Raw genomic sequence first — 72,089 nt, forward strand, 5'->3', positions numbered from 1 at the left:
GTACCATCAACCGACCACCTGGGACCCGTACACCTACAATAAACCCATTTCGGTCCTAAACCCGTACCAACACCCCTTCCTGACATTGTAACGATCAACCCGTACCACCAACCGACCACCTGGGACCCGTACACCTACTATAAACCCATTTCGGTCCTAAACCCGTACCAACACCCCTACCTGACATTGTAACTATCAACCCGTACCACCAACCGACCACATAGGACCCGTACACCTACTATAGACCCATTTCAGTCCTAAAACCGTACACACACCCCTACCGGACATTGTAATGATCAACCCGTACCACCAACCGACCACCTGGGACCCGTACACCTACTATAAACCCATTTCAGTCCTAAACCCATAGTAACACCCCTACCTGACAATGTAACGATTAACCCGTACCCCCAACCGACCACATGGGACCTGTACACCTAGTATAAACCCATTTCAGTCCTAAACTCGTACCAACACCCCTACCTGACATTGTAACGATTAACCCGTACCCCCAACCGACCACCTGGGACCCGTACACCTAGTATAAACCCATTTCGGTCCTAAACCCGTACAACACCCCTACCTGACATTGTAACGATCAACTCGTACCACCAACCGACTTCATAGGACCCGTACACCTAGTATAAACCCATTTCGGTCCTAAACCTGTACCAACACCCCTACCTGACATTGTAAGGATCAACCCGTACCACCAACCGACCACCTGGGACCGATACACCTACTATAAACCTATTCCGGTCCTAAACTTGTACCAATACCCCTACCTGACATTATAACGATCAACCCGTACCACCAACCGACCACTTGGGACCCGTATACCTACAATAAACCAATTTCGGTCCTAAACCCGTACAAACACCCCTACCTGACATTGTAACGATCAACCCGTACCTCCAACTGACCACCTGGGACCCGTACACCTACTACAAACCCATTTTGGTCCTAAAGTCATACCAACACCCCTACCTGACATTGTAACAATCAACCCGTACCACCAACCGAACACCTGGGACCCGTACACCTACTATATACCCATTTCGGTCCAAAACCCGTACCAACACCCCTACCTAACATTGTAACGATCAACCCGTACCACCATCCGACCACCTGGGACCCGTACACCTACTATAAACCTATTTCGGTCCTAAACCCGTACCAACACCCCTACCTGACATTGTAACGATCAACCCATACCACCAACCGACCACATGGGACCCGTACACCTACTATAAACCCATTTCGGTCCTAAACATATACCGACACCCCTACCTGACATTGTAACGATCAATACGTACCACCAACCGACCACATGGGCCCCGTACACCTACTATAAACCCATTTCGGTCTGAAACCCATACCAACACCCCTACCTGACATTGTAACGATCAACTCGTACCACTAACCGACCACCTGGGACCCGTACACCTATTATAAACCCATTTCGGTCCTAAACCCGTACCAACACCCCTACCTGACATTGTAACGATCAACCCGTACCATCAACCGACCACCTGGGACCCGTACACATACTATAAACCCATTTCGGTCCTAAAACCGTACCAACACCCCTACCCGACATTGTAACGATCAACCCGTACCACCAACCGACCACATGGGACCCGTACACCTACTATAAACCCATTTTGGTCCTAAACCTGCACCAACACCCCTACCTGACATTGTAACTATCAACCCGTACCACCAACCGACCACCTGGGACCCGTACACCTACTATAAACGCATTTCGGTCCTAAACCCGTACCAACACCCCTACCTGACATTGTAACGATCAACCTGTACCACCAACCGACCACCTGGGACCCGTACACCTACTATAAACCCATTTCAGTCCTAAACCCGTGCCAACACCCCTCCCTGACATTGTAACGATCAACCCGTACCACCAACCGACCACCTGGGACCCGTACACCTACTATAAACCCATTTCGGTCCTAAACCCGTACCAACACCCCTACCTGACATTGTAACGATCAACCCGTACCACCATCCGACCACCTGGGACCCGTACACCTACTATAAACCTATTTCGGTCCTAAACCCGTAACAACACCCATACCTGACATTGTAACGATCAACCCATACCACCAACCGACCACATGGGACCCGTACACCTACTATAAACCCATTTCGGTCCTAAACATATACCGACACGCCTACCTGACATTGTAACGATCAATCCGTACCACCAACCGACCAGATGGGACCCGTACACCTACTATAAACCCATTTCGGTCCTAAACCCATACCAACACCCCTACCTGACATTGTAACGATCAACTCGTACCACCAACCGACCAACTGGGACCCGTACACCTACTATAAACCCATTTCGGTCCTAAACCCGTACCAACACCCCTACCTGACATTGTAACGATCAACCTGATGGGTTTTATACATAAGAAACAATCCTATGTGCTCATACAAACCCTAATGCTTGGATCTAGGTTTCTCTATTGTACATGCTTTGAATCCAAGTCTTGCAAACCCTAAACTAGCATACATATTATCAAAATAACAAACAACATCAGATCTAGATGTTTACCTCTTCAAATAGCTTGAATCTCCTTTGCTTGAGCTTAGAATCACAATTGTAATTCCTCTAATGGATCACAAACACCAAGTAGCAAGAAGGCAATAAGAGAGAGGAGGGAGGATGCTAGAAATCGGCTCTAGGGTTTCTCTTCAAGAAGTGGGTAGTCGAAAATCACATGCAGGGGTCTCTATTTATACTTGCAGGCTACTAGGGTTTCAGCCTAAACCCTAATGGACATCTTAACCACCAAGCAACCCAAGGAACCTTCTGGAATAGGGCCTTGGACGAAATATGATGATCCTTTCATCATATTTTCGTTCCCCCTCTAGTCCATTAGGTTTCCTAGCCCAAAATCCAACTATCACACATTTGACAGTTTATACCCCTTTATTTAATTAATCTCTTTTAGTCACCAAATTAATTCCTAATTAATTTATGACTAATACTAATTAAATAAATATGATTTCTCCTTTAATATATTATTCTTATAATATACTAATAAACCATAATATCCTCTCTCTCATATCAAATTACCTTGTCAAGTTGCTTTGGTGAAGGCAACCCAGAAGGACCATGCACAACCAGGTCAAGTACATACCAAATATAGTTACAGGCTTAGACACTCATCCAACAGTCTCCCACTTGAATAAGTCTAGTAACTATATCTCACATACGTCTTCAGAATCCGATTAGCAATCGTAGCTATTATACGCTTCTGTCACTCTGATCAAAATCCTGTCCTTTAGATAAGGGATCGTATAATCCTCTATTCTAGATATCATGCAGACAATACTTATTGTCTAGCATTTTGTTTCTCGATCTCTGATTCGTTCGACATAGAATTCAGTTGAACACATCAACATCATCCTGACCGGGCCCGGCACATAAGTCAAACCAAATCATCAAGTGGCCAAGATATCGCTTTTATCCTCTTAGAATAAAAGGAACAGATAAACTTCGACTTATATGCTCTTATTATCTACTAGCTAAGTTACACACAATAATACATTTTATAACATCAAGTTACTGATGCGTTTTCGTATTATCAATATATAATCAAATAGCAAACAACAACCATATCTCTAGGTGTTAAGATTATATGATATTATCATCTTGCGATCACTTATGATAACATTCAAGAAGTGATACTAGCAAGTGCGGGTTTATTCCAATGCTCAAAACATATTTCATAAGCACTCATAAACTTTGCAGCAAACCTTTGCTATGTCTAAAACCTTTTAGACAATCTACAAACTAATTTATGACAATCTTCTTTCATATCTACTTCCAACATATGATCGATTGTGGACTGTTCGAATAATCTTATTATTCAGGAAGTCAAAACATGCAAAATTGAAACAATAGATAAATAATCAACATAGGATAGTAACTTTCTTATAAATAAAACACATTTATTTAATCATCAAATGTTGAATATAAAATTATCTATTACAAGTTTCCTACCTATCTAATCTAAACTAATATCGTCCTTTAGCCCTACGCTCCTAGCGTGCTGTAAATGTTTAACCCTACTCAGTCCCTTTGTAAGGGGATCTGCTGGGTTATCTTCCGACGATACCCTCTTCACAACGAGGGGTCCCTCTTCTACCCGATGTCTAATAAAATGGTATTTCCTGTCGATATGTCGAGATCTGCCATGATCGCTTGGTTCCTTGGTTAAGGCAACCGCTCCTTCATTATCACAGAAAATTTCCATGGGCTCCTTTATGGATGGCACAACTCCAAGGTCTCCAATGAAGTTCTTCAACCATATAGCCTCTTTTGACGCCTCGCTCGCCGCAATGTACTCTGATTCGCACTTTGAATCAGCTACAGTTTCTTGCTTGGAACTTTTCCAAGTCACTGCTCCTCCATTCAGGGTAAAGACCCAGCCCGACTGTGATCGGTAATTATCCCGATCTGTCTGGAAACTAGCGCCACTGTACCCTCGCACCCTTAAGTCATCACTCCCACCGAGGACTAGAAACCATTCCTTGGTCCTTCGTAGGTACTTAAGAATATTCTTGACAGCAATCCAATGTGCTCTACCAGGGTTCCCTTGATATCTGCTGACCATGCTCAAAGCGAAAGCCACATCAGGGCGAGTACAAGTCATAGCGTACATAATCGAGCCAACTGCGGAAGCGTAAGGTACTCGGCTCATATCAGCTATCTCTGCCTCTGTACTCGGGCTCTGAGTCTTACTCAGTTTGATATTGCATTGGATTGGTAACTCCCCTTTCTTGGAATTTTCCATACTAAAGCGTTTTAGTACCTTTTCCAAGTATGTATCCTGACTGAGTCCTATCAGTCTCTTGCTTCTGTCTCTCACTATCCTTATTCCCAGAATATATGCAGCCTCTCCGAGGTCCTTCATAGCGAAACACTTCCCAAGCCAGGACTTGACCTCCTGCAATGTTGGGATGTCGTTTCCTTTGAGTAGTATGTCATCGACATACAATACGAGGAAGCTCACTATACTCCCACTGGCCTTGACATATACACATGACTCATCTTCATTTCGCAGAAAACCAAACTCTTTGACCTTCTCGTCAAAACAAAGATTCCATCTGTGAGATGCTTGCTTTAATCCATAAATGGATTTCTCAAGCTTGCACACTCTATTTGGATGCTTCGCATTGACAAAACCCTCTGGCTGATTCATGTAAACATCCTCAACCAGCTTCCCATTTAGGAAAGCGGTTTTTACGTCCATCTGCCAGATTTCATAATCATGAAACGCAGCTATTGCAAGCATTACCCTAATAGACTTTATTTTCGCAACTGGTGAGAAGGTCTCATCATAGTCAACTCCAGAAGTTTGAGTAAAGCCCATCGCGACCAATCGCGCTTTATAAGTGTGCATTTTCCCATCCATGTCTGTCTTTTTCTTGAAGATCCACTTGCACCCGACTGTCTTACGACCTGGTACATTATCAACCAAATTCCAAACTTAGTTGTCATACCTGGACTGAATCTCGCTGTCCATTGCCTCTTTCCATTTAGCAGATTTTGGGCCTGCCATGGCTTCCTTGTAGCTGTTAGGTTCGTCCAGATTTACTAGTGTACTATCACTAATAAACGTATCCCCGTCAGTAGTAATATGGAAACCATAAAACTGGGGTGGAACAATAACTCTACTTGAACGTCTAAGAGGTAAGGACTGGTCAATTGGTTCAACATGAGTTTCCTCCTCATCTTGAACGCCAGTGTCAGAGGATCCTTCTTCTCCTGACTCTTGAAGCTCTTCAAGGTCAATCTGACTCCCACTGTCTCCTTGGCTTATGAGTTCTCTTTCTCTGAAAACTCCTCTCCTAGCAACAAAGACAACATTGTCATTTGGTCTATAGAAGAGATAACCAAAAGACTTATGCGGATAGCCAATGAAGTAACACTTCTCACTACGAGGTTCTAACTTGTCGTGAGTCTCTCGTCTTACGAAAGCTTCACAACCCCAAACCTTGATATGTGCTAACGAGGGAGCTTTCCCTGTCCACATCTCGTGAGGTGTTTTGGTAACCTTCTTGGTGGGAACTAAGTTAAGGATATGGGCGGCAGTCTCCAAGGCATACCCCCAGAATGAGATTGGTAACGAAGCACGACTCATCATAGAGCGAACCATGTCCAACAAGGTTCGATTACGTCTCTCAGCCACACCATTGAATTGTGGCATTCTAGGAGGCGTCAATTGTGAAACTATTCCACACTCTTTCAGATAGTCGTGAAACTCAAGACTTAGGTACTCTCCCCCTCGATCAGATCGAAGCATCTTGATTTTCCTGCCCAACTGATTCTCCACTTCATTCTTGAACTCTTTGAACTTTTCAAAGGTTTCTGACTTTTGCTTGATTAAGTAGATATATCCATATCTGCTATAATCATCCGTAAAAGTCACGTAGAAGCGACAAGCGTCCCTTGTGGTGGATCTAAAGGGTCCACATACATCTGTATGTATGAGATCCAATATACCCTCACCCCTTTCACATGTGCCAGTAAAGGGTGACTTGGTCATCTTCCCAAGTAAACAAGACTCACACATGTCATCGTCCCTAAGGTCGAATGACTCCAATACTCTATCCTTTTGGAGTTTGGCTATGCATTTCTTGTTAACATGGCCAAGGCGATAATGCCACAAGCATGCTTTGTCCAAACTTGTGGACGAATCAATATTCAAAACATCATTTCCTAAATTGTCAATAACTAACACAGATTCATAAATCCCATTACAAGGTAATGCATTGAAATAAAAGACACCATTCAAATAAGCATTAATAGAACCATTACTATTATCAAATGAATATCTGAAACCTTGTCTAAACAAACCATGAAAAGAAATGATGTTCCTTGCCATATCTGGCGAATAGCAACAATTATTTAAATCTAGTCCTAACCCATTACTCAACACTAAGGAATAAACTCCGATCTTGGTTACTGGTGAAGACTTCTTGTTTCCCATGATCAAGCTTATCCTTCCATGCTCCACTTCCCTACTTCCTTTTAGGCCCTGCATATCAGAACAAATGTGGTAACCACACCCTGTATCAAGAACCCATGAAGTGGCAAATGATGAGTTATTAGATTTAATTAAATACATACCTGCAAAGGTGGGCTTTATCTTCCCATCCTTAATATCTTGCAGATATTTAGGGCAACTTCGTTTCTAGTGGCCCTTCTGGTGGCAATAGAAGCACTCTGCTTCCTTGGGGTCAGAAGAGGGCTTAACAGAACCTGCTTTGGTCCCACTAGAAGAGGAACCATCTTGGGTCTTACCCTTATGGTGGCTCTTGGAAGGAGCCTTCCTCTTCTTTCCCGTTCCTTGGCCAATTGCCAACACAGGAGCAGTTACAGTAGAGGATGATGCAATAGATTTGTCCTTGAGGTTGCTCTCAGCTGTCCTCAGGAGTCCTTGAAGCTTACTTAGGGTGACCTCTTCCTTATTCATGTGGTAGGTCATTCTGAACTGGTTGTAGCAGGAAGGCAAGGAGTGGAGGATGATGTCGATAGCCAAATCCTCATCAAACTTAACATTAAGTTTGAGAAGACGATCAACATATCTTTGCATTCTTTGCAAATGAGCAGTTAGGGATTCTCCACTCCCCATCTTAGCGGTGATCATGTTGGTGATGATCTCATAGCGCTCTTGCCTCGCGCTCTGGTGGTACCTGTCCAGCAAATCTTGATGCATTTCATATGGATACATGTCCTCATAGGTCTTTTGGAGTTCGAGGTTCATGGTGGCCAACATGATGCAATGAACTTTCGTTGCATCACGCTCGTGGGCCTCAAAGGCGGCCAGCTCTTCAGGAGTAGCTTCTTCTAGGTTAATCTTCTCTAGCTTCTCGTCGAGGACATATTCTTTGTCCTCGTAGCGAGTTATCATGCGAATGTATCTCATCCACTCGTTGAAGTTCGAGCCATCAAATGTCACCTTTTGACACAGGTTCATCAACAAGAATGACCCAGAAGTGTTGTTGTTTGCGTTTGTGTTAGACATCTGAAATAGAAAGGAACAAAGTTTGATTAGAAATGAATCCCCAATTAAACACCCAAATGAGAAATTAGGGCTAGGATCCAACAACATTATTTACAACTTAGAAAAGGGATGTCGTAATCTAAAAGTAAATAATTTGAAGGTAAGTGAATGACGATTCACCAATTTTCACCATAAAAACGAAAGGAAATTAAGTTTAAGATGTGTTTGAAAATTCCTAGATTTCTTTTGAGATTCATCGAACAATTCAATGACATGTTTAAATCTCGATATGCACTTCAAATTTGCGACTGGGATGTCGAGGATCGCAAACAAGTTTGTGAATAACCATGCGAATCAACATGGTGCACTCAATGTCTTCACCACCTAATCAATGTGCTGGTTATCCACGCATGCTCCATTGATCTATGATAAAACATCGAGCCACCCTTTGTCACCAATGTCAATCCCAAATTAGTGTGCCGGTTAACCACGCACGCTCCACTAATGTTTGACAGTGGTACAAAGTGTAATTCCATGGAATAGCATCATTTTCACATTTTACCCTAAAGTAACTAAGATTGGGAATTTATAAAACAATGTAGTTACTTTAATATTTCCATTATACTTATAATGAGGAATTAAACGCCCTATCCTATCCGTTCGGCTAACGACCCTCCACCACTCAAGCAAGCGGTAGGTGTGAGTGTACACCCATTAAGCGCCATTTTATAGGCAGCAACCTTATACCCACCTTATAGACTGGCTTCGTGAATGAGGCCTACTAGCGATAAAACTAGCTTATTCTTATACATATATATTAATTAATCTTGTAATAATATAATAGCATAAGGTTGAATTTTAAACTTGTAAAATTCTAAGAGTTTGAAATTTAAATTATTCAAATTAAACTTTTAATCACAAAATTCAAATTTCAAAACTTGAGGGCAAGTTTTGAACTTTTCAAAGCATAAGGGATCAAATAACACATAATTTAAATTAAACAATTAATTTCATAATTATCTATATTTGATCTAACTTTATTTAGTCATTAGATAATTACCAAATAATTTTAAATAATCCATATTTATCATATAAACAACCAATATTCAAAAGATTTGAAATTATCTATTGTTTTGGTAAGGATAATCATTTAATTAAGATAAAATTCGGATTTTAACTTCAAAAACGATTTAGGCATTGTATCCAAGTCAAAACAGCAACTAAATCCCGAAATATCCTCTGTCTGACGCTCGAACTCGCCGAGCCAGCTCTGAACTCGCCGAGTAGGGGCCAACTCGCCGAGTCCAGATACTGACTCGCTAAGTTGAGTCGGGCAGAGGCAAAAAAAACTCGATTTTCAGCAAGCAAAACAGTTAAGCATCACATACAATTGAAACCAATCAATGCTCTGATACCACTGATGAGTTTTATACATAAGAAACAATCCTATGTGCTCATACAAACCCTAATGCTTGGATCTAGGTTTCTCTATTGCACATGCTTTGAATCCAAGTCTTGCAAACCCTAAACTAGCATACATATTATCAAAATAACAAACAACATCAGATCTAGATGTTTACCTCTTCAAATAGCTTGAATCTCCTTTGCTTGAGCTTAGAATCACAATTGTAATTCCTCTAATAGATCACAAACACCAAGTAGGAAGAAGGCAATAAGAGAGAGGAGGGAGGATGCTAGAAATTGGCTCTAGGGTTTCTCTTCAAGAAGTGGGTAGTCGAAAATCACATGCAGGGGTCTCTATTTATACTTGCAGGCTACTAGGGTTTCAGCCTAAACCGTAATGGACAGCTTAGCCACCAAGCAGCCCAAGGAACCTTCTGGAATAGGGCCTTGGACGAAATATGATGATCCTTTCATCATATTTTCGTTCCCCCTCTAGTCCATTAGGTTTCCTAGCCCAAAATCCAACTATCACACATTTGACAGTTTATACCCCTTTATTTAATTAATCTCTTTTAGTCACCAAATTAATTCCTAATTAATTTATGACTAATACTAATTAAATAAATATGATTTCTCCTTTAATATATTATTCTTATAATATACTAATAAACCATAATATCCTCTCTCTCATATCAAATTACCTTGTCAAGTTGCTTTGGTGAAGGCAACCCAGAAGGACCATGCACAACCGGGTCAAGTACATACCAAATATAGTTACGGGCTTAGACACTAATCCAACACAACCCGTACCATCAACCGACCACCTGGGACCCGTACACCTACAATAAACCCATTTCGGTCCTAAACCCGTACCAACACCCCTTCCTGACATTGTAACGATCAACCCGTACCACCAACCGACCACCTGGGACCCGTACACCTTCTATAAACCCATTTCGGTCCTAAACCCGTACCAGCACCCCTACCTGACATTGTAACTATCAACCCGTACCACCAACCGACCACCTGGGACCCGTACACCTACTATAAACCCATTTCGGTCCTAAACCCGTACCAACACCCCTACCTGACATTGTAACGATCAACTCGTACCACCAACCGACCACATAGGACCCGTACACCTACTATAGACCCATTTCGGTCCTAAAACCGTACACACACCCCTACCAGACATTGTATTGATCAACCCGTAGCACCAACCGACCACCTGGGACCCGTACACCTACTATAAACCCATTTCAGTACTAAACCCATAGCAACACCCCTACCTGACAATGTAACGATTAACCCATACCACCAACCGACCACATGGGACCTGTACACCTAGTATAAACCCATTTCAGTCCTAAACTCGTACCAACACCCCTACCTGACATTGTAACGATCAACCCGTACCACCAACCGACCACCTGGGACCCGTACACCTAGTATAAACCCATTTCGGTCGTAAACTCGTACAACACCCCTACCTGACATTGTAACGATCAACTCGTACCACCAACCGACTACATAGGACCCGTACACCTAGTATAAACCCATTTCGGTCCTAAACCTGAACCAACACCCCTACCTGACATTGTAAGGATCAACCCGTACCACCAACCGACCACCTGGGGCCCATACAGCTACTATAAACCTATTCCGGTCCTAAACTTGTACCAACACCCCTACCTGACATTATAACGATCAACCCGTACCACCAACCGACCACCTGGGACCCGTATACCTACAATAAACCCATTTCGGTCCTAAACCCGTACAAACAACCCTACCTGACATTGTAACGATCAACCCGTACCACCAACCGACCACCTGGGACCCGTACACCTACTATAAACCCATTTTGGTCCTAAACCCATACCAACACCCCTACCTGACATTGTAACTATCAACCCGTACCACCAACCGACCACCTGGGACCCGTACACCTACTATAAAGCCATTTCGGTCCTAAACCCGTACCAACACCCCTACCTGACATTATAACGATCAACTCGTACCACCAACCGACCACATAGGACCCGTACACCTACTATAGACCCATTTCGGTCCTAAACCGGTACACACACCCCTACCGGACATGGTAATGATCAACCCGTACCACCAACCGACCACCTGGGACCCGTACACCTACTGTAAACCCATTTCACTCCTAAACCCATACCAACACCCCTACCTGACAATGTAACGATTAACCCGTACCACCAACCGACCACATGGGACCCATACACCTACTATAAACCCTTTTCGGTCCTAAACTCGTACCAACACCCCCACCTGACATTGTAACGATCAACCCGTACCACCAACCGACCACCTGGGACCCGTAAACGTACTATAAACCTATTTCCGTCCTAAACCCGTACCAACACCCCGACCTGACATTGTAACGATCAACCCGTACCACCAACCGGCCACCTGTGACCCGTACACCTACTATAAACCCATTTCGGTCCTAAACTCGTACCAACACCCCTACCTGACATTGTAACAATCAACCCGTACCATCAATCGAACACCTGGGACCCGTACACCTACTATATACCCATTTCGGTCCAAAACCCGTACCAACACCCCTACTTGACATTGTAACGATCAACCCGTACCACCATCCGACCACCTAGGACCCGTACACCTAATATAAACCTATTTCTATCCTAAACCCGTACCAACACCCCTACCTGACATTGTAACGATCAACCCATACCACCAACCGACCACATGGGACCCGTACACCTACTGTAAACCCATTTTGGTCCTAAACCTGTACCGACACCCCTACCTGACATTGTAACGATCAATCCGTACCACCAACCGACCAGATGGGCCCCGTACACCTACTATAAACCCATTTCGGTCCTAAACCCGTACCAACACCCCTACCTGACATTGTAACGATCAACTCGTACCACCAACCGACCACCTGGGACCCGTACACCTATTATAAACCCATTTCGGTCCTAAAGCCGTACCAACACCCCTACCTGACATTGTAACAATCAACCCGTACCACCAACCGACCACATGGGACCCGTACACCTACTATAAACCCATTTTGGTCCTAAACCTGTACCAACACCCCTACCTGACATTGTAACTATCAACCCGTACCACCAACCGACCACCTGGGACCCGTACACCTACTATAAACCCATTACAGTCCTAAACCAGTACCAACACCCCTACCTAACATTGTAACGATCAACCCGTACCACCAACCAACCACCTGTGACCCGTACACCTACTATAAACCCATTTCGGTCCTAAACGTGTACCAACACCCCTACCTGACATTGTAACGATCAACTCGTACCACCAACCGACCACCTGGGACCCGTACACATACTATAAACCCATTTCGGTCCTAAACCCGTACCAACACCCCTACCTGACATTGTAACGATCAACCCGTACCACCAACCGACCACATGGGACCCGTACACCTACTATAAATCCATTTCTGTTCTAAACCTGTACCAACACCCCTACCTGACATTGTAACGATCAATCCGTACCACCAACCGACCACATGGGACCCGTAAACGTACTATAAAACCATTTCGGTCCTAAACCCGTACCAACACCCCTATCTGACATTGTAACGATCAACTCGTACCACCAACCGACCACCTGGGACCCGTACACCTACTATAAACCCATTCCGGTCCTAAACCCATACCAACACCCCTACGTGACATTGTAACGATCAACCAGTACCACCAACCGACCACGTGGGACCCGTACACCTACTATAAACCCATTTCGGTCCTAAACCCGTACCAACACCCCTACCTGAGATTGTAACGATCACCCCGTACCACCAACCGACCACCTGGGACCCGTACACCTAGTATAAACTCATTTCGGTCCTAAACCCGTACCAACAACTCTACCTGACATTGTAACGATCAACTCGTACCACCAACCGACTTCATAGGACCCGTACACCTAGTATAAACCCATTTCGGTACTAAACCTGTACCAACACCCCTACCTGACATTGTAATGATCAACCCGTACCACCAACCTACCACCTGGGACCCATACACCTACTATAAACCCATTCCGGTCCTAAACTCGTACCAACACCCCTACCCGACATTATAACGATCAACCCGTACCACCAACCGACCACCTGGGACCCGTACACCTACAATAAACCCATTTCGGTCCTAAACCCGTACCAACACCCCTACCTGACATTGTAACGATCAACCCGTACCACCAACCGACCACCTGGGACCCGTACACCTACTATAAACCCATTTCGGTCCTAAACCCGTACCAACACCCCTACCTGACATTGTAACTATCAACCCGTACCACCAACCGACCACTTGGGACCCGTACATCTACTATAAACCTATTTCGGTACTAAACCCGTACCAACACCCCTACCTGACATTGTAACGATCAACCCATACCACCAACCGACCACATGGGACCCGTACACCTACTATAAACCCATTTCGGTCCTAAACATATACCGACACCCCTACCTGACATTGTAATGATCAATCCGTACCACCAACCGACCAGATGGGACCCGTACACCTACTATAAACCCATTTCGGTCCTAAACTCGTACCAACACCCCTACCTGACATTGTAACAATCAACTCGTACCACCAACCGACCACCTGGGACCCGTACACCTACTATAAACCCATTTCGGTCCTAAACCCGTACCAACACCCCTACCTGACATTGTAACGATCAACCCGTACCATCAACCGACCACATGGGACGCGTACACCTACTATAAACCCATTTCGGTCCTAAAACCGTACCAACACCCCTACCCGACATTGTAACGATCAACCCGTACCACCAACCGACCACATGGGACCCGTACACCTACTATAAACCCATTTTGGTCCTAAACCTGTGCCAACACCCCTACCTGACATTGTAACTATCAACCCGTACCACCAACCGACCAACTGGGTCCCGTACACCTACCATAAACCCATTTCGGTCCTAAACCCATACCAACACCCCTACCTGACATTGTAACGATCAACCCGTACCACCAACCGACCACATGGCACCCGTACACCTACTATAAACCCATTTCGGTCCTAAACCCGTACCAACACCCCTACCTGACATTGTAACGATCAACCCGTACCATCAACCGACCACCTGGGACCCGTACACCTACAATAAACCCATTTCGGTCCTAAACCCGTACCAACACCCCTTCCTGACATTGTAACGATCAACCCGTACCACGAACCGACCACCTGGGACCCGTAGACCTACTATAAACCCAGTTCGGTCCTAAACCCATACCAACACCCCTACCTGACATTGTAACTATCAGCCCGTACCACCAAATGACCACCTGGGACCCGTACACCTACTATAAACCCATTTCGGTCCTAAACCCGTACCAACACCCCTACCTGACACTGTAACGATCAACTCGTACCACCAACCGACCACATAGGACCCGTACAACTACTATAGACCCATTTCGGTCCTAAAACCGTACACACACCCCTACTGGACATTGTAATGATCAACCCGTACCACCAACCGACCACCTGGGACCCGTACACCTACTATAAACCCATTTCAGTCCTAAACCCATACCAACACCCCTACCTGACAATGTAGCGATTAACCCGTACCACCAACCGACCACATGGGACCCGTACACCTAGTATAAACCCATTTCAGTCCTAAACTCGTACCAACACCCCTACCTGACATTCTAACGATCAACCCATACCACCAACCGACCACCTGGGACCCGTACACCTAGTATAAACCCATTTCGGTCCTAAACCCGTACCAACACCCCTACCTGACATTGTAACGATCAACTCGTACCACCAACCGATTTCATAGGACCCGTACACCTAGTATAAACCCATTTCGGTCCTAAATCTGTACCAACACCCCTACTTGACATTGTAATGATCAACCCGTACCACCAACCAACCACCTGGGACCCATACACCTACTATAAACCCATTCCGGTCCTAAAATTGTACCAACACCCCTACCTGACATTATAACGATCAACCCGTACCACCAACCGACCACCTGGGACCCGTATACCTACAATAAACCCATTTCGGTCCTAAACCCGTACAAACACCCCTACCTGACATTGTAACGATCAACCCGTACCACCAACCGACCACCTGGGACCCGTACACTTACTATAAACCCATTTTGGTCCTAAACCCGTACCAACACCCCTACCTGACATTGTAACAATCAACCCGTACCACCAACCGACCACCCGGGACCCGTACACCTACTATAAACCCATTTCGGTCCTAAACCCGTACCAACACCCCTACCTGACATTATAACGATCAACTCGTACCTCCAACCGACCACATAGGACCCGTACACCTACTATAGACCCATTTCGGTCCTAAACCCGTACATACACCCCTACCGGACATTGTAATGATCAACCCGTACCACCAACCGACCACCTGGGACCCGTACACCAACTATAAACCCATTTCAGTCCTAAACCCATACCAACACCCCTACCTGACAATGTAACGATTAACCCGTACCACCAACCGACCACAAGGGACCCGTACACCTACTATAAACCCATTTCGGTCCTAAACTCGTACCAAGACCCCTACCTGACATTGTAACGATCAACCCGTAGCACCAGCCGACCACCTGGGACCCGTAAACCTACTATAAACCCATTTCCGTCCTAAACTCGTACCAACACCCCTACCTGACATTGTAACGATCAACCCATACCACCAACCGAACACCTGGGACCCGTACACCTACTATATACCCATTTCGGTCCAAAACCCGTACCAACACCCCTACTTGACATTGTAACGATCAACCCGTACCACCATCCGACCACCTGGGACCCGTACACCTACTATAAACCTATTTCGGTCCTAAACTCGTACCAACACCCCTATCTGACATTGTAACGATCAACCCATACCACCAACCGACCACATGGGACCCGTACACCTACTATAAACCCATTTCGCTCCTAAACATATACCGACACCCCTACCTGACATTGTAACGATCAATCCATACCACCAACCGACCAGATGGGACCCGTACACCTACTATAAACCCATTTCGGTCCTAAACTCGTACCAACACCCCTACCTGACATTGTAACGCTCAACTCGTACCACCAACCGACCACCTGGGACCCGTACACCTACTATAAACCCATTTCGGTCCTAAACCCGTACCAACACCCCTACCTGACATTGTAACGATCAACCCGTACCATCAACCGACCACCTGGGACCCGTACACCTACTATAAACCCATTTCGGTCCTAAAACCGTACCAACACCCCTACCCGACATTGTAACGATCAACCCGTACCACCAACCGACCACATGGGACCCGTAGACCTACTATAAACCCATTTCGGTCCTAAACCCGTACCAAAACCCCTACCTGACATTGTAACGATCAATCCGTACCACCAACCGACCACATGGGACCCGTAAACGTACTATAAAACCATTTCGGTCTTAAACCCGTACCAACACCCCTACCTGACATTGTAACGATCAACTCGTTCCACCAACCGACCACCTGGGACCCGTACACCTACTATAAACCCATTCCGGTCCTAAACCCATACCAACACCCCTACGTGACATTGTAACGATCAACCAGTAACACCAACCGACCACCTGGGACCCGTGCACCTACTATAAACCCATTTCGGTCCTAAACCCGTACCAACACCCCTACCTGAGATTATAACGATCAACCCGTACCACCAACGGACCACCTGGGACCCGTACACCTAGTATAAACCCATTTCGGTCCTAAACCCGTACCAACACCTCTACCTGACATTGTAACGATCAACTCGTACCACCAACCGACTTCATAGGGCCCGTACACCTAGTATAAACCCATTTCGGTCCTAAACCTGTACCAACACCCCTACCTGACATTGTAATGATCAACCCGTACCACCAACCAACCACCTGGGACCCATACACCTACTATAAACCCATTCCGGTCCTAAACTCGTACCAACACCCCTACCTGACATTATAACGATCAACCCGTACCCCCAACCGACCACCTGGGACCCGTACACCTACAATAAACCCATTTCGGTCCTAAACCCGTACCAACACCCCTACCTGACATTGTAACGATCAACCCGTACCACCAACCGACCACCTGGGACCCGTACACCTACTATAAACATATTTCGGTCCTAAACCCGTACCAACACCCCTACCTGACATTGTAACTATCAACCCGTACCACCAACCGACCACCTGGGACCCGTACACCTACAATAAACCCATTTCGGTCCTAAACTCATACCAACACCCCTACCTGACATTGTAACGATCAACCCGTACCACCATCCAACCACCTGGGACCCTTACACCTACTATAAACCTATTTCGGTACTAAACGCATACCAACACCCCTACCTGACATTGTAACGATCAACCTGTACCATCAACCGACCACCTGAGACCCGTACACCTACTATAAACCCATTTCGGTCCTAAAACCGTACCAACACCCCTACCCGACATTGTAACGATCAACCCGTACCACCAACCGACCACATGGGACCCGTACACCTACTGTAAACCCATTTTGGTCCTAAACTTGTACCAACACCCCTACCTGACATTGTAACTATCAACCCGTACCACCAACCGACCACCTGGGACCCATACACCTACTATAAACCCATTTCGGTCCTAAACCCGTACCAACACCCCTACCTGACATTGTAACGATCAACCTGTACCACCAACTGACCAACTGGGACCCGTACACCTACTATAAACCCATTTCAGTCCTAAACCCGTACCAACACCCCTACCCGACATTGTAACGATCAACCCGTACCACCAACCGACCACCTGGGACCCGTACACCTACTATAAACCCATTTCGGTCCTAAACCCGTACCAACATCCCTACCTGACACTGTAACGATCAACCCGTACCACCAACTGAACACCTGGGACCCGTACACCTACTATAAACCCATTCCGGTCCTAAACCCGTACCAACACCCTTACCTGACATTGTAACGATCAACCCGTAATGACCAACCGACCACATGGGACCCGTACACCTAGTATAAACCCATTTCGGTCCTAAACTCGTACCAATACCCCTACCTGACAATGTAACGATCAACCCGTACCACCAATCGACCACCTGGGACCCGTACACCTACTATAAACCCATTTCCGTCCTAAACCCGTATCAACACCCCTACCTGACATTGTAACGATGAACCCGTACCACCAACCGGCCACCTGTGACCCTTACAGCTACTATTAACCCATTTCGGTCCTAAACTCGTACCAACACCCCTACCTGACATTGTAACAATCAACCCGTACCACCAACCGAACACCTGGGACCCGTACACCTGCTATAAACCCATTTCGGTCCTAAACTCCTACCAACACCCCTACCTGACATTGTAACGATCAACCCGTACCACCATCCAACCACCTGGGACCCTTACACCTACTATAAACCTATTTCGGTACTAAACGCATACCAACACCCCTACCTGACATTGTAACGATCAACCTGTACCATCAACCGACCACCTGAGACCCGTACACCTACTATAAACCCATTTCGGTCCTAAAACCGTACCAACACCCCTACCCGACATTGTAACGATCAACCCGTACCACCAACCGACCACATGGGACCCGTACACCTACTGTAAACCCATTTTGGTCCTAAACTTGTACCAACACCCCTACCTGACATTGTAACTATCAACCCGTACCACCAACCGACCACCTGGGACCCATACACCTACTATAAACCCATTTCGGTCCTAAACCCGTACCAACACCCCTACCTGACATTGTAACGATCAACCTGTACCACCAACTGACCAACTGGGACCCGTACACCTACTATAAACCCATTTCAGTCCTAAACCCGTACCAACACCCCTACCCGACATTGTAACGATCAACCCGTACCACCAACCGACCACCTGGGACCCGTACACCTACTATAAACCCATTTCGGTCCTAAACCCGTACCAATATCCCTACCTGACACTGTAACGATCAACCCGTACCACCAACTGAACACCTGGGACCCGTACACCTACTATAAACCCATTCCGGTCCTAAACCCGTACCAACACCCTTACCTGACATTGTAACGATCAACCCGTAATGACCAACCGACCACATGGGACCCGTACACCTACTATAAATCCATTTCTGTCCTAAACCTGTACCAACACCCCTACCTGACATTTTAACGATCAATCCGTACCACCAACCGACCACATGGGACCCGTAAACGTACTATAAAACCATTTCGGTCTTAAACCCGTACCAACACCCCTACCTGACATTGTAACGATCAACTCGTACCACCAACCGACCACCTGGGACCCGTACACCTACAATAAACCCATTTCGGTCCTAAACCCATACCAACACCCCTACCTGACAATGTAACGATTAACCCGTACCACCAACCGACCACATGGGACCCGTAAACGTACTATAAAACCATTTCGGTCTTAAACCCGTACCAACACCCCTACCTGACATTGTAACGATCAACTCGTTCCACCAACCGACCACCTGGGACCCGTACACCTACTATAAACCCATTCCGGTCCTAAACCCATACCAACACCCCTACGTGACATTGTAACGATCAACCAGTAACACCAACCGACCACCTGGGACCCGTGCACCTACTATAAACCCATTTCGGTCCTAAACCCGTACCAACACCCCTACCTGAGATTATAACGATCAACCCGTACCACCAACCGACCACCTGGGACCCGTACACCTAGTATAAACCCATTTCGGTCCTAAACCCGTACCAACACCTCTACCTGACATTGTAACGATCAACTCGTACCACCAACCGACTTCATAGGACCCGTACACCTAGTATAAACCCATTTCGGTCCTAAACCTGTACCAACACCCCTACCTGACATTGTAATGATCAACCCGTACCACCAACCAACCACCTGGGACCCATACACCTACTATAAACCCATTCTGGTCCTAAACTCGTACCAACACCCCTACCTGACATTATAACGATCAACCCGTACCCCCAACCGACCACCTGGGACCCGTACCCCTACAATAAACCCATTTCGGTCCTAAACCCGTACCAACACCCCTACCTGACATTGTAACGATCAACCCGTACCACCAACCGACCACCTGGGACCCGTACACCTACTATAAACATATTTCGGTCCTAAACCCGTACCAACACCCCTACCTGACATTGTAACTATCAACCCGTACCACCAACCGACCACCTGGGACCCGTACACCTACAATAAACCCATTTCGGTCCTAAACCCATACCAACACCCCTACCTGACAATGTAACGATTAACCCGTACCAGCAACCGACCACATGGGACCCGTACACCTAGTATAAACCCATTTCGGTCCTAAACTCGTACCAATACCCCTACCTGACAATGTAACGATCAACCCGTACCACCAACCGACCACCTGGGACCCGTACACCTACTATAAACCCATTTCCGTCCTAAACCCGTATCAACACCCCTACCTGACACTGTAACGATGAACCCGTACCACCAACCGGCCACCTGTGACCCTTACAGCTACTATTAACCCATTTCGGTCCTAAACTCGTACCAACACCCCTACCTGACATTGTACCAATCAACCCGTACCACCAACCGAACACCTGGGACCCGTACACCTACTATAAACCCATTTCGGTCCTAAACTCCTACCAACACCCCTACCTGACATTGTAACGATCAACCCGTACCACCATCCAACCACCTGGGACCCTTACACCTACTATAAACCTATTTCGGTACTAAACGCATACCAACACCCCTACCTGACATTGTAACGATCAACCTGTACCATCAACCGACCACCTGAGACCCGTACACCTACTATAAACCCATTTCGGTCCTAAAACCGTACCAACACCCCTACCCGACATTGTAACGATCAACCCGTACCACCAACCGACCACATGGGACCCGTACACCTACTGTAAACCCATTTTGGTCCTAAACTTGTACCAACACCCCTACCTGACATTGTAACTATCAACCCGTACCACCAACCGACCACCTGGGACCCATACACCTACTATAAAAACATTTCGGTCCTAAACCCGTACCAACACCCCTACCTGACATTGTAACGATCAACCTGTACCACCAACCGACCAACTGGGACCCGTACACCTACTATAAACCCATTTCAGTCCTAAACCCGTACCAACACCCCTACCCGACATTGTAACGATCAACCCGTACCACCAACCGACCACCTGGGACCCGTACACCTACTATAAACCCATATCGGTCCTAAACCCGTACCAACATCCCTACCTGACACTGTAACGATCAACCCGTACCACCAACTGAACACCTGGGACCCGTACACCTACTATAAACCCATTCCGGTCCTAAACCCGTACCAACACCCTTACCTGACATTGTAACGATCAACCCGTAATGACCAACCGACCACATGGGACCCGTACACCTACTATAAATCCATTTCTGTCCTAAACCTGTACCAACACCCCTACCTGACATTGTAACGATCAATCCGTACCACCAACCGACCACATGGGACCCGTAAACGTACTATAAAACCATTTCGGTCTTAAACCCGTACCAACACCCCTACCTGACATTGTAACGATCAACTCGTACCACCAACCGACCACCTGGGACCCGTACACCTACAATAAACCCATTTCGGTCCTAAACCCATACTAACACCCCTACCTGACAATGTAACGATTAACCCGTACCACCAACCGACCACATGGGACCCGTAAACGTACTATAAAACCATTTCGGTCTTAAACCCGTACCAACACCCCTACCTGACATTGTAACGATCAACTCGTTCCACCAACCGACCACCTGGGACCCGTACACCTACTATAAACCCATTCCGGTCCTAAACCCATACCAACACCCCTACGTGACATTGTAACGATCAACCAGTAACACCAACCGACCACCTGGGACCCGTGCACCTACTATAAACCCATTTCGGTCCTAAACCCGTACCAACACCCCTACCTGAGATTATAACGATCAACCCGTACCACCAACCGACCACCTGGGACCCGTACACCTAGTATAAACCCATTTCGGTCCTAAACCCGTACCAACACCTCTACCTGACATTGTAACGATCAACTCGTACCACCAACCGACTTCATAGGACCCGTACACCTAGTATAAACCCATTTCGGTCCTAAACCTGTACCAACACCCCTACCTGACATTGTAATGATCAACCCGTACCACCAACCAACCACCTGGGACCCATACACCTACTATAAACCCATTCCGGTCCTAAACTCGTACCAACACCCCTACCTGACATTATAACGATCAACCCGTACCCCCAACCGACCACCTGGGACCCGTACCCCTACAATAAACCCATTTCGGTCCTAAACCCGTACCAACACCCCTACCTGACATTGTAACGATCAACCCGTACCACCAACCGACCACCTGGGACCCGTACACCTACTATAAACATATTTCGGTCCTAAACCCGTACCAACACCCCTACCTGACATTGTAACTATCAACCCGTACCACCAACCGACCACCTGGGACCCGTACACCTACAATAAACCCATTTCGGTCCTAAACCCATACCAACACCCCTACCTGACAATGTAACGATTAACTCGTACCAGCAACCGACCACATGGGACCCGTACACCTAGTATAAACCCATTTCGGTCCTAAACTCGTACCAATACCCCTACCTGACAATGTAACGATCAACCCGTACCACCAACCGACCACCTGGGACCCGTACACCTACTATAAACCCATTTCCGTCCTAAACCCGTATCAACACCCCTACCTGACACTGTAACGATGAACCCGTACCACCAACCGGCCACCTGTGACCCTTACAGCTACTATTAACCCATTTCGGTCCTAAACTCGTACCAACACCCCTACCTGACATTGTACCAATCAACCCGTACCACCAACCGAACACCTGGGACCCGTACACCTACTATAAACCCATTTCGGTCCTAAACTCCTACCAACACCCCTACCTGACATTGTAACGATCAACCCGTACCACCATCCAACCACCTGGGACCCTTACACCTACTATAAACCTATTTCGGTACTAAACGCATACCAACACCCCTACCTGACATTGTAACGATCAACCTGTACCATCAACCGACCACCTGAGACCCGTACACCTACTATAAACCCATTTCGGTCCTAAAACCGTACCAACACCCCTACCCGACATTGTAACGATCAACCCGTACCACCAACCGACCACATGGGACCCGTAAACGTACTATAAAACCATTTCGGTCTTAAACCCGTACCAACACCCCTACCTGACATTGTAACGATCAACTCGTACCACCAACCGACCACCTGGGACCCGTACACCTACAATAAACCCATTTCGGTCCTAAACCCATACCAACACCCCTACCTGACAATGTAACGATTAACCCGTACCACCAACCGACCACATGGGACCCGTAAACGTACTATAAAACCATTTCGGTCTTAAACCCGTACCAACACCCCTACCTGACATTGTAACGATCAACTCGTTCCACCAACCGACCACCTGGGACCCGTACACCTACTATAAACCCATTCCGGTCCTAAACCCATACCAACACCCCTACGTGACATTGTAACGATCAACCAGTAACACCAACCGACCACCTGGGACCCGTGCACCTACTATAAACCCATTTCGGTCCTAAACCCGTACCAACACCCCTACCTGAGATTATAACGATCAACCCGTACCACCAACCGACCACCTGGGACCCGTACACCTAGTATAAACCCATTTCGGTCCTAAACCCGTACCAACACCTCTACCTGACATTGTAACGATCAACTCGTACCACCAACCGACTTCATAGGACCCGTACACCTAGTATAAACCCATTTCGGTCCTAAACCTGTACCAACACCCCTACCTGACATTGTAATGATCAACCCGTACCACCAACCAACCACCTGGGACCCATACACCTACTATAAACCCATTCCGGTCCTAAACTCGTACCAACACCCCTACCTGACATTATAACGATCAACCCGTACCCCCAACCGACCACCTGGGACCCGTACCCCTACAATAAACCCATTTCGGTCCTAAACCCGTACCAACACCCCTACCTGACATTGTAACGATCAACCCGTACCACCAACCGACCACCTGGGACCCGTACACCTACTATAAACATATTTCGGTCCTAAACCCGTACCAACACCCCTACCTGACATTGTAACTATCAACCCGTACCACCAACCGACCACCTGGGACCCGTACACCTACAATAAACCCATTTCGGTCCTAAACCCATACCAACACCCCTACCTGACAATGTAACGATTAACTCGTACCAGCAACCGACCACATGGGACCCGTACACCTAGTATAAACCCATTTCGGTCCTAAACTCGTACCAATACCCCTACCTGACAATGTAACGATCAACCCGTACCACCAACCGACCACCTGGGACCCGTACACCTACTATAAACCCATTTCCGTCCTAAACCCGTATCAACACCCCTACCTGACACTGTAACGATGAACCCGTACCACCAACCGGCCACCTGTGACCCTTACAGCTACTATTAACCCATTTCGGTCCTAAACTCGTACCAACACCCCTACCTGACATTGTACCAATCAACCCGTACCACCAACCGAACACCTGGGACCCGTACACCTACTATAAACCCATTTCGGTCCTAAACTCCTACCAACACCCCTACCTGACATTGTAACGATCAACCCGTACCACCATCCAACCACCTGGGACCCTTACACCTACTATAAACCTATTTCGGTACTAAACGCATACCAACACCCCTACCTGACATTGTAACGATCAACCTGTACCATCAACCGACCACCTGAGACCCGTACACCTACTATAAACCCATTTCGGTCCTAAAACCGTACCAACACCCCTACCCGACATTGTAACGATCAACCCGTACCACCAACCGACCACATGGGACCCGTACACCTACTGTAAACCCATTTTGGTCCTAAACTTGTACCAACACCCCTACCTGACATTGTAACTATCAACCCGTACCACTAACCGACCACCTGGGACCCATACACCTACTATAAACCCATTTCGGTCCTAAACCCATACCAACACCCCTACCTGACATTGTAACGATCAACCTGTACCACCAACCGACCAACTGGGACCCGTACACCTACTATAAACCCATTTCAGTCCTAAACCCGTACCAACACCCCTACCCGACATTGTAACGATCAACCCGTACCACCAACCGACCACCTGGGACCCGTACACCTACTATAAACCCATTTCGGTCCTAAACCCGTACCAACATCCCTACCTGACACTGTAACGATCAACCCGTACCACCAACTGAACACCTGGGACCCGTACACCTACTATAAACCCATTTCGGTCCTAAACCCGTACCAACACCCCTACCTGACATTGTAACGGTCAACCCGTAATGACCAACCGACCACATGGGACCCGTACACCTACTATAAATCCATTTCTGTCCTAAACCTGTACCAACACCCCTACCTGACATTGTAACGATCAATCCGTACCACCAACCGACCACATGGGACCCGTAAACGTACTATAAAACCATTTCGGTCTTAAACCCGTACCAACACCCCTACCTGACATTGTAACGATCAACTCGTACCACCAACCGACCACCTGGGACCCGTACACCTACAATAAACCCATTTCGGTCCTAAACCCATACCAACACCCCTACCTGACAATGTAACGATTAACCCGTACCACCAACCGACCACATGGGACCCGTACACCTAGTATAAACCCATTCCGGTCCTAAACTCGTACCAACACCCCTACCTGACAATGTAACGATCAACCCGTACCACCAGCCGACCACCTGGGACCCGTACACCTACTATAAACCCATTTCCGTCCTAAACCCGTATCAACACCCCTACCTGACATTGTAACGATGAACCCGTACCACCAACCGGCCACCTGTGACCCTTACACCTACTATTAACCCATTTCGGTCCACAACTCGTACCAACACCCGTACCTGACATTGTAACGATCAACCCGTACCACCAACCGAACACCTGGGACCCGTACACCTACTATAAACCCATTTCGGTCCGAAACCCCTACCAACACCCCTACCTGACATTGTAACGATCAACCCGTACCACCATCCAACCACCTGGGACCCGTACACCAACTATAAACCTATTTCGGTACTAAACGCATACCAACACCCTACCTGACATTGTAACGATCAACCCATACCACCAACGACCACATGGGACCCGTACACCTACTATAAACCCATTTCGGTCCTAAACATATATCGACACCCCTACCTGACATTGTAACGATCAATCTGTACCACGAACCGACCAGATGGGACCCGTACACCTACCATAAACCCATTTCGGTCCAAAACCCGTAGCAACACCCCTACCTGAGATTGTAACGATCAACCCGTACCATCAACCGACCACCTGGGACCCGTACACCTACTATAAACCCATTTCTGTCCTAAAACCGTACCAACACCCCTACCCGACATTGTAACGATCAACCCGTACCACCAACCGACCACCTGGGACCCGTACACCTACTATAAACATATTTCGGTCCTAAACCCGTACCAACACCCCTACCTGACATTGTAACTATCAATCCGTACCACCAACCGACCACCTGGGACCCGTACACCTACAATAACCCCATTTCGGTCCTAAACCCATAACAACACCCCTACCTGACAATGTAACGATTAACCCGTACCACCAACCGACCACATGGGACCCGTACACCTAGTATAAACCCATTTCGGTCCTAAACTCGTACCAATACCCCTACCTGACAATGTAACGATCAACCCGTACCACCAACCAACCACCTGGGACCCGTACACCTACTATAAACCCATTTCCGTCCTAAACCCGTATCAACACCCCTACCTGACATTGTAACGATGAACCCGTACCACCAACCGGCCACCTGTGACCCTTACAGCTACTATTAACCCATTTCGGTCCTAAACTCGTACCAACACCCCTACCTGACATTGTAACAATCAACCCGTACCACCAACCGAACACCTGGGACCCGTACACCTACTATAAGCCCATTTCGGTCCTAAAACCGTACCAACACCCCTACCCGACATTGTAACGATCAACCCGTACCACCAACCAACCACATGGGACCCGTACACCTACTGTAAACCCATTTTGGTCCTAAACCTGTACCAACACCCCTACCTGACATTGTAACTATCAACCCGTACCACCAACCGACCACCTGGGACCCATACACCTACTATAAACCCATTTCGGTCCTAAACCCATACCAACACCCCTACCTGACATTGTAACGATCAACCTGTACCACCAACCGACCAGCTGGGACCCGTACACCTACTATAAACCCATTTCAGTCCTAAACCCGTACCAACACCCCTACCCGACATTGTAACTATCAACCTGTACCACCAACCGACCACCTGGGACCCGTACACCTACTATAAACCCATTTCGGTCCTAAACCCGTACCAACATCCCCTCCTGACATTGTAACGATCAACCCGTACCACCAACTGAACACCTGGGACCCGTACACCTACTATAAACCCATTCCGGTCCTAAACCCGTACCAACACCCCTCCCTGACATTGTAACGATCAACCCGTACCATCAACCGACCACCTGGGACCCGTACACCTACTATAAACCCATGTCGGTCCTAAAACCGTACCAACACCCCTACCTGACATTGTAACGATCAACACGTACCACCAACCGACCACCTGGGACCCGTACACCTACTATAAACCCATTTTGGTCCTAAACCCGTACCAACACCCCTGCCTGACATTGTAACTATCAACCCATACCACCAACCGACCACCTGGGACCCGTACACCTACTATAAACCCATTTCGATCCTAAACCCGTACCAACACCCCAACCTGACATTGTAACGATCAACCCGTACCACCAACCGACCACCTGGGACTCGTACACCTACTATAAACCCATTTCGGTCCTAAACCCGTACCAACACCCCTACCTGACATTGTAACGATCAACCCACCACCAACCGACCACCTGGGACCCGTACACCTACAATAAACCCATTTCGGTCCTAAACCCGTACCAACACCCTACCTGACATTGTAACGATCAACCCGTACCACCAACCGAACACCTGGGACCCGTACACCTACTATAAACCCATTCCAGTCCTAAACCCGTACCAACACCCCTACCTGACATTGTAACGATCAACCCGTAATTACCAACCGACGACCTGGGACCCGTACACCTACTATAAACCCATTTTGGTCCTAAACCCGTACCGACACCCCTACCTGACATTATAACGATCAACCCGTACCACCAACCGACCACCTGGGACCCGTACACCTACTATAAACCCATTTCCGTCCTAAACCCGTATCAACACCCCTACCTGACATTGTAATGATCAACCCGTACCACCAACCGGCCACCTGTGACCCTTACACCTACTATTAACCCATTTCGGTCCTAAACTCGTACCAACACCCCTACCTGACATTGTAACGATCAACCCGTACCACTAACCGAACACCTGGGACCCGTACACCTACTATAATCCCATTTCGGTCCTAAACCCGTACCAACACCCTACCTGACATTGTAACGATCAACCCGTACCACCATCCAACCACCTGGGACCCGTACACCTACTATAAACCTATTTCGGTACTAAACCCGTACCAACACCCCTACCTGACATTGTAACGATCAACCCATACCACCAACCGACCACATGGGACCCGTACACCTGCTATAAACCCATATCGGTCCTAAACATATACCGACACCCCTACCTGACATTGTAACGATCAATCCGTACCACCAACCAACCAGATGGGACCCGTACACCTACTATAAACCCATTTCGGTCCTAAACCCGTACCAACACCCCTACATGACATTGTAACGATCAACTCGTACCACCAACCGACCACTTGGGACCCGTACACCTACTATAAACCCATTTCGGTCGTAAACCCGTACCAACACCCCTACCTGACATTGTAATGATCAACCCGTACCATCAACCGACCACCTGGGACCCGTACACCTACTATAAACCCATTTCGGTCCTAAAACCGTACCAACACCCCTACCCGACATTGTAACGATCAACCCGTACCACCAACCGACCACATGGGACCCGTACACCTACTATAAACCCATTTTGGTCCTAAACCTGTACCAACACCCGTACCTGACATTGTAACTATCATCCCGTACCACCAACCGACGACCTGGGACCCATACACCTACTATAAACCCATTTCGGACCTAAACCCATACCAACACCCCTACCTGACATTGTAACGATCAACCTGTACCACCAACCGACCATATGGGACCCGTACACCTACTATAAACCCATTTCAGTCCTAAACACGTACCAACACCCCTACCCGACATTGTAACGATCAACCCGTACCACCAACCGACCACCTGGGACCCGTACACCTACTATAAACCCATTTCGGTCCTAAACCCGTACCAACATCCCTACCTGACATTGTAACGATCAACCCGTACCACCAACCGAACACCTGGGACCCGTACACCTACTATAAACCCATTCCAGTCCTAAACCCGTACCAACACCCCTACCTGACATTGTAACGATCAACCCGTAATCACCAACCGACGACCTGGGACCCGTACACCTACTATAAACCCATTTCGGTCCTAAACCCGTACCGACACCCCTACCTGACATTGTAACGATCAACGCGTACCACCAACCGTCCACCTGGGACCCGTACACCTACTATAAACCCATTTCGATTCTAAACCTGTACCAACACCCCTACCTGACATTGTAACAATCTAACCGTACCACCAACCGAATACCTGGGACCCGTACACCTACTATAAACCCACTTCGGTCCTAAACCAGTACCAACACCCCTACCTGACATTGTAACGATCAACCCGTACCACCAACCGACCACCTGGGACCCGTACACCTACTAGAAACCTATTTCGGTCCTAAACCCGTACCAACACCCCTACCATACATTGTAACGATCAACCCGTACCACCAATCGACCACATGGGACCCGTACACCTACTATAAACCCATTTCGGTCCAAAACATATACCGATACCCCTACCTGACATTGTAACGATCAATCCGTACCACCAACCGACCACATGGGACCCGTACACCTACTATAAACCTATTTCGGTCCTAAACCCGTACCAACACCCCTACCTGACATTGTAACGATCAACTTGTACCACCAACCGACCACCTGGGACCCGTACACCTACTATAAACCCATTTCGGTCCTAAACCCGTACCAACACCCCTACCTGACATTATAACGATCAACCCGTACCATCAACCGACCACCTGGGACCCGTGCACCTACTATAAACCCATGTCGGTCCTAAAACCGTACCAACACCCCTACCTGACATTGTAACGATCAACCCGTACCACCAACCGACCACCTGGGACCCGTACACCTACTATAAACCCATTTTGGTCCTAAACCCGTACCAACACCCCTGCCTGACATTGTAACTATCAACCCGTACCACCAACCGACCACCAGGGACCCGTACACGTACTATAAACCCATTTCGATCCTAAACCCGTACCAACACCCCTATCTGACATTGTAACGATCAACCCGTACCACCAACCGACCACCTAGGACCCGTACACCTACTATAAACCCATTTCGGTCCTAAACCCGTACCAACACCCCTACCTGACATTGTAACGATCAACCCATACCACCAACCGACCACCTGGGACCCGTACACCTACAATAAACCCATTTCGGTCCTAAACACGTACCAACACCCTACCTGACATTGTAACGATCAACCCGTACCACCAACCGAACACCTGGGACCCGTACACCTACTATAAACCCATTCCGGTCCTAAACCCGTACCAACACCCCTACCTGACATTGTAACGATCAACCCGTAATCACCAACCGACCACCTGGGACCCGTACACCTACTATAAACCCATTTCGGTCCTAAACCCGTACCGACACCCCTACCTGACATTGTAACGATCAACCCGTACCACCAACCGACCACCTGGGACCCGTACACCTACTATAAACCCATTTCCGTCCTAAACCCGTATCAACACCCCTACCTGACATTGTAACGATGAACCCGTACCACCAACCGGCCACCTGTGACCCTTACACCTACTATTAACCCATTTCGGTCCACAACTCGTACCAACACCCGTACCTGACATTGTAACGATCAACCCGTACCACCAACCGAACACCTGGGACCCGTACACCTACTATAAACCCATTTCGGTCCTAAACCCCTACCAACACCCCTACCTGACATTGTAACGATCAACCCGTACCACCATCCAACCACCTGGGACCCGTACACCTACTATAAACCTATTTCGGTACTAAACGCATACCAACACCCTACCTGACATTGTAACGATCAACCCATACCACCAACGACCACATGGGACCCGTACACCTACTATAAACCCATTTCGGTCCTAAACATATACCGACACCCCTACCTGACATTTTAACGATCAATCCGTACCACGAACCGACCAGATGGGACCCGTACACCTACCATAAACCCATTTCGGTCCTAAACCCGTAGCAACACCCCTACCTGAGATTGTAACGATCAACCCGTACCATCAACCGACCACCTGGGACCCGTACACCTACTATAAACCCATTTCTGTCCTAAAACCGTACCAACACCCCTACCCGACATTGTAACGATCAACCCGTACCACCAACCGACCACCTGGGACCCGTACACCTACTATAAACATATTTCGGTCCTAAACCCGTACCAACACCCCTACCTGACATTGTAACTATCAATCCGTACCACCAACCGACCACCTGGGACCCGTACACCTACAATAAACCCATTTCGGTCCTAAACCCATAACAACACCCCTACCTGACAATGTAACGATTAACCCGTACCACCAACCGACCACATGGGACCCGTACACCTAGTATAAACCCATTTCGGTCCTAAACTCGTACCAATACCCCTACCTGACAATGTAACGATCAACCCGTACCACCAACCGACCACCTGGGACCCGTACACCTACTATAAACCCATTTCCGTCCTAAACCCATATCAACACCCCTACCTGACATTGTAACGATGAACCCGTACCACCAACCGGCCACCTGTGACCCTTACAGCTACTATTAACCCATTTCGGTCCTAAACTCGTACCAACACCCCTACCTGACATTGTAACAATCAACCCGTACCACCAACCGAACACCTGGGACCCGTACACCTACTATAAACCCATTTCGGTCCTAAAACCGTACCAACACCCCTACCCGACATTGTAACGATCAACCCGTACCACCAACCAACCACATGGGACCCGTACACCTACTGTAAACCCATTTTGGTCCTAAACCTGTACCAACACCCCTACCTGACATTGTAACTATCAACCCGTACCACCAACCGACCACCTGGGACCCATACACCTACTATAAACCCATTTCGGTCCTAAACCCATACCAACACCCCTACCTGACATTGTAACGATCAACCTGTACCACCAACCGACCAGCTGGGACCCGTACACCTACTATAAACCCATTTCAGTCCTAAACCCGTACCAACACCCCTACCCGACATTGTAACTATCAACCTGTACCACCAACCGACCACCTGGGACCCGTACACCTACTATAAACCCATTTCGGTCCTAAACCCGTACCAACATCCCCTCCTGACATTGTAACGATCAACCCGTACCACCAACTGAACACCTGGGACCCGTACACCTACTATAAACCCATTCCGGTCCTAAACCCGTACCAACACCCCTCCCTGACATTGTAACGATCAACCCGTACCATCAACCGACCACCTGGGACCCGTACACCTACTATAAACCCATGTCGGTCCTAAAACCGTACCAACACCCCTACCTGACATTGTAACGATCAACACGTACCACCAACCGACCACCTGGGACTCGTACACCTACTATAAACCCATTTTGGTCCTAAACCCGTACCAACACCCCTGCCTGACATTGTAACTATCAACCCATACCACCAACCGACCACCTGGGACCCGTACACCTACTATAAACCCATTTCGATCCTAAACCCGTACCAACACCCCAACCTGACATTGTAACGATCAACCCGTACCACCAACCGACCACCTGGGACTCGTACACCTACTATAAACCCATTTCGGTCCTAAACCCGTACCAACACCCCTACCTGACATTGTAACGATCAACCCACCACCAACCGACCACCTGGGACCCGTACACCTACAATAAACCCATTTCGGTCCTAAACCCGTACCAACACCCTACCTGACATTGTAACGATCAACCCGTACCACCAACCGAACACCTGGGACCCGTACACCTACTATAAACCCATTCCAGTCCTAAACCCGTACCAACACCCCTACCTGACATTGTAACGATCAACCCGTAATTACCAACCGACGACCTGGGACCCGTACACCTACTATAAACCCATTTTGGTCCTAAACCCGTACCGACACCCCTACCTGACATTGTAACGATCAACCCGTACCACCAACCGACCACCTGGGACCCGTACACCTACTATAAACCCATTTCCGTCCTAAACCCGTATCAACACCCTTACCTGACATTGTAATGATCAACCCGTACCACCAACCGGCCACCTGTGACCCTTACACCTACTATTAACCCATTTCGGTCCTAAACTCGTACCAACACCCCTACCTGACATTGTAACGATCAACCCGTACCACTAACCGAACACCTGGGACCCGTACACCTACTATAATCCCATTTCGGTCCTAAACCCGTACCAACACCCTACCTGACATTGTAACGATCAACCCGTACCACCATCCAACCACCTGGGACCCGTACACCTACTATAAACCTATTTCGGTACTAAACCCGTACCAACACCCCTACCTGACATTGTAACGATCAACCCATACCACCAACCGACCACATGGGACCCGTACACCTGCTATAAACCCATATCGGTCCTAAACATATACCGACACCCCTACCTGACATTGTAACGATCAATCCGTACCACCAACCAACCAGATGGGACCCGTACACCTACTATAAACCCATTTCAGTCCTAAACCCGTACCAACACCCCTACATGACATTGTAACGATCAACTCGTACCACCAACCGACCACTTGGGACCCGTACACCTACTATAAACCCATTTCGGTCGTAAACCCGTACCAACACCCCTACCTGACATTGTAATGATCAACCCGTACCATCAACCGACCACCTGGGACCCGTACACCTACTATAAACCCATTTCGGTCCTAAAACCGTACCAACACCCCTACCCGACATTGTAACGATCAACCCGTACCACCAACCGACCACATGGGACCCGTACACCTACTATAAACCCATTTTGGTCCTAAACCTGTACCAACACCCGTACCTGACATTGTAACTATCATCTCGTACCACCAACCGACGACCTGGGACCCATACACCTACTATAAACCCATTTCGGACCTAAACCCATACCAACACCCCTACCTGACATTGTAACGATCAACCTGTACCACCAACCGACCACATGGGACCCGTACACCTACTATAAACCCATTTCAGTCCTAAACACGTACCAACACCCCTACCCGACATTGTAACGATCAACCCGTACCACCAACCGACCACCTGGGACCCGTACACCTACTATAAACCCATTTCGGTCCTAAACCCGTACCAACATCCCTACCTGACATTGTAACGATCAACCCGTACCACCAACCGAACACCTGGGACCCGTACACCTACTATAAACCCATTCCGGTCCTAAACCCGTACCAACACCCCTACCTGACATTGTAACGATCAACCCGTAATCACCAACCGACGACCTGGGACCCGTACACCTACTATAAACCCATTTCGGTCCTAAACCCGTACCGACACCCCTACCTGACATTGTAACGATCAACGCGTACCACCAACCGTCCACCTGGGACCCGTACACCTACTATAAACCCATTTCGATTCTAAACCTGTACCAACACCCCTACCTGACATTGTAACAATCTAACCGTACCACCAACCGAATACCTGGGACCCGTACACCTACTATAAACCCACTTCGGTCTTAAACCAGTACCAACACCCCTACCTGACATTGTAACGATCAACCCGTACCACCAACCGACCACCTGGGACCCGTACACCTACTAGAAACCTATTTCGGTCCTAAACCCGTACCAACACCCCTACCATACATTGTAACGATCAACCCGTACCACCAATCGACCACATGGGACCCGTACACCTACTATAAACCCATTTCGGTCCAAAACATATACCGATACCCCTACCTGACATTGTAACGATCAATCCGTACCACCAACCGACCACATGGGACCCGTACACCTACTATAAACCTATTTCGGTCCTAAACCCGTACCAACACCCCTACCTGACATTGTAACGATCAACTTGTACCACCAACCGACCACCTGGGACCCGTACACCTACTATAAACCCATTTCGGTCCTAAACCCGTACCAACACCCCTACCTGACATTATAACGATCAACCGGTACCATCAACCGACCACCTGGGACCCGTGCACCTACTATAAACCCATGTCGGTCCTAAAACCGTACCAACACCCCTACCTGACATTGTAACGATCAACCCGTACCACCAACCGACCACCTGGGACCTGTACACCTACTATAAACCCATTTTGGTCCTAAACCCGTACCAACACCCCTGCCTGACATTGTAACTATCAACCCGTACCACCAACCGACCACCAGGGACCCGTACACGTACTATAAACCCATTTCGATCCTAAACCCGTACCAACACCCCTATCTGACATTGTAACGATCAACCCGTACCACCAACCGACCACCTAGGACCCGTACACCTACTATAAACCCATTTCGGTCCTAAACCCGTACCAACACCCCTACCTGACATTGTAACGATCAACCCATACCACCAACCGACCACCTGGGACCCGTACACCTACAATAAACCCATTTCGGTCCTAAACACGTACCAACACCCTACCTGACATTGTAACGATCAACCCGTACCACCAACCGAACACCTGGGACCCGTACACCTACTATAAACCCATTCCGGTCCTAAACCCGTACCAACACCCCTACCTGACATTGTAACGATCAACCCGTAATCACCAACCGACCACCTGGGACCCGTACACCTACTATAAACCCATTTCGGTCCTAAACCCGTACCGACACCCCTACCTGACATTGTAACGATCAACCCGTACCACCAACCGACCACCTGGGACCCGTACACCTACTATAAACCCATTTCCGTCCTAAACCCGTATCAACACCCCTACCTGACATTGTAACGATCAACCCGTACCACCAACCGGCCACCTGTGACCCTTACACCTACTATTAACCCATTTCGGTCCTAAACTCGTACCAACACCCCTACCTGACATTGTAACGATCAACCCGTACCACTAACCGAACACCTGGGACCCGTACACCTACTATAAACCCATTTCGGTCCTAAACCCGTACCAACACCCCTACCTGGCATTGTAACGATCAACCCGTACCACCATCCAACCACCTGGGACCCGTACACCTACTATAAACCTATTTCGGTACTAAACCCTACCAACACCCCTACCTGACATTGTAACGATCAACCCATACCACCAACCGACCACATGGGACCCGTACACCTACTATAAACCCATTTCGGTCCAAAACATATACCGACACCCCTACCTGACATTGTAACGATCAATCCGTACCACCAACCGACCAGATGGGACCTGTACTCCTACTATAAACCCATTTCGGTCCTAAACCCGTACCAACACCCCTACATGACATTCTAACGATCAACTCGTACCACCAACCGACCACTTGGGACCCGTACACCTACTATAAACCCATCTCGGTCGTAAACCCGTACCAACACCCCTACCTGACATTGTAACGATCAACCCGTACCATCAACCGACCACCTGGGACCTGTACACCTACTATAAACCCATTTCGGTCCTAAACCCGTACCAACACCCCTACCCGACATTGTAACGATCAACCCGTACCACCAACCGACCACATGGGACCCGTACACCTACTATAAACCCATTTTGGTCCTAAACCTGTACCAACACCCCTACCTGACATTGTAACTATCAACCCGTACCACCAACCGACCACCTGGGACCCATACACCTACTATAAACCCATTTCGGACCTAAACCCATACCAACACCCCTACCTGACATTGTAACGATCAACCTGTACCACCAACCGACCACCTGGGACCCGTACACCTACTATAAACCCATTTCAGTCCTAAACCCGTACCAACACCCCTACCCAACATTGTAACGATCAACCCGTACCACCAACCGACCACCTGGGACCCGTACACCTACTATAAACCCATTTCGGTCCTAAACCCGTACCAACATCCCTACCTGACATTGTAACGATCAACCCGTACCACCAACCGAACACCTGGGACCCGTACACCTACTATAAACCCATTCCGGTCCTAAACCCGTACCAACACCCCTACCTGACATTGTAACGATCAACCCGTAATCACCAACCGACCACCTGGGACCCGTACACCTACTATAAACCCATTTCGGTCCTAAACCCGTACCGACACCCCTACCTGACATTGTAACGATCAACGCGTACCACCAACCGTCCACTTGGGACCCGTACACCTACTATAAACCCATTTCGGTTCTGAACCTGTACCAACACCCCTACCTGACATTGTAACAATCAAACCGTACCACCAACCGAATACCTGGGACCCGTACACCTACTATAAACCCACTTCGGTCCTAAACCAGTACCAACACCCCTGCCTGACATTGTAACGATCAACCCGTACCACCAACCTACCACCTGGGACCCGTACACCTACTAGAAACCTATTTCGGTCCTAAACCCGTACCAACACCCCTACCATACATTGTAACGATCAACCCGTACCACCAATCGACCACATGGGACCCGTACACCTACTATAAACCCATTTCGGTCCAAAACATATACCGACACCCCTACCTGACATTGTAACGATCAATCCGTACCACCAACCGACCACATGGGACCCCTACACCTACTATAAACCTATTTCGGTCCTAAACCCGTACCAACACCCCTACCTGACATTGTAACGATCAACTCGTACCACCAACCGACCACCTGGGACCCGTACACCTACTATAAACCCATTTCGGTCCTAAACCCGTACCAACACCCCTACCTGACATTATAACGATCAACCCGTACCATCAACCGACCACCTGGGACCCGTGCACCTACTATAAACCCATGTCGGTCCTAAAACCGTACCAACACCCCTACCTGACATTGTAACGATCAACCCGTACCACCAACCGACCACCTGGGACCCGTACACCTACTATAAACCCATTTTGGTCCTAAACCCGTACCAACACCCCTGCCTGACATTATAACTATCAACCCGTACCACCAACCGACCACCTGGGACCCGTACACCTACTATAAACCCATTTCGATCCTAAACCCTTACCAACACCCCTCCCTGACATTGTAACGATCAACCCGTACCACCAACCGACCACCTGGGACCCGTACACCTACTATAAACCCATTTCGGTCCTAAACCCGTACCAACACCCCTACCTGACATTGTAACGATCAACCCATACCACCAACCGACCACCTGGGACCTGTACACCTACAATAAACCCATTTCGGTCCTAAACACGTACCAACACCCTACCTGACATTGTAACGATCAACCCGTACCACCAACCGAACACCTGGGACCCGTACACCTACTATAAACCCATTCCGGTCCTAAACCCGTACCAACACCCCTACCTGACATTGTAACGATCAACCCGTAATCACCAACCGACCACCTGGGACCCGTACACCTACTATAAACCCATTTCGGTCTTAAACCCATACCGACACCCCTACCTGACATTGTAACGATCAACCCGTACCACCAACCGACCACCTGGGACCCGTACACCTACTATAAACCCATTTCGGTCCTAAACCTATACCAACACCCCTACCTGACATTGTAACGATCAACCCGTACCACCAACCGACCACTTGGGACCCGTACACCTACTATAAACCCATTTCGGTCCTAAACCCGTACCAACACCCCTACCTGACATTGTAACGATCAACCCGTACCACCAACCGAATACCTGGGACTCGTACACCATTAACTAAAAATATGATTTTATATATTTCTAATTAATTTATATATTAATTTATATTTTGTATGGTAATAATATAAACAAAGCTAGTATGGATTTTATACTTAATTAATATTATATATATTAATGTAAATATTATATTGATGTATAACACTATATCGGTAATCATTATCACAGTCGTCGTTCGAATTGCACCTCCCCTGTAACCGCCTAGTAATCGAAAGTGATGGCCTGTGTCGATGTCCCTTCAGTTCCGAATGATAATCCATTTAAACCCTCCCCTTATATCAAAATCGTCATTCTTACATCTTCATTACCAACCTACGATAAGTTGGATTTGCTCCTCATCTGTGAAAAAAAATCTGACGATCAATGGAAACAAAGATGAATGTTGATCCATAGGCAAATCCGAGGTTCCAACTATGGAGTGTAAGCAGTGAACCACCAAAAAACACACCATTAGAAGAGTATGGGAAAGAAAATGATAGTAGATTCACCATTAGAGTTCTTCATGGCGGGTATTTTACCGACTATCCAGGTAAATCGTATGAAAAGACAAAAGTTCACTTTATTTCTTTTGTCAACATCGATTTGCTCAACATGGAAATGCTTGGTCGTTTTTCCAAAAGCTTGGTTTATACAACCATGGGTAATTGGTATCATATGCCAACTGAAGAAAATAGTGGTTTGTCCATGATTCCAATTTTGAACGATGACTGTTTGGGAACTTTCAAAATGATCGTTAGGGCACACCAATTCCGAGAGATTGAACATCTGTATGTTGAACACAGGCCTGTATATGTTCCAATCAATTTCCCCCACTTCTTGATGAACTCACCATCCAAATGAGTTGAGAAGCTTATTCATATGTTTGTAACAGAACACCCAATGGCAACGGTTGATGATGGAATATCATACATCAAGCCTATGCTAAACATGACCATTCCCAGAGGAAAGATGGAAGATGCAATGCACATGCCCAAGGAGAATGTCATTGCATGGCAAAACTTAGTGTAGGCAACCTTTATCACTTTTTTTTGATGAAGTAATCTATTTCATGTTTAAGACAAAGTATATATGTTGTGTATATTGGATAGAATAGAACATCCTATTTTGTAAGCACTTTGAAAGCCTTTTTTTGTTTAATGTTATATATAATATGTCTATATGCTTTATTTTAATGGTTGTGTTGATTCTAACTGTCAAAGGGGCAAAATGGGAATTAATCAAAAAATATGAATTTTCCATTGTAATCTTGAGTGTATTTTCATCAAGTGTTTATCTTTTGAAAAGCTGGATTTTTTACAGTAGTATATTCACAGTTTCATATGTTTCATTTAATTTGACAAAACAACCATTTGTCTTTTTTTTCTTATTCAAACATTGTACTTTACCTTCTATTGAAAAGCACATGTTGGCCTTTAAAAGACTCTTGAAACACAAGTTTAATGACACCAGGTTTGACTTTAAATTACATTGGGTCTGAATTGAAAATGACCCCTCTTCCCTTGGTTTCATTTGTTTATGCTTATAATTGTGTTGGTTTAACAACCCACTTTACAGTTACTCTAATTTTATAGATAAATTCTATCAATGTATTGTAATTTCAATTTGTAAGTTAGGAAACTAATTTCATGTACACCTTGTACTTTATATATTGGCAGGGGTATTTTCTTCAAAATTTTCACTTTATTATTGCTTTATTACTAAGAATATTATTTATTTGTAATTTCAATCATATCTTATGTGGAAGCAGGGGTATTTTTGTCAAATGTTATTTATTTGTAATTTCAATCATTTTTTATGTGGAAGCAGGGGTATTTTCATCAAATGTTTATGTTTTGGTATCCAATAACATAATTAACGAAGGGTATTTGGGTTAGTTGTTTCTATTTTGGAGATTATGTTAAAGCAGGGGTATATCCATCAATTATTTGGTATTATCATAAAACAAAGAAAATGTTATAATTTTCCATTTGAGGATGTTTTTGTGTCTACAGGGGTATAGTATCTTTATTTATGTTAATGGAAATGTTATACCACTCCAAACTACTGTTAGAAATTAATGAATATTGTTAAAACTGTGTTTGAGATGTAAGGGTAAAATGGTCATTCAGTATAGAAAATGAAAAGAAAAAGAAAACAACACCTAAGGGTATGCATCATCAAACACATAGAAATGATAAAAAAAATATAAGTTAATCTTGTTTACATATATGATGTTCATAACTAAAATTAAACAAAATGAGTGTGAGAGGAATCAGGGGTATTTTTGTCATTTGTTTTTATTTCCAATTGTGAAGGCTAATTAAAAACAATGTGCAACCACAATTACATTTATTTTATCAAATGAGGAAAGTATGAATGATTCTACAATTAGATCGGTTCATTAAGAAGCAGGTGTATTTTCGTCAAATATTTCTCTTTTAAATTATTGTTTTGTTTTTTCATAACCTATTAACTTACAAAGAACCAGTCACCTTAGTTGGTCAGTGTACATGTAGTAAATGGTATATTTTGAAATAGCATGGGTTCAAACCACACTAGTAACAATTTTTTTTATAATGTACATAACTTTTTAAATATGTCAGACGGTAAAACAATCATTAAGCAAATATCTCTTTTTTTTGTTGTTTCTCGATATCTCCTTGATCATCCACACCCATTACATAAATATGAATTTTGAGACAATATAAATTCCCATCGAAACATTATCTGCTTACTACAAATGCATTGCAAATACATTTACACTTCAACCAGAAATTGATACTTCAACCTGAAATTCATACAGGTACACATACAACATTAAATTCTATAGGGACATAAAAAACAATTATCCTCATAATATGAATCTTTGCTATTTCGTTTGGTCATGATGTGTATCATTATATATTCTAGAATTAACAAGTATTTAGTTTCCATTTATTGGATTTATTTGTAATGTGATCTTTTTCGTTTATGCACACCAACTGTTTGTTAAAATACTTCAATGAACAGGAAACATATATTACTTGTTGATGTTGTTGTAAACTGAATATGGATAAGTCTTGGATGGGAGCCTATAGAACATCAGAAACGTATGTAAAGGGTGTTGCAGAATTTTTGACATTTGCAGTACACAATTACAAGATTTCCAGGAATATGGATCCTGTAGATACCAAAAAAAAGATGAGAATTTTGTAATGACCGACTTTTGAGGTATTAATTATCATTTGTTTCCTAAAATTATAGTTGGGTTAAATATAGATAAAAGGACTATTGGATTGGATCTAAGCAAAGGGGCCAAGGAATTGGGCCACCCATAAGACGTACGTTGGACGTATCCTTGGCGTACGCGGGGCGTAGAGGCATGCATCGGATACGAGGGGCGCGCGCACGTACGCGCAACGTACCAGGAGTACGCGCAGCGTACGTGAGCAGATACAAAACCCTAATTTTTAGGGTTTAAGGCATATAAATACCCCATTATAGCCACCCCCTGGCCTCCCTACCAGCCTCCTCACCCTCAGAAAACCCTAATACGCCTCATACTCCATTGTTGTGTGTGTTAACCTTTTTGAGCTCATTTTGGTGAAGGAAAGCTTTGAAGAAGAGAAGGAGAGGTGGGAGAAGAAGCCTTTGAGTACCTTGAGCTCAGGGATCTGGACTATGCTCATCATTTGGCATCAAGAGGAGGTATAAAGCTCCTAACTTTCCTCCTCAAAGTCTAGATCTAGGGTTTTGGAAGATTTGGACCTTTTTAGGTCCAAAGATTGGATCTTGATCATGCAACTTCAATTTTGAGCTTAGGGTTGCCACCCTTGAAGCTCAAAGTGTCCCTTTAGGTCTAAAGTTGCAAGCTTTGAGGCTTTTATGAAGCCATGCAAGAGAGCTAGCCACTTCCATGGTGATTCTTTGTCACTTTTTAGCATTGGGCTCATTTGGTGGCTTGCAAGCCACCACGTGATCGAAATTATGGGCTAGGATGAAGTATAGGACTCAGATCTGTAGTTTGGACGTTGTGTCTTAAGAGATTAAGTCGTTTTGGAAAGGATGGCTTAACAGGAGAGTACGCTGGGCGTACACGCCAGTACGCGCAGCGTTCAAGCCATTCAAGTAGTACGCGCAACGTATAGAAATGTACGCTATGCGTACGCTGAGCGTACGCTCAGTCAGTGGGTTTTAAGTTATTGGGCCTGGGTTTGGGCCTAGCTTTGTACATAGCTGTTGGTGGGCTGTGATGGGCCTTCAGAAGCTAGTTAAGGGCCCAAGAATTAGTTTGGACTTGGAAGGAAAGCCCATTTGAAGATTTGGGCCCAATTTAGAAAATTGGGCCATATGGGGATTAATAGGCCTTAGTGAGTTTAGAAGGACTAGAAAGGATTGGGCCTGGGTCATGGTCCAATTTGGATCAAAAGGGGGTAAAATAGTCATTTTACCCATAGAAGAATCCTCATTTCTGACTAAGTGTTCATTTGGTCATGATAGCCGGAGAGCAGCCGGAACAACAGTCAGGGATTTCTCACTTGGGTTTTTAGCAGTCAGTCATACGAGGTGAGTTTCCTTCCAGTAGGAACGGGTCTACGGCCACAATGCCAGCCCGTTTAGATGTTAGTAGTTCTGGACTTTGGTCCGATGCCGGGGGTTAGCCCGATGCAGTTTACATGTTTCCGGACTTCGGTCCGATGCCGGGGTGGTCCCGAGAAGTAGTTATGTATGCTTGATGTCTTTGTGATTCCATGCATGTTTATGTTATGTGTTATGTGTTATGTGTTCCAGACTTCGGTCTGATGTCGGGCAAGCCCGATGCAACAGTTATATGTTTATGTTATCTGTTATGTGTTCATGCTCATGTTATTTTCAGTTTATTCTGGACTTCGGTCCGATGTCGGGCGGGGCCCGATGTAGTGGGCGTGGCCCAAATTATGCCGGACTTCGGTCTGATGCCGGGCGAGGCCCGATACAGTGGGCAAGGCCCAGTATTTGTTATATGTGTTATTGTATGGTATGTGGTAGTTTGGGGGAGCTCACTAAGCTTCGTGCTTACAGTTTCAGTTTTGGTTTCAGGTACTTCAGCTAGCAAGGGAAAGGGCTCGGGATGATGGCATGGCACAAACCACAGTTTTTCTTAGCCTGGGAGTTTACTCTGATATTTTATATGAGATTGTGATATGATAATAGCTTTTATGAGATTTTGAGTTACATGTTTCATGATTTTATACTATGGTGATGATATTTATGTTTGTTAAACGATTTTGAAAAATGAAATTTTGGCTTGTATTTTTGAGATGTTTCAAGTTGGTATCAGAGCCTTGGTTTGAGGGATTCGGGCACACTTTCGGGTGTGTTTGAACTCAAACTAAGGAATTGGTATAGAAATTTTCAAAAAGAAAATTAGTTTTTTTTTTGTAAAAAGGATCTTGAGGAAAGAAAAGAGTTTTAGAAAAGTGAAAAGAATTTTTAGAAAGAAAAGAACTTTGAAAACAGAAAAGGGTGTGGTGCATGCAATCACCCGAGCTCAAGTAAGTACTCCTAAATTATCCATACAAGTTTATGCTATGTTATGATTATCAGCTTTATTAGAACAGCATGCTAGATTAGGACTAAGGATCTAGGAAGGATGCTTTATGTGCCTGTTATATGTGTTTCAGCTTGATGAGAACAACATGCTAGTATAGATTTATCAGTATGATAGCCAGAGTAGTATATGGTTGACTATGTGTACTCGATGCTCAAATGTTGCTTGCTTCGTGCTTTTAGGAGTCTTAGCTATCTTTTACTAACTAGTAAATGAATATGTTACGTTACATATTGCAAGGATTAAATAATTTCAGAAGGTTAGGTCTAGCTCTATTGCGCAGCTCTAGTTTGAGTCCAACCGTTGTAGGGCAGGATCGCTCATTTGAAGAATTATCTAGTCTTAGTGATATGTAATAGTATTCAACAACTAGTTAGGGGAAGGTAGCAGGGACTTCTTATGCATATGATAGAGGAGAGTGGGTTGGTGGTTACCCTAGGGCAAGCCTAGGAAGAGTTTAGTATGAGATCAGCAGTAGTAGGAGAAGGGACTTGTTAGAGTCGAGGCAATTCTTGAGGAAAGTACGGATAGATGTGGAAGGTAGTAGGGGCCATACTACTGAAAGCAGAGGATCTGTACTTGAATCAAGGAAGGCTGAGACAAGACTAGGGAACTTGTAGTGAATGTGATCCCTCCAGTTATATTAGTATTCTGATGTTTGTTATGATGTGTTTCAGAATGGTGGTTTTACGCTCTAGACCAGCAATGGGTAGCTCAGGTGCAGGAGAGGGATCGGGCTCAGGATCTGGAGCCGGGCAGTTAGATGAGCAGACCATGAAGTTTATCACCTCAGAGGTCACACGCAACATACTAGACCAGACTCCTGTGATTTTCGGTTCGGTCAAGGAGGGTATCTTATAGCTTCTGGATGAGAAGCTGAGCGCGTTCCGTACTGAGATAACGGCCATGATGGGATCGCGCACATTGACCTTCAGGGAGTTCAGAGCTTAAGAAGCTCCCGACTACCATGGGGCTCAGGACCCCATTGCGAGTACCAGATGGTTGGCGGATGTCGCCAACGCGTTCCTCACCAACAGATGTCCCGAGGGGGACAAGCTCAGACTAGCATGTTGTCTTCTGAAGGACAGGGCACGAGATTGGTGGGAGGAGGTCGGGAGAGCCATTGGATATGACACTGTGTTGGACGTGATGACCTGGAGTGATTTCACGACTAGGTTCAGGGCCGAGTTTGCACCTGTCATTGAGGTGCAGCAGCTTGCTAGGGAGTTTCAGGACCTCCAGCAGACGACAGAGACTGTGGCGGAAATCACCGCCAAGTTTAGGGAGAGGGCCCTTCTCGTTCCGCAGTATGTGGCAGACGAGGAGATGAAGAAGGCCCGATATCATGAGATGTTGCGGAGTGATATCCGCCAGTTTGTGAGCCACTCCAGGTGCAAGATGCTGGAGGACATGATTGCGAGTGCTCATGAGAGGGAGATTGATCTAGAGATGGAAAGGAAGAGGAAGCCAGAGGTGGTGTCTGGTTCAGCGGGTTCGGGCAAGAAGCCCAAGGTGTCTGATCGCAGGTCTAGGGGACAGCAGAGCCATAGTCGGTGTGGCAAGTGTGGCAAGTTGCACGATGGTGTGTGCAAGGCGGGGAGTTCCGGTTGCTTCAAGTGTGGTCGGACAGGGCATATGAGTAGGTATTGTGTAGCTACTACCACTATCACCGCAACATCCGATCTGATTTTCTTTCAGTGCAATCAAAGGGGCCACAAGAGGTCCCAGTGTCCGAGTTTAGCAGCAGCAGGGCAGGTGTCGGCACACGCCCCTGCTACTTTGAGGATTACCGACGGCCGCCAGGGTCGTGCTGAGGCTCCGGTGGCGAAGAGCAGAGCATTCCAGTTGACAGCAGAGGAGGCTCGAGCGACTCCCGATGTGGTTACTGGTATGTATTTTTCTCCATCTCCTCTTTATTACTTTTGATTATTACTCATGTTTATGTGTTGTTTATAGGGTCGTTCTTAGTGAACGGCATTTCAGCTATGGTATTGTTTGATTCGGGGGCTAGCCGATCATTTGTGTCTCTTGCACTTAGCAAGCGATTTAGCAGAGCTCCGGGGGAGCTAGATTACCCACTTGACGTGGAGATAGCAGACGACAGAACCGTCAGGGTCGTGGGAGTTCATAGAGGATGTACACTGCGATTATTTGATGAGCAGTTCTCAGTAGATTTGGTTCTTATTCCCCTGCGAGGGACCAAGGTTATAGTGGGTATGGATTGGCTGAGTTCCAATGGAGCAGTGATTGATTGTGAGCTAGAGTTGGTGAGAGTTCGCACTCCTAGTGGGGGAGAGTTAGTGATTCAGCGCGAGAGGCCACAGCACGGACCGATACTTTGTTCAGCAGCGAGAGCGAGGAGCTACTTCCATCAGGGTTGCGCGGGGTACGTCGCCTATGTTATGGATACCCGGGATAAGGGTAAGGCGATGGTTGATGATGTACCGATGGTACGAGAGTACCCGGATGTATTCCCTGAGGATTTGCCTGGGATACCTCCTGAGAGACAGGTTGAGTTTTGGATTGACATGGTTCCTAGTGCGGCTCCGATAGCCAAGGCACTGTATCGGTTAGCTCCTCCCGAGATGCAGGAGTTGTCTACGCAGCTGCAGGAGCTGCTAGACAAAGGTTTTATCAGACCGAGCAGTTCACCATGGGGAGCCCCGATCCTGTTTGTGAAGAAGAAGGACGGGTCGTAACGTATGTGCATCGATTACCGGGAGCTGAATAAGGTAACAGTGAAGAACCGTTACCCACTCCCGAGGATAGACGATTTGTTCGACCAGCTTCAGGGAGAATCTTGGTTTTCCAAGATTGATCTACGGTCCGGATATCACCAGATGCGGGTCAGAGATGAGGACGTGCAGAAGACCACTTTTAGGACCCGCTATGGTCATTACGAGTTTGTGGTGATGCCGTTTGGGCTCACCAATGCTCCAGCCGCGTTCATGGATCTCATGAACTGCATGTGCAGACCGATGCTGGATCGGTATGTGATAGTATTCATTGATGATATCTTGGTTTATTCCAAGACTGAGGGGCAGCACGAGGAACACCTGAGGGAGGTGCTTGAGACCTTGAGGAGGGAGAGACTTTTCGCAAAGTTCTCCAAGTGCGAGTTCTGGCTGCGTGAGGTGCAGTTTCTGGGGCACCTTGTCAACCAGAAGGGTATATTAGTATATTCGGCCAAGATTGAGGCCGTGATGCAGTGGGAGGTCCCGAGGTCTCCATCCGAGATTCAGAGCTTCCTGGGATTCGCAGGGTACTACAGGAGATTCATCAAGGATTTCTCCAAGATAGTAGTTCTGCTGACCGGACTGACCAAGAAGTTGGTGGTTTTTCGTTGGGGCCCTGAGCAGCAGACAGCCTTTGAGACACTCATGCAGCGACTGTGCGAGGCGCCGATTCTCACCCTGCCGGAGGGAGTAGATGACTTTGTAGTCTACTGTGATGCCTCGATCACAGGTATGGGAGCAGTGTTGATGCAGCGTGGGCATGTGGTAGCTTATGCCTCGAGACAGATGAAGCCTCACGAGGCTAACTACCCGACGCATGATTTGGAGCCGGGGGATGTGGTGTTTGCCCTCAATATTTGGCGGTATTAGCTTTATGGTTTCGGTGTACTATCTACACGGACCACAAGAGTTTGAGGTACCTCATGGATCAGTCGAATTTGAACATGAGGCAGCGTCGGTGGTTAGATGTGATGAAGGATTACGATTGTGAGATCCTTTATGTAACAAACCGTTATTTCAAACCTATGTAATAATGTAGGTCAATTTGTAGTTCTTTTTAAAATAATGAAGAGAAATTTTAGCATTCTGTGTATATTTACATAATTGACCCTCAAAAATAAAGTATCAAACAATCTCGATTAGGATGAACCAAGTGGTAGACATTGTAACAAGGTTTCCAAAAATATAAAGAACACTAAAATCCGAGGCTTCGGCCTATATAAGAGGTGCGAGACTCTCCGGAATTTTCACACATTTCACCCAAATTTTCACCTTTCTTCACATTTTTCACCCCTTTCACTTCCATAAACTTACAAACAACCCCCAAAGCCCCGGTATCATATTTCGAACCCTAAGCAAGCCTTGAAGCCCCGAGATTCCCGAGAAAAACAACTTTCTCCAGTCGAAACTCTGCTCGATTTAAGCCGGTTTTTCGTCAAATAAACTCCTTTCCAGGAAACGAAACGTTGTCCAAATCACCACCTATCAAGTGAGTTCATACCCCCGTATTTTCATAATTTCTACTGTTTTAAGGGGGGGAATACAAGTATAACACAAGAACTTTGTGTTATAAAATCATGATTTCAAATCATGATAAAACGACATTAAATCATCAAAAATACTCAAAACATTAAACTCTTTTATAAACTTATATTTTTCCCCAAAATTGATATTTGTATATATATATATATATATATATATATATATATATATATATACCAGTTCTTTTCCTTGTTTGGATGTGGGCTTATAGTACCAGTTCTTTGTCCGAGTGTCGTTTAAATTTTACTTATATATAGAATTGTGTATGTATATAAATATAAAAGTTATTTCATCAGTTCAAATACCTTTGTAACATGTTGAGCAAGTGGTTACATGCAAAAATAGTTAAATACCGATTCAGAAAGTACATATAAATTATAATAGGTATAATTTATGATACATAGAACAATAATTCATGATTCAAGTATACTAGAATACACTGTTTTACAAGAAACAAGGGTTTTGATTCAAAACAAATAAAGGGTTTTGATTCAAAACAAATCAATGGTTTACAATTGTCAAATCATTTATTTTAGAATGATTGGGTTTTCATGACTAATATACATGTAACGTTTATATGCTTTTTATGAGTCATTAAATTCAGGTTGTTTAATTCATTTAGACAACCAAGGTAAAGTCCTGATATTATAACCAGAGTCTCCATTCAGTGGATCGAAACAAGTTATGTGTAGATCTATATTGGGATTGACAACCCCACACTCAGGCTGCTAGCTACAGTCAGGCATACACGCCAATGAGTGGCAATTGTTATCAACAGTTTAAACGCCCACAATGCGTTTGTTTCAGGCCATCATGTCTTAGTATGGTTATAATAACTCATTAAAAAGATATTAACAATACGTTAGTGTATAATCAACTAAACGTAAGTACACCTTCAAAGTACCAGTTTACACAATACAACTACAATAGTACAATACAGTTTTCAATAACAGCTGGTGAAACCAAGCACACTCTCAGTTACAAGTTCTACAAATACAGAACATTGGTTTACAAATGGAACGGTTTTATGGGAATAAAACTACTTTTCATATACAGTAGAAAATATAGGATTTTCTGGAACAGTTTACATATTCGAGATACCGAAACATCCTTTTAAACATAAATACATATGTACTCACTCGACTTTATGTTGATACTCTCTTTTCAAATTACTTGTATTCTTAGGGAAACAATAAACAGGTACTCCCTGAGCTTTTTGAGAAGATGGAGCTAATTTGAGTCATATCTTCTTCTTTTGTATAACTATTTTGGGTTCAATATACAATGATTGAACATATGTTAATACTTATACTCTCTAAATACAATGGTTGTTTGTACTTTGATTACTATGATGCATGTGTTGTGATATTACAAATGAAGTCCTCCACCCCCGGACGTTTCCGCCGTCTGGTTTGGGGGTGTGACAGATTGGTATCAGAGCATTGTTTATAGTGAACTCAATATATCAATCCATAAAAGATATACAAACTATAAATACATCGGGGCTAAGAGCTCTTAATACAAGTATAATTTTTAAAAATTCTAAGTATTTTTACAAGAAGTATACTAACACTCATACCTACAAGTACAATATCACAGTCATAAGAACTTAAAAGTATTTGGATGTTGAACACTATAGTCAAACCTGGGCAGTTATGTAATCATATCTGGAATTAATATAGCCTGATCAACTATATTGATTTGAGATATGACCAACATGTGTTTGGGAGTGATAGTAGCGTTGCGACATGTCTAAAACTTACCCTGCATATTCAGAAGAACTATAGAACAGAATACAAAGATTAAAATACTACGGAGAGTATTTTACTAGCCTTACTTCTAATACAGAACCTATGGCTGAACACAATTTACCTGGGGACCCCTACAACCAACAAGGCGCGGGTTGGATTTCAGAATTAGATGAAGAACCCTTTGAAGATAGTGAATCAAGTGGCAATGACACAGAACCACAAGTCTGCAATCCTGGGGAGCGTCCCTTGAGACAAGATGAAGAAGAACCCATACCAGAATGGGGCCACTATATAAACCATTGGAGTCGACAAGACCGCCAACGCCCTCCTTACGGAATGGCATGAGGTTTCTATAACGTATCTAGAGGAGGAACAACCGATAGAGCTCTTCCAGTTATAGTAAACCGAATAGCCTGGCAAGCCGATCAATCAAGGATTTCAATCAATCGAATCCTACAAGTGAATACGGTGCGCAGGCTAACACTGCAGATATCCTTCGTATTGATGAAATGCAGGATGATACCCAACATCATACAGAAGCCCTTCAGAGGCAAGTCAATGCTGCTCAATCAGAGATAAGAGAATTGAGAGAGCATCAAGCTGCCCAAGAAAGGCGCTGGAAAGCACAAGACGAAGCGGAACCCAGCAACCGTCGTAGCAACCGTCGCAAGTAGTGCTCGCACTACTTCCACTCACTACTTTCTATATCAAATGTATATACTACTTTTCACGATATGTACAAAACCGGGTATCAATAAAACAATAAGCACTTTACTTCAACAAGAGTTATTACAATTTTCATAAATGTCCTATTTCAAAGTTTTGGTTATAGTACAGACATGTTCTAGTGTTATTTTTCATGTTTTTCGATACGACATCGAAAATTTTATTTTCGGTAGTTCGGTTTGATGTCGACACTTCCTCAGTATTGTGGTATATTATGGACCTGTTTTAAGGTCAACTTTCCAGATTACATATACTTAATATACCGATACAGTCGACATGTATTTTCATACTCTTTGAAAAATAACCACTGAATTTAATATTATCCTGTTGCAAGTTGTACTTGCAGTGGATTTCTATTTCCAATTCTTTACAAGATCCATGTTGAATTAAGTGTTTAGTTCAGAGATATCAAATTCATATTCATTCTTGATATCTCACTATCTTTTTATCTACTGACTTTTATAGAAAAAGATGTCTCCTCGTAGAAATCCAAGACATGTCAATGAAGCACTGACGCCACCACCACCTCCTCAATTCGACCCGGCTATGTTCCAAGCGGCGGTCACGGCAGCTGTAGCTGCTGCCATGTCTCATATCAATACTCCTGGTGCTAGTGGGTCGGGAGCTGGTGCACATCCTTCTAACCATGGCGAGAGTCATGAGCACTCGCGAGAGTGCACTTATAAATACTTCTCGAATGCTAAACCCAGGACCTTTAATGGAACTGGAGGAGTGATGGTTTTAAGGCAATGGATTGAGAAGACAGAAGCAATCTTTGAAATTTGCTCCTGTTCGGAGATCAGCAAAGTCAAATTCGCTGCTTGTACCTTTTCGGATAGAGGTTTAACATGGTGGAATGGCCACATTAAGTCACTTACTCTAGTAGTGGCAAACTCGATCAGCTGGGAGAACTTAAAAGAAATGTTAATGCGGGAATACTGTCCGCGAGGGGAAATTCAAAAACTTGAGCAAGAACTCTGGGTCTTACCATGGTTGGTTCTAACATATCAACCTATACCAATAGGTTCTGTGATCTGGCAATTCTTTGTCCGGATATGGTTCCTATGGAGAGAAAAAAGATTGAGAGATATATTTGGGGTATGTCGCCCCAAATTCAGTCAAGTGTTTTAGCTTTGAAGCCTGTTACTTTTGACAGTGCCAAAGAGTTGGCACAATGTCTTATCGACCACAGAGCCCGTCAAAACTTAGTGGTTGCACTACCAGAACTACCGAAGGGAAACAAAACCAACAACAATAACAACAACAACAACAACAACAAGAAGGGTTGGAACAAGAGGAAGGGCAAATCTCCTCTGGAACCTTCAAAGAAGCAACAAGTAGTGGCAGTCCATGCCGCTACTATACCTTCTACCATACCTACCACTGTACCTGCTACTGTCCCTAATAACCCTGCACCAACTAAGCCCTATGCTAGTAACCTCCCTAAATGAAACAAGTGCAAACAACGGAAATTGCCAAGAAATGCAGTGTCGTAACTGCAACAGGAAAGGGCATACTGCCCGATTCTGGAGAATACCACCCCAACGACTTAACCAAGTACCTGTCGATGGAGTAGGTCAAGGATGATACCAATGCGGTGATGTGGGGCATTTCAAGAGAGATTGTCCAAAAGCTGGAAATGCAGGTGGAGTTGGGAGGATTCTAGCACTGGGGCATGAAGAAACGATGGCAGACCCTGCAGTGGTCACGGGTACGTTCCTTCTCAACAATACTTATGCATGCATTCTATTCGATTGTGGTGCTGAGAAGAGCTTCGTGAGCCATAATTTTAAACATCTACTAAATCAAAACTCCCAACCACTAAAAGAAACATTCACAATCGAAATGGCTAACAGGAAATCCGAATCCACCAATGATATATACATAGGATGTATCCTTACCTTGAATGACTTTTCTTTCCCAATAGACCTAATGCCGATCTCTATCAAAAGTTTTGACGTCATAATAGGTATGGATTGGTTGTGCTCCAACCATGCTAACATCCTATGCTATGAAAGAGCCATTCGTCTGAACTTGCCAACTAACGAAACTCTTGTTATTTATGGCGACAAACCCGGAACGAACCTTCGGATCATTTCTTGCATCAAGGCACAAAAGTACCTTAGCAAAGAGTATTGTGCTTTCTTAGCTCACGTGGTAGACAAAAAGTAAGAAGTGAAAGACATCGCGAGCATTCCTGAGGTCTGTAACTTTCTCGACATTTTTCCCGATGATCTTCCAGGAGTGCCTCCCGAACGTCAAGTCGAATTCCGAATCGACTTAATCCCTGGAGCTACCCCTGTAGCCAAATCTCCCTATCGTCTTGCACCTTCTGAAATGCAGGAATTATCCAGCCAGCTTAACGAACTCCTTAGCAAAGGTTTCATAAGACCAAGCTTCTCGCCTTGGGGAGCACCAGTTTTGTTCGTAAAGAAGAAGGATGGATCATTCTGCATGTGCATAGACTACCGCGAGATGAATAAACTTACCATCAAGAATCAATATACTCTACCTCGCATTGACGATCTGTTCAACCAACTTGAAGGCGCGAACTACTTCTCGAAAATAGACTTAAGATCCGGGTATCACCAGTTACGGATTTTGGTGGAAGATGTGACAACCCGAAACTTTTTCCGTTATCCTTACACAGTTTCCGTTTATAAAATTTGGGTTTTTATTTATTTCCGTTTACGTTAGTATTATTTTTCGTCCAACGGATTATTCTAAATTCAGTTTCACTGAGTTTCGTATTTAAAAACGAGGTTTTCTAAGTCAAAGCATAGCATCCGGGCCAAACGACCCTTCGAGAGGAGTTCACGGCCGCAAACCCTGTTTACGGCCGTAAACCCTGTTTACGACCATAAACCGTGTTCACGGCCGTAAACCCTCCACCCTACCCCTTGGCCGTAAACTTACCCCTATATAAGGGATGAGTGGCCTTCATTTCTCACTTTACACACTCCAGAAGCTTTCTCTCTCTACTCTCTCTCTCTCTCTCTACAAACTTCGAAATTGCTCCAGATCTTCAAGAAGTAAGTGTTTTTCCACCTTAAATGTTGTTTCAAATCCATTTCTAGTGGTAAATCCATGTTCCTATCTCATGAATCTCATCTTTTTCTAGATTTTCTCTCTCACCAAGAACACACACTAGTTCTTGGTGGCTAAAAACCTCATTTCAAGCTTCCACTACGTAAGTACACTACTCTTAGCTTGTAGGATACAAGAATCACTTGTTAAACATCTAGAAATCGTGACCAGAAGGGTTTTTACGGTCAAGGCAATCTCCCTTGACCATAAACTCTATTTATAGGGTGCAAAGTTGCCACAACACCCTCCTAAGCCTAAAAACGAGGCTTAGAACACTTCCATAAGGCTAGAAAGGACCTTCAAACGCCGAAAATCGCATCTTTCACCAAGTGTTTACGGTCGTAAACACATCGGCCGTAAACCCATGTGTCGTAAACCCATGGACCGTAAACACCTCGACCGTAAACATATGGACCGTAAACTCCTGATTATGGCCGCAAACTCCCCTCTTCAAACACATGTGATTCTAACACTTACTTTTAAGTGTTTCCTAGTCCCTAAGGTGGTTTCCTTCCATAACAAATAGTGTTAAGCCCTCACCTAATGTATATATGTACTTTTACATGCTAAATAGGATCCGTTTGTGCCCGAGTCTTTATTTGACACACAGCAATCCCTAGCAACTTACACTCGAATCCCACGTCAAACTGTGAGTTCATACCCCTACACCTTTTCCAAGTTTTTCATGTTTTCAGGAGGAGAATACAAGAAAAAGTACAACGAAACTTGTACTCAAAGTATATTATTTCGTATAAAATACTTACATATTCAGTATGCTTTTTAACACGGGAAAACAGTTTTGCCCAAACGATTAAAGAATCAACTTGTAGAAACAGTTTTGAAAACTAAAGCAAGGAACTTGTGAATATTGTCATAAAATGTGCTATTTTATAAAGGATTCATGCAAACCATAAACAGGATTTTCAGTATTATTACTTGTAAATTTGTTAGGCTAAGTTTGAGACACGTCCTTGGTAACACTCCACCGGATTCGCGAGTGTAGGATTACCCTTGTAACCAAAATCTCTTGTAGGGAGAGCGTGACTTTTGTGTATAGATCTATATGGGACTAACTATCCCACACCTTCGCTGCTACCTACAACGGGACCGATAGGTTCAGGGGTGACAAAGTCATAAAAAGATACTGGCCCCGTTACGTGCCATATCCAATCTAAGTACGGTTATGACACTCACAACCTAGATAGCGGAAATTTACTTTTGTAATAATGAAACAAGTGAACTAACCTCAAAGTAATAACCGATTTGATTACTAGAGGGCATTAGTAATACCCTTAGGACCTAGTTCACTACTTATTTTATTAGTTTTTATTTATGTAATAAGGCTAATACATCTCACAGAGAGCAAACATGGTTTTTCAAGGAAACTACATCTAACGATACAAGTATGGTAGATACTTGTACACTTCATTCCTGAACAGTTAACCAACTATCAACTTTTAAGGAAAATATAGGATTTTCTTGGGATAACTCAACCTTACATAAACAGGCTGTTAAACAAATAACGAATGGATAACCAAACATCTTTTATAAGAAAATACAGGATTTTCTTGGGAAATACTTTTCAAAGGATCAAAGAAACATTTCTTTCACCAGAACTAAACGCTTATGAACTCACCAGCTTTATGCTAATATTTTCAAAACTGCTTGTATTCTCAGGGCAACATTAGACATGTACTCTTGCCAACTTTTGGAGAAGACGGAGCATTTTGGAGTCACGTCTTTTACTTTTGTTATATACTGTTATGTATAAACCATGTTTTTAAACAATGTAAATATTCATATTATAATGTAATGGTTGTGTTTACTTCGCTTACTATGATACAACTGTTGTGATACTACGCATGACGTCCTCCGCCCCGGAACGTTTCCGCCATTCTGGTTTTGGGGTGTGACAGATTGGTATCAGAGCTATTGTTTATAGTGAACTAAGTATACCGAACCTTACATGGTATACAACTATAAACACTAAGGGGCCTAAGTGCTCTGAACTAAAAGTATACTTTTAAAAATATAAGTATTTTTACAAAAAGTATACAAGTATACCTACATACCAGAAACAATATCATGAGTAGAACAAAACAAAAGTATTTTGGTTGTTGGACACTGCGGTTAAACCTGGGCAGTTATGTAATCATGTCTAGGGTCAATATAGCCTGATCAACTATATTTATTCGAGACATGACCAACATGTGCTTGGGAGTGACTTTGGTGTTGCAACAGGCCTAAAACTTACCCAGTATCCATTCAACAAGGTATCAAAAGAACAAATCATGCAACTTAAAATACTGTAGGAGTATTTTAGCCAGAGCCGAATACATTGTAGAAATTCATTCCTAGTGTTGCTACCTATTCGTTTCCTAGCGATAACTTACTTGCATTAGTAACCTTTCTTTGCTTATCGCTTGGTAGAACACTTTATTAACAAGATGAGATATATTTTGTTTCATATATCTTGAGGACTTACCATCCTCTTCTTTCTGATTGTTTCTAGAACAAGATGCCTCCCCGAAAAAGACCCGTCAGAAGAAACGACGACACTCCACCACCACCACCGCCCCTCAGTTTGATCCCGCTATATTCCAGGCAGCTGTTACTGCTGCTGTGACAGCCGCAAGGTCACAGATTAATTCTGGTAGATCTGGTGGGCAAGGAAGTGGTACTTATCCCCAAAATCATGAAAGTGGTCAAGGACACCAAAAGGAGTGCTCTTATAAGGACTTCATGAATGTGAAACCCACAACTTTCGACGGCAAAGGAGGTGTTATTGCCATGACCCAATGGTTCGAGAAGATCAAGTCCATTTTTGAAATCTGTTCCTGTTCTGAGGCCAACAAAGTAAAATTCTCCGCTTGCACTTTCGCCAACAGGGCACTGACCTAGTGGAATGGTCGGGTCAAATCCCTAACCCTGCCAGTGGCAAATGCTATGGGTTGGGAAAGTTTAAAGGAACTCATGCTAGCTGAGTACTGCCACGGGGCGAGATGCAGAAACTAGAGCACGAACTCTGGAACCTAAGGACAAAGGAATCTGACATTGCTTCCTACCCTTCTAGGTTCGAAGACCTAGCACTTCCTTGTCCGGGAATGGTCACCCCGGAAAGCAAAAAGATAGAGAGATACATTTGGGGACTGACGCAACCCACCAAAGGAAATGTCCTGGCTGCTAGGCCAAACACCTTCGACCGCGCTAAGTGCCTGGCGCAGACTCTCATAGATCATGGAGTTGATCTTGATAAAGTGGCAACCGCTCCTGAGCCAGCAAAAGGGAGTGGTGAGAAAAGAAAGTTCTGGAAGCAGCGGAAGGGCCAGTCTTTACAGGAGCCCTCAAAGAAACTGCAAACGGTGGCAGTCCATGCTGCTACTACTCCTGCCGCTGCTCCCGCCACTCAAGCACCTACCAGTAAATATGCTGGTACCCTTCCTCGGTACGACAAGTGAAAGTTCCATCATAACCCCGGCCCATGTTGTGAAATGTCATGCACTAACTGTGGCAAAAAGGGGCACAAAGTTCGATTTTGCAAGACACCAGCCCAAGCAACCAATCAGGCATCTGGAGCAGGCGTCGGTCAAGCCTGTTATGGTTGTGGAGAAGTTGGGCATTACAAGAGAAACTGCCCTAAGGCAACAACAGTAGGTGGCACGGGGAGAGTACTGACGATGGGTCAAGAAGAGGCAGTCGCTGATCCCACAATTGTTTCGGGTACGTTCCTCCTAGACAACTCTTATGCATGCATTCTTTTCGATTCTGGTGCGGAGAGGAGTTTTGTTAGTCAGGCATTCAAACATCTTCTCAAACATAAACCTCAACCACTAACTGAAACATTTACCGTCGAGATGGCTAACGGTGAGAAATAGAGCACTAATGATATATACGTAGGTTGTACCCTTACATTGAACGATCATTCTTTTCCTATCGACCTTATACCAATCTCTATAAAAAGCTTCGATGTCATCATCGGCATGGATTGGTTGAGCCCCAATCATGCTGATATCCTTTGTTACGAAAAAGCTATACGTCTCAATCTTTCCTCTGATGAAACTCTTGTCATTTACGGCGATAAACTCAGTTCGAACCTTCGCATCGTTTCGTGCATCAAGGCCCAGAAACTCCTGCGAAAGGAGTGTTATGCATTCCTAGCCCACGTAATTAACGAGAAGCGGGAAGTTAAAGACCCCGAGAGCATCCCCGAAGTCTGCAACTTTCCCGATGTTTTTCCCGAAGATCTTCTGGGAATCCCTCACGAACGCCAAGTCGAGTTTTGCATCGACTTAGTCCTCGGAGCTACCCCCGTAGCTAAATCCCCATACCGACTAGCGCCGGCTGAAATGAAGGAGTTATCCAGTCAGCTCAATGAGCTGCTCAGCAAAGGATTCATCAGACCGAGTTCCTCACCCTGGGGAGCCCCGATCTTGTTCGTGAAAAAGAAGGATGGATCCTTTTGAATGTGCATCGATTATCGAGAGCTGAACAATCTTACCGTAAAAAACCGTTACCCTCTTCCTCGAATCGACGACCTCTTCGATCAACTTCAAGGAGCCAGTTACTTTTCCAAAATAGACCTAAGATCAGGATACCATCAGCTACGAGTCTATGAGAGTGATGTTCCTAAAACAGCATTTCGGACTCGGTATGGTCACTACGAATTTGTAGTAATGCCCCTTGGTCTAACCAACGCACCGGCGGTATTCATGGACCTGATGAATCGGGTGTGCCATTCTTTCCTGGACAAGTTCGTAATCGTTTTCATCGACGATATACTTATCTATTCCAGAAATGAGGAAGATCATCGACAGCACTTGAGATCGGTGCTGGAAACCCTAAGGACGGAGAAACTGTACGCGAAATTTTCCAAGTGCGAATTCTGGATTCGCAAAGTAACCTTCCTAGGTCACATGGTAAGCGAGGAAGGCATACACGTGGACCCCTCCAAAATCAAAGAGATAGAGAACTGGTCAGCACCGAAGACGCCCACAGAAATCCATCAATTTTTGGGTCTCGGTGGCTACTATCGCAGATTTATCCAGAATTTCTCCAGAATTGCCAAACCCTTAACCACTCTGACTCAAAAAGGCGTACCCTTTTGTTTGAGTGAGAAGCAAGACACTGCGTTCCAAACGTTGAAGCGGGCCCTATGCAGCGCACCTATCTTGTCCCTGCCCGAAGGGACGGAGGACTTCGTTGCCTACTGTGATGCATCCAATCAGCGCCTAGGCTGTGTGCTCATGCAATGGGACAAAGTCATTGCTTATGCCTCAAGACAGCTAAAAGCACACGAAGTCAACTACACAACGCATGACCTGGAATTGGGAGCAGTGGTCTTCACATTGAAGATATGGAGACATTATCTCTACGGAAGCAAGTGCACTATCTTCACTGACCATAAAAGTTTGCAGCATATCTTCAACCAGAAGGAGTTGAACATGAGACAACGGCGATGGGTTGAGCTACTCAGCGATTACGAGTGCAAAATCCGCTACCATCCCGGAAAGGCCAATGTGGTGGCAGATGCCTTCAGCCAGAAGGAGTACTCAGGTCGTAGAGTGAAGGCCCTAACCATGACTATCCATTCCCATTTATCCGCGCAAATCAAGGATGCTCAGTTGGAAGCCTTAAAACCGGAGAACATGTCGGGTGAAGCGTTAAGAGGGATGGAAAGGAACCTAGAGATCAAGGGAGACAGAGTCTATTATTTCATGGACCGGATCTGGACCACAAAGTTCGGTGGTTACTGAGAGGTTGTAATGAACGAAGCTCACAAGACTAGATACTCCGTTCACCCAGGTTCGGACAAGATGTACCTCGATCTCAAGAAACTATATTGGTGGCCAAACATGAAAGCAGAGATCGCTACCTTCGTGGGCAAGTGCCTGACTTCCGCCAAGGTAAAGGTCGAATATAAGAAGCCCTCAGGTCTACTCCACCAAACAAAGATACTTGAGTGGAAGTGGGAGAGAATTACTATGGATTTTATCACCAAATTACCCAAGTCTCCGAGTGGGCATGACGCCATTTGGGTAATTGTCGACCGACTAACTAAATCCGCCCACTTCCTGCCAATCAAGGAAAACTTCAAAATGGAGAGACTCACGAGAATCTACATCCGAGAGATAGTTCGACTGCATGGTGTGCCTGTGTCCATTATCTCCGATCGAGATAGCAGGTTCACTTTGAGGTTCTGGCAGTCACTACAGAAGGCTCTTGGAACTAAGCTGGATATGAGCACAGCTTACCATCCTCAGACAGATGGGCAGAGTGAGAGAACCATCCAGACCTTGGAAGACATGTTGAGAGCAAGTGTCATTGACTTCGGTGAGTCGTGGGACACCCATTTGCCCTTGTTCGAGTTTTCCTACAACAACAGTTACCACACCAGCACCAAGGTTGCGCCTTTCGAAGCCCTCTATTGTCGCAAGTGCAGATCCCCTCTGTGCTCGGCCGAGGTGGGCGACACGCAGCTAGCCAAGGGGCAAGTCCCTGACAACACTCTCATTGGCCCAGAAATCATCCGCGAAACCACCGAAAAGATCGTACAAATCCGGGAAAGACTTATGGCCTCACGAGATAGACAAAAAAGCTACGCCGATAAACGACGAAAACCCTTGGAGTTCCAGGTTGGAGACCGTGTTTTGTTGAAGGTCTCGCCCTAGAAAGACATGATACGCTTCGGAAAGGGTGGAAATCTAAATCCAAGATACATAGGACCCTTCGAGATCCTCGCTAGGATTGGTCTCGTAGCCTACAAACTTCGTTTACCACAAGAACTCAACAACATTCATCCTGTATTCAACGTTTTAAATCTTAAGAAATGCGTATCTGACGAAACCCTTACGATTCCTCTCGATGAAACTAAGATCAACGAGAACCTGAACTTTGTGGAAGAACCAGTCGAAATCATGGATAAAGAGATCAAACGAACGAAACAAAGTCGCATCCCGATAGTGAAGGTTCGCTGGAATGCCAAGCGGGGACCCGAATTCACTTGGGAACGCGAAGATCAGATGAAACAGAAGAATCTGCATCTCTTTTCTAATCCATGATTTGAATTTTATGTTCGAATTTCGGGATGAAATTCCCTCTAACGGGGGGATGATGTGACAACCCGAAACTTTTTCCGTTATCCTTACCCAGTTTCCGTTTATAAAATTTGGGTTTTTATTTATTTCCGTTTACGTTAGTATTATTTTTGGTCCAACGGATTATTCTAAACTCATTTCGACCGAGGTTCGTATTCAAAAACAAGGTTTTCTAAGTCAAAGCATAGCATCCAGGCCAAACGACCCTTCGAGAGGTATTCACGGCCGCAAACCCTGTTTACGGCCGTAAACCCTGTTTACGACCGTAAACCCTGTTCACGGCCGTAAACCCTCCACCCTACCCCTTGGCCGTAAACTCACCCCTATATAATGGATGAAAGGCCTTCATTTCTCACTTTACACACTCCAGAAGCTTTCTCTCTCTACTCTCTCTCTCTCTCTCTAAAAACTTCGAAATTGCTCAAGATCTTCAAGAAGTAAGTGTTTTTCCACCTTAAATGTTGTTTCAAATCCATTTCTAGTGGTAAATCCATGTTCCTATCTCATGAATCTCATCTATTTCTAGATTTTCTCTCTCACCAAGAACACCAAGAACACACACTAGTTCTTGGTGGCTATACACCTCATTTCAAGCTTCCACTACGTAAGTACACTACTCTTAGCTTGTAGGATACAAGAATCACTTGTTAAACATCTAGAAGTCATGACCAGAAGGGCGTTTACGGTCAAGGCAATCTCCCTTGACCATAAACTCTATTTATAGGGTGCAAAGTTGCCACAACACCCTCCTAAGCCTACAGACGAGGCTTAGAACACTTCCAGAAGTCTAGAAAGGACCTTAAAACGCCGAAAATCGCATCTTTCACCAAGTGTTTACGGCCGTAAACCCATGAGTCGTAAACCCATGGACCGTAAACCCCTGGACCGTAAACATATGGACCGTAAACTCCTGAATACGGCTGCAAACTCCCCTCTTCAAACACATGTGATTCTAACACTTAGTTTTAAGTGTTTCCTAGTCCCTAAGGTGGTTTCCTTCCATAACAAATAGTGTTAAGCCCTCACCTAATGTATATATGTACTTTTACATGCTAAATAGGATCCGTTTGTGCCCGAGGCTTTATTTGACACTCAGCAATCCCTAGCAACTTACACCCGAATCCCACGTCAAACAGTGAGTTCATACCCCTACACCTTTTCCAAGTTTTTCATGTTTTCAGGGGGAGAATACAAGAAAAAGTACAAGGAAACTTGTACTCAAAGTATATTATTTCGTATAAAATACTTACATATTCAGTATGCTTTTTAACACGGGAAAACAGTTTTTACCAAACGATTAAAGAATCAACTCGTAGAAACAGTTTTGAAAACTAAAGCAAGGAACTTGTGAATCTTGTCATCAAATGTGTTATTTTATAAAGGATTCATGCAAACCATAAACAGGATTTTCAGTATTATTACTTGTAAATTTGTTAGGCTAAGTTTGAGACACGTCCTTGGTAACACTCCACCGGATTCGCGAGTGTAGGACTACCCTTGTAACCAGAATCTCTTGTAGGGAGAGCGTGACTTTTGTGTATAGATCTATATGGGACTGACTATCCCGCACCTTCGCTACTAGCTACAGCGGGACCGATAGGTTCAGGGGTGACAAAGTCATAAAAAGATACTGGCCCCGTTACGTGCCATATCCAGTCTAAGTACGGTTATGACACTCACAACCTAGATAGCAGAAATTTACTTTTGTAATAATGAAACAAGTGAACTAACCTCAAAGTAATAACCGATTTGATTACTAGAGGGCATTAGTAATACCCTTAGGACCTAGTTCACTACTTATTTTATTAGTTTTTATTTATGTAATAAGGCTAATACATCTCACAGAGAGCAAACAGGGTTTTTCAAGGAAACTACATCTAACGATACAAGTATGGTAGATACTTGTACACCTCATTCCTAAACAGTTAACCAACTATCAACTTTTAAGGAAAATATAGGATTTTCCTGGGATAACTCAACCTTACATAAACAGGCTGTTAAACAAATAACGAATGGATAACCAAACATCTTTTATAAGAAATTACAGGATTTTCTTGGGAAATACTTTTCAAAGGATCAAAGAAACATTTCTTTCACCAGAACTAAACGCTTATGAACTCACCAGCTTTATGCTGATATTTTCAAAACTGCTTGTATTCTCAGGGCAACATTAGACAGGTACTCTTGCCAACTTTTGGAGAAGACGGAGCATTTTGGAGTCACGTCTTTTACTTTTGTTATATACTGTTATGTATAAACCATGTTTTTGAACAATGTAAATATTCATATTATAATGTAATGGTTGTGTTTACTTCGCTTACTATGATACAACTGTTGTGATACTACGCATGACGTCCTCTACCCCGGAACGTTTCCGCCATTCTGGTTTCGGGGTGTGACAGAAGACATTCCCAAGATGTCACACCCCAAAACCGAGAACGGCGGAATACGTTCTGGGGTGGAGGACGTCATGTACAGTATCATAACAATGCATAATAGTAAAGACAAGCAACAACATCCATTGCATTAACATAATAATTGTAATACAAGCGTGTTCTGTACAGTTTGTTAGACACCAAAAGTATAATCATAATAAAGAGGAGTCTTGTAATGTGCTCCATCTTCTCAAAAGTTGCATCTGTACCTGTCTACTGATGACCTGAGAATACAAGTTATTTTGAAAGAGTTTATCAGCATAAAGCTGGTGAGTTCGTAAGTATTTAGTGTCATTGCTTGTATAAAAATGTTCACTACAATGTAGAATAAAAGAGAATTTCGATGTTTGAAAATAGTATCAACCCTAGAAAACCCAATGTTTTCCAGCAAAAAGTAGTCTTCTACCAAGACCCGATTGTTTGTTTGTTCCTTTGAAAATGTACAAGTTTTCCCAGTAACTATTAGTGTGAAAATATAGTTTTAGACTTTATTCATGTAAAGTGATGGGAAAAATAATGTTTTACCCCAACATCATCGTTGTCGGCAATAAGTAATGAAGTGCAGGCTCCAGGTAGTATTAAATGTACAATACACCTCAGGGAGTCTGTTTTGCCTTTAATTCTTAATGTATTAATTAAAGGTTTGAATGTGAACTCGTATGTAACCATGCTGATTGACGATCGAATCCTGTTGACCCTCCGAGTCATATGTAGTAATGTGACATTTTGTCACCCTTTGGCCTTTCGACTCGGACTGTAGCTAGCAGTCAGGATGTGGGAGTGTCTGTCCCGTATAGATCTATACACATAATGCCCGCTCTCCCTCCAGGAGACTCTGGTTACAAAGTGATACCACGGTGACGTGTCATATCGAGAAGTAGTATGTCACATTCTAGTAGTAGCATATTCTCTTATATGATGTATAGTATACTTTCTGGTATAATGTATAGAGTATTCCTCTTGTATAGTATAGAGTACTTTCTTTGTATAGGATATGGTATTCTCTTTGTATAGGATTTAATATGTATAGACTCACAACTAGATTGACTCCGGTAAGTATCAATGTAGTAGTAGTAACGAATAACAATCCCTAACTATACTGATTATAGTTAAATAGTAATGTTGGTCGCATGCCTCTGGGTCACAAGGGCACTGAATTGAAATGAAGACTTTTATATCTAGCACCAATATAGATGATATATAACTAAGGATTCAACGACAGTCGGACAGATAACAAAATACCCTAAATCCACAATCAAACAAGAACAGGAAGTAAGGTGAGCTATCAGTACTAAGTCCTTCAAGTCTTACTTATATAAATATATTGGTGCAGATATGGTTTGGAAGATAAAAATAGTTTTAAAAGAGTTTGGAAATAGTTTTACAACAATATACCATGAAAATGAGTCTGATAAACGTTTCAAACAGTTTAGTTGGCAAAAACAGTTAAAAGCATAGGAAATCCTTTTTGGTTGCAAGTTATAAATCACGTGTGATTGATACTATAACTTGATTGATTTAACTTGTATCCCCCCCCCCCTCATAAAAGCATTTTAAAACATTTAAAAGGTTGATTAAGGGGTATGAACTCACCTGCAGTGAGTGGAGTGGATGGAAGTGCCAGGTAGGATGCTAGGTGTCAAGTGAGGACTTGAACACACACACGGATCCTATGAAACATGTAGTGACACATAAATGTATCCAATTAGTTATTTAATCACTAATTAAGCAAGTAAAGACACTCCAATGTATGAAAACACTTCGTTTCATGTGTTAGGAGTGCTAAGGGTTGCTTCTCAGGAGTGTATGGCCTCTATATAGGAGTGTAAGGCCACAAAAGTATGGCTTTTGTGTGCGTGCGGCCAGACTGTGTGTGCGGCTGCACACAGGAGTGTGCGGCCGTACAGAGGGTGTGTGCGGCCGTACAAAGGAGTGTGCGGCTGTACACTCCTCGTTTGTGTCTGAAGATGAAGGAATGCGGCCTTATGAAGGTGTGCGGTCACCTTATGAAGGTGTGCGGCCGTACACCTTCAAACTATGAAGAACACGAAGAACATTTCGAGTTTTAGGCTTAGATTCATGTGTATTACCACTAAAACAAGTTGGATGATGAAGGAATTCACGTTCTTGAGGCCCTTGGAGTGTTCTTGGATGATGTTTCTAGAGAGGAAAAAAGTAGAGAGAGAAAGTAGAGAGAGAAAGTGAAGGAGAGGATTGAATGAAGGGGGGTCTTCTCTAATATATAGGAGTGGGTGTGAGGCTGGGGGGTGTGTGGCAGCACACTCGTATGTGCGGTTGGGTGTGCGGCTGGCTGGCCGCACACGCAGGTGTGCGGCCGCACACACCTTCCTTGGTGTGTTTGGCCCGATTTTGCAATGCTACACACTTTCAAACCCCTCCCGGGACTCATATCTTGATTATATTAAGTCTAAAAACACTTATGTAGACCCAAAACTTCATTACAAATTAGCAAAACGAGGCTAACTTTGATAAAATGAAGAATGTACAAGTTAGAAATTTCGGGTTGTCACATCATCCCCCCGTTAGAGGGAATTTCGTCCCGAAATTTGAGTTCTAGAAAGACTAAGTTATTACACAATAACAATGTAAAGGGGTGAGGATATTTAGGTTTCATTTGATCCTCACGCTCCCACGTGAACTCCGGTCCTCGCTTGGCGTTCCAACGAACCTTCACAATTGGGATGCGGCTCTGTTTTGTTCGTTTGACTTCTCTGTCCATAACCTCCACAGGTTCTTCCACGAAGTTGAGGCTCTCGTTGATCTCGATCTTGTCGAGTGGGATTACAAGAGTCTCGTCGGATAGGTACTTTTTCAAGTTCGAGACGTGGAAGGTAGGATGTACGTTACTAAGCTCGCGGGGTAGATTGAGTTTGTAAGCTACGGGGCCGATTCTAGCGAGAATATCGAAAGGCCCTATGTATCTTGGATTCAGCTTTCCACGCTTTCCAAAGCGTATCAAGCCTTTCCAGGGTGAGACTTTCAAAAGGACTCGGTCTCCCACCTGGAATTCCAAAGGTTTCCTTCGTTTGTCTGCGTAGCTTTACTGTCGGTCTCTAGAGGCTTTCAATCGTTCATGAATCTGAACGATCTTCTCTGTCGTTTCCCGAATGATTTCCGGACCCGTGAGGGTGCTGTCAGGAACTCGTCCTTTAGCTAACTGAGTGTCACCCTCTTCAGCCCAGCACAGAGGGGATCTGCACTTTCGGCCGTAGAGGGCTTCGAATGGAGCAACTTTGATGCTCGTGTGATAACTGTTGTTGTAGTAAAACTCGACTAGGGGTAAGTGGGTATCCCATGCCTTACCAAAGTCGATCACACAGGCTCGCAGCATATCTTCCAGATTTTGGATGGTTCGCTCACTTTGTCCGTCAGTCTGCGGATGGTAGGCTGTACTCATGTCCAGCCTCGTTCCTAAGGAATTTTGTAACGACTGCCAGAATCTCGAAGTGAATCTGTTATCTCTATCGGAGATAATCGATATAGGAACACCATGTAGTCGTACGATTTCTCTAATGTAGGTTCTAGTGAGCTTCTCCGTCTTGTCTGTTTCCTTGATGGGTAGGAAGTGTGCGGACTTGGTCAATCTGTCGACGATGACCCATATGGTATCCAGCCCACCCGTTGTCTTGGGTAGCTTGGTTATGAAGTCCAAGGTGATCCGCTCCCACTTCCATTCAGGTATCTCCGGTTGTTGGAGTAGACCTGATGGTTTCTAGTATTCGACCTTGACCTTGGCGCAAGTAAGGCACTTACTTACGAAGGTAGCGATCTCCGCTTTCATGTTAGGCCACCAGTATGATTTCTTGAGATCCGGATACATCTTATCTGAACCCGGGTGGACGGAATATCAAGTGTTGTGCGCTTCCTTCATGACCAAGTCTCTGAAGCCACCGTGCTTTGGTGTCCAGATCTGGTCCATGAGATATAAGGCTCCGTCACCCTTGGCTTTCAGGTTCTTATCCATTCCTCATAGGGATTCTCTCGCCACATTTTCAGGTTTCAAAGCTTCGAGCTGAGCTTCCTTTATTTGTGCGGAGAGATGGGAATGGATAGTCATTGTTAATGACTTGACCCTTCGACCAGAATATTCTTTTCGACTTAGGGCGTCTACTACTACGTTGGCTTTACCCGGATGATAACTAATTTCGCATTCGTAGTCACTGAGTAGCTCGACCCACCGTCGTTGTCTCATGTTGAGCTCCTTCTGGTTGAAGATGTGTTGGAGGCTTTTGTGGTCGGTAAAGATTGTGCTCTTCGTGGCGTACAGGTAGTGTCTCCAGATCTTTAGGGCGAACACGACCGCTCCTAGCTCGAGGTCGTGTGTGGTGTAGTTGACCTCGTGTGTCTTCAGCTGTCTTGAGGCGTAGGCGATGACCTTACCTCGTTGCATCAGAACACAGCCGACCCCTTGATTCGACGCATCGCAATAGACCACAAAGTCTTTTGTTCCCTCGGGAAGGGACAGTATCGGTGCGGTGCATAAGGCTCGTTTCAGTGTTTGGAATGCCTTCTCTTGTTTCTCTTCCCAGTCAAAGGCCACGCCTTTCTGGGTCAATGCGGTCAGGGGTTTTGCGATTCGAGAGAAGTTCTGTATGAACCTGCGGTAGTAGCCAGCGAGGCCTAGAAATTGTCGAATTTCTGTAGGCGTCTTCGGTGCTGACCAGTTCTTAATAGCTTTAATCTTGGATGGGTCCACGTGGATTCCTTCTTCGCTAACCACATGTCCTAAGAATTCGACTCTTCGGATCCAAAATTCGCACTTAGAGAACTTCGCGTATAGCTTTTCTGATCGAAGGGTCCAGGACTTGTTGTAGATGATCGCTATGCTCCTCCTTACTTCGAGAATAGATAAGTATGTCATCAATGAAGACGATGACGAACTGATCCAAGTAAGGACGGCACACTCTATTCATCAAGTCCATGAATACTGCGGGCGCGTTGGTCAGTCCGAACGGCATCACTACTAACTCGTAGTGTCCGTAACGAGTTCGGAAGGATGTCTTCAGAACATCCTCCTCCAGCACTCGTAACTGGTGATATCCGGACCTTAGATCAATTTTGGAAAAGTAGCTCGCCCCTTGCAGTTGGTCAAATAAATCGTCTATGCGAGGAAGAGGGTAACGATTCTTGACCGTCAGCTTGTTGAGTTCTCTGTAGTCGATGCACATACGGAACGATCCGTCTTTCTTCTTCACGAACAAGACCTGTGCTCCCCAGGGTGAGAAGCTTGGTCTTATAAAGCCCTTGTTGAGCAGTTCGTTAAGTTGACCGGATAGTTCTGGCATCTCAGCAGGCGCTAGACGATAGGGCGATTTGGCTACGGGGGTAGCTCCGGGGATTAAGTCAATTCGGAACTCAACTTGACGTTGTGGGGGTAAACCCGGTAGTTCTTCGAGGAAGACATCGGGGAAGTCGCGTACCACGGGAAGATCTTTCGGGTCTTTTGTTTTCCGGCTCGTATCTACAACATGCGCCAGGAATGCACGATATTCCTTACGCAAGTACTTCCGGGCTTGAATACTCGAGATGATACGAAGGCTCGTACTGGGTTTGTCTCCGTAGATCATCAAGGTTTCGTTGTTGGGTAGATTTAGACGGATGGCTTTGTCGAAACACAGGATATCGGTTCGATGGAGACTCAACCAGTCCATGCCTATGATGACATCGAAACTCTTGATTGCTACTGGTATGAGGTCGATAGGAAATGAATGATTATCTAGTGTGAGGGTACAACCTATGTAGATTTCGTTAGAACTTTCTGTCTTGCCGTTAGCCATTTCTACGACGAAGGTTTCTTTTAGTGATTGCGGTGATTGTTTGAGTAAGTGTTTAAAGTTTTGGTTTACGAAGCTTCTCTCTGCCCCACTATCGAATAGAATACAAGCATAAGAGTTATCGAGAAGGAACGTACCCGTGACTACGGTGGGGTCTGCCACAGCCTCATTATGGCCAATAGCAAGTAGTCTACCTGCTCCTCCCGCGTTTCCAGCCTTTGGACAGTTTCTTTTGAAATGTCCTACTTCGCCACAGCCGTAGCAGGCCTGGCTTGCTACAGTACTGGGGACCTGGGAAATGGGTTTGGGAGGTGCCCTGCAAAACCGGACTGTATGGCCCTTCCGGTCGCAATTGGTGCAGTGCATCTCACAGCAGGGGCCGTTATGATGGAAAGAGCACTTATCGCACTTGGGTAAGTTCCATGCGTATGTTTTGGCTGGTACAGGGGCAGTAGGAGTAGTAGCAGCATGGACAGCCACTGTCGGTTGGTTCTTGGAAGAGGATTGATTTGATTTGCCCCTCCTATGGTCCCCTCACTTCCTCTTGTTGTCGGTTGTGTGGGTTGGTGTTGGGGCAGTGGTTGCAGTTGCTGATGGATTAGAGGGAACTTCATGATCAATCAGCCTTTGGGCCAATTCCTTGGCACTTTCAAAGGTCGCAGGGTGTGATGCTAGGACGTTCCCTCGATATGGGGGTACCAGACCCCAGATGTGTCATTCGATTTTCTTGCTTTCGGTGGGCACCATGTTAGGGCATAGAGCCACCAAGTCGCAGAACCGGGTCGTATACGCCACTATGTCAGTCCCCTTCATCTTGAGGTTCCAGAGTTCCTCCTCAAGCTTCTGAACCTCGCCCCTCGGGCAGTACTCCCACATCATGAGGTCCTTTAGTGTGTCCCAGCCCATGACGTTGGCTGTGACCAGAGAGAGTGATTTGACATGGCCATTCCACCATGTCAGGGCCCTTTGAGTGAAGGTACAAACAGCAAATTTTATCTTGCTTCTTTCGGGACACGAGCACATTTCGAAGATGGCTTCGGTTCTTTCGATCCATTGGGATAGTGCAAGGATCCCTCCGGTTCCATTGAAGTAGGTAGGTTTGCAGCTGATAAAGTCTTTATAGGTGCATTCCCATGCTCGTGGGTGGGTTCCACCATGACTAGAATCTGTGCCCATTCCACCTCCATTGGCGCCACCAGAATTGACTTGCGCCATGGCGGCGGTCACAGCTGCGGTTACCACTGCTTGAAACATCACCGGATCGAACTGCGGTGGGGGTGGTGGCGGTGGAGTTTGATCTGAAGGTGTGTTTCTAGTTAGACGCTTGCCAGGCGGCATTTTTGACTGAAAATCGAAATAGCCGAATGATAATAGTGAGAATCAATTGTAAGTATGATGAGAGTGTTTCATGGACTAAATCGTCATAGTCAAGTTGGCAAGCAGTGACATACAATAGTGTAGGGAAACACAAGAATAAAGACTTTCTCGTAG

The sequence above is a fragment of the Lactuca virosa genome, chromosome 1 (genome assembly GCF_052849685.1).
Source record: "Lactuca virosa cultivar CGN04683 chromosome 1, Lactuca_virosa_CGN04683_v6, whole genome shotgun sequence".
Lineage (NCBI taxonomy): Eukaryota > Viridiplantae > Streptophyta > Magnoliopsida > Asterales > Asteraceae > Lactuca > Lactuca virosa.